This window comes from Eschrichtius robustus, chromosome 3 (genome assembly GCF_028021215.1).
Source record: "Eschrichtius robustus isolate mEscRob2 chromosome 3, mEscRob2.pri, whole genome shotgun sequence".
Lineage (NCBI taxonomy): Eukaryota > Metazoa > Chordata > Mammalia > Artiodactyla > Eschrichtiidae > Eschrichtius > Eschrichtius robustus.
This window is the reverse complement of record NC_090826.1, coordinates 32,470,655-32,540,944: the sequence shown is the minus strand read 5'-3', so window position 1 is coordinate 32,540,944 and position 70,290 is coordinate 32,470,655. Positions and strand designations below refer to the sequence as shown.

Below are 70,290 nucleotides of genomic sequence, written 5' to 3'. Positions count from 1 at the left end.
AACCAGGAGTCAGTGGATGCTCCCGGTTCCTAGAACTATCCTCTTTATCTGGGGACCCAACAAAAGGAATGTGACCCAAGGGGAGGGCAATTGTCAATAACTACAGAGGATGATAGGGAAGCCAGAAAGCAAACCCATCCTTAATGGAAAGACTTTAATGGCTCACTCTCCCCCACGTACAAACATATGCCTCCAAGACCTTTGTGGTGATATAGTGGGGCCAGTTTGGAACCTATACAGGCAGTGGGTTGCACCATAGCTGAGGAACTCAGGGCCAAGGGCCCAGCACGTTTTGTTGTAGCAAGCCAAAGTGGTTATTTGAACAAAAGTAAAATATACAATGAACTTTAAATTCTCCTAACTTCTTATTGAATCCTGAAACTTGGTCAAAGGATGCTTGCAAAGTTATGTGAGTTGAAGGTAAAAAAAGATCAACAACCTTAAGCCAACTATTTAAATATGACATTCAAATTAATGACCTTCATGACTTGATTGGTAATAGAGATATTGTATGATACATACAAATCTCACACATCTAAACTGGAGAATATCAGTAGTAAAATTTCTAAAGGGGCGCTCAATTTCATTCACTGTATATATATTTTTCTACACAATTTCAATGATTTGATATACAAATGTAAGACTTTTCATGTTACCTAGTCCAGTAAACAACCCTGAAATATTTTTTAAAAATCTCACACAGTATTATTAATTGTTAGAAGAACTTTGAATATAATTGCTGTTACTTCAGAAGAACTAACAGCAATTATAACAGAAGAAAAGTTTCAGCCCTATGAATAATATGACTGCTTTTAAGAATAAATTCTCTATTGATTGAGAGGACACGTCACCTAAAGATGATCAATTTAGCGGAGAAAGCGTTGGAAGAGTTTAATGTCAAATCATGGCTCAGACAAGGATATCACTTAGCTAGTGACAACTGCATTATACGAACAATATGCCCGCAACTTCTAAAAACCAATATATGATTTGGAAATCATTAGAATAATTTGATGAATAGGTTAGCACCTACAATTTGTATCACTTGTTAGACAGTCATATAAGATATAGTTTAGATAAATTAGAGAATAAGAGGGAATATTTTTAAATTATTGATATACATATATATAGACACATATATATATATATATACATTTTAATGATCATATCCACTTGTTAAATATATTGAATATCACCTTTTTACATATGTCATTTCTCAGTGCAGAGATATGTCTATAAAATAAATTCTCAGAAGAGGGATTGCTGGGTCTAAGTGTAAATGTGTTTGAAATTTTGATAGATACCGTCAAATTGCCCTCTGTAGAGACTGTACTATTTTTGTACTCCCATCAGGAATTTACGAGTACCTATTTCCTCACAGCCTCATCATGTCTGTGTTGATAAATTTTTGATTTTTTTTGTTCTTTTGATAGGTGAGAAATTTTAGCTCAATGTAATTTAAATTTGTACTTTTCTTATTATGAGTGAAGTTGGCATATTTCAATATATTTAAAGGTTGCTTGCATCTCTTCTCTTGTGAACTATGTATTGATGAGAGCCATGTCAAGCATTTTTTTTTTAATAAATTTATTTATTTATTTATATTTTATTTTTGGCTGTGTTGGGTCTTCGTTTCTGTGCAAGGGCTTTCTCTAGTTGCGGCAAGCGGCGGCCACTCTTCATCGCAGTGCGCGGGCCTCTCACTATCGCGGCCTCTCTTGTTGCGGAGCACAGGCTCCAGACGCGCAGGCTCAGTAGTTGTGGCTCACAGGCCCAGTTGCTCCGCGGCATGTGGGATCCTCCCAGACCAGGGCTCGAACCCGTGTCCCCCGCATTAGCAGGCAGATTCTCAACCACTGCGCCACCAGGGAAGCCCAAGCATTTTTTTTTAATTCCTGAGAGCAATAGGAAGGTGCTGTAGGGTTACCTGTTGGGAAGGAATATACCCAGATTTGCATTTTAAAACAAGCACCTCTGCAGCTCTCTCTTAATTCTTCTCCCTTCACACTATATCACTTCCCTCCAAAGAATAGTGCAAAGTTCCCAGTAATCTGGAGGGATGGAATTCTGCGCACAAAAGGAGTCCTTGGATAGGAGGGAAGGAAGGGAGGAGAAGGCAGCTGTATGATAGCTTCTATTTTCTCTGTCAAGTAGAACATCAGGTCATCTGCTGAGCATGAGCAGGGTAGAAGGAAGATAGAAGTCTGAGAACAGTGTATCTAAACAACAAAACATAATAGAAGTGTTTAGCAGCCTTGAGGCTGGTGACTATGAATTTATAGTGTCACTTATGCCCAGTTGTTTGTGTTCTTCAGCAGTGCTGAGCAGCCTGGATGCCGGCACAAAGGAGATGGGTAGTTAGGTTCATCTAGAGTTTGGAGTTTTGATAGGTAAGTGCTGAGGGCAATTGTGTTCAGGACGTTTGCAGGAAGTGATTAAAACAATAGAACATGATTTCAAAAAAAACAATGGAACGTGAAACTTAAGTTGGTTAAAGAGCAAAATAAAGGCAGAAAAGAGTTGATAGGGAGAAATTGGAAGATTCAGTGGACTGGATATCTTTTTTTTTTAAACTTTTTTTGGGGTTGCTTTTTTAAAAAAGTTTATTTATTTATTTATTTTTGGCTGCGTTGGGTCTTCGTTGCTGCACACAGGCTTTCTCTGGTTGCGGCGAGCGGGAGCTACTCTTCGTTGCGGTGTGTGGGCTTCTCATCACTGTGGCTTCTCTTGTTGCGAAGCACGGGCCCTAGGCGCACTGGCTTCAGTAGTTGTGGCCCACGGCCTCAGTAGTTGTGGCTCGTGGGCTCTAGAGTGCAGGTTCAGTAGTTGTGGTGCACGGGCTTAGCTGTTCTGCGGTATATGGGATCTTCCTGGACCAGGGCTCGAACCCATATCCCCTGCATTGGCAGACGGATTCCCAACCACTGCGCCACCAAGGAAGTCCCAAAAGTTACCATTTGAACCATTTTTAGGTGCACGGTTCAGTGGCATTAAGTGTATTCATAATGTTTTCCAACCATCACTGCCAACCATCTCCAGAACTTTTTCAGCATCCCACAGTGAAACTCCATAACCATTAAAAAAAATAACTCCTGGGACTTCCCTGGTGGCACAGTGGTTAAGAATCCGCCTGCCAATGCAGGGGACACGGGTTCGAGCCCTGGCCCAGGAAGATCCCACATGCCGCGGAGCAACTAAGCCCGTGTGCCACAACGACTGAGCCTGTGCTCTAGAGCCCGCGAGCCACAACTACTGAAGCCCACGCACCTAGAGCCCGTGCTCAGCAACAAGAGAAGCCACCGTGATGAGAAGCCCACACACTGCAACAAAGAGTAGCCCCTGCTCGCTCCAACTAGAGAAAGCCTGTGTGCAGCAACAAAGATCCAACGCAGCCAAAAATAAATAAATTAATAAATTAATTAGTTAATTAATTTTAAAAAAACAAAAAACTCCCCTCTCCCCCACCTCCTGGAAACCACTATTTTACTTTCTGTCTCTATGAGTTTGACTACTCTAGATATGTCATATAAGTGGAATCATAATATCTGTCCTTTTGTGTCTAGCTTTAATAAAGCATAAGGTCTTCAAGGTTTGTCCATGTTGTAGCATGTGTCAGAATTTCCTTCCCTGTAAAGGCTGAATAATAGTCTATTGTATGTATACTCCACAGTTTGTCTGTTCATCTGTTGATGGGCATTTGAATTGTTTCCACATTTTGGTTACTGTGAATAATGCTGCCGTGAACATTGGTGTACAAATATTTATTCAACTCATGACTTTCAATTTTGGGGATATATATCCAGTAGTGAAACTGCTGGATCATATGGTATTTCTATGTTTAATTTTTTGAGAAACTTCCTTACTGTCTTCTGCATTGGCTGCACCATTTTACATTCTTGCTGGCAATACACAAGGGTTCCAACTTCTCCACATCCTCACCAACAGTTGTTATTTTCTGTTTTTTTGATAATAGCCATTCTAATGGATATAAGGTGGTATCTCATTGTGGTTTTGATTTGCATTTCCCTAATGATTAGTAATGTTGAACATCTTCTCATGTGCTTATTGGCCATCTATACATCTTCTTTGGAGAAATGTCTATTAAGTCCCTTGCCCATTTCTAAATTGGTTGTTTGTTTTATTGTTGCTGAGTTTTAGGAGTTCTTTATGTATTCTGGATATTAATTCCTTATCAGATATATGATTTGCAAATTTTTTCTTACATTCTGTGGGTTGCCTTTTATCCTTTTACTCTATTGATAGTGTCCTTTGATGCACAAAAGTTTTAAATTTTGTTAATGTCCAAAAGTCCAATTGATCTATTTTTTCTTTTGTTGTCTGTGGGTTTGTTGTCATCTTGATAACTTGCTGCACAGCTTGCGGGATCTTAGTTCCCCAAGCAGGGATGGAACCCAGGCCACTGCAGTGAAAGCTCCGAGTCCTAACCACTGGACTGCCAGGGAATTCCCATCGTCTTGATAACTTTTAACTGCATTTCTAACCATTCTAACCTCCAATATGGAGGTCCTTCTCTATATAGAGTTCAATCAATATTCCCCTTCAGTTGGGCTATTCATAAAAAGGAGATCCCCTGAATTGGTAAGGTTTGTATGCTTTTCTCAGGCAGCACAAGTTGATGGAGGTCTTGCTGTTTTCAGGCCAGTTTATGGACACTTTGCTGGCCGTGGTCAACTGGTTGTACAAGGTGGAGCCGAAGCTGGCTTGAGGACCAGCCTGTGTATGGGGATCTCAACCTCATCATGAACCTCATGGATGCCCATAAGGTGAGGGATGAGATCTGGGCTGTGTGGAGGGCAAAGCTGTTGGGTCCTCCACCTGTGTGTGCCTTCGGCTCACGGTACCCTCCTAGGGGAGAAAGGAATCTCAAAATGTCTGTATCTCTGCTTGTCAGAGAGGCAGCTCCTTGCTCTGTGTGTTTAAACAAACTGTTGCCAGGATTCTGCATCAGCCACAAAGCATTTACCAAAATTGGTTTGATTCAGATTTGGCGATGTGTAAACATCACTTTGAGAGGTTTCCCCCACCTCCACCCCGATCCCCAATCCAATCATCCATTGGTGTCATTTGGGTCACAAAATGGATTTAATTTCAGGTGGAAAGACACCCATTTCCACTGACTCCCAAAATAAACGTGAGGACTTTTTAACCACTTTGGAACCATACTCATCAATATTTAGTGTAGCCTGAGCCTGTCATGTTCAGGTGCATAATACCCTCCTGTTTCAGTAGGATGGATTCTGATGAAGTGACACTTTTATCATTATCTCTGCTAACATTCTTTATCTTGAAGTCTAGTGTCTACTTGATATTAATACAGTCCCTCTAGCCTTCTTACTTTTTTATTTGCATGATATATTTCTTCCATCCATTTACTTCCAAACTGTGTTTTGTATTTACAGTTCATCTTTCATAGAGAGCTTATCATTTGTTCTTGCTTTTTTTTTCTCCCTTAATTCATCTGACAGTTTCTGACTTTTAATTGGAGCATTTAGTCCATTAACAGGAGGTGACCTTACCCACTGGCTGGAGATTCCCCATGAAGACAAGACTGTTTCATTATGTCTATGTGTTTATTCTTGCCATGTAATCACACCTTGGGAGCATGATAAACTGGATTTTCCCAGCATCACGGATGCAGTCAGGAGGGTGAGTGAGGCACCTCTGAGGCCCCTCATTGGTCATTTAATGAGGCATTATAGTGCGCCTACACCAAGGCAGCCTGTGGGTCTGACATGATCATGACATAGGAGCTCAGGACAGGATCCTGTGATTGTATTCATATCTATGATAGGTCCTCAGATCACAAAATGCAAAGATTACATGTATTGGTGATAACATCGGATAATCTCCACTCCTGTGGTATTTCTTATGGGAAACTTGTCTCTGCTTTTTTATTATTTATTTATTTAGGCTGCCTGGCGCAGCTTGTGGGATCTTAGTTCTCTGATCAGGGATTGAACCCAGGCCATGGCAGTGAAAGCCAGGAATCCTAATCACTAGGCCACCAAGCTACTCCCTCTGCTTTTTTTTTTTTTTTTTTTTTTTTTATTTTTGGCTGCGCCGGGTCTTCGTTGCTGTGCGCGGGCTTTCTCTAGTTGCGGCGAGCGGGGGTACTCTTCATTGGGCTGCGCGGGCTTCTCATCGCGGTGGTTTCTCTTGTTGCGGAGTATGGGCTCTAGGTGCGCTGGCTTCTGTAGTTGTGACACGTGGGCTCAGTAGCTGTGGCTCGCAGGCTTTAGAGCACAGGCTCAGTAGTTGTGGCGCCCGGGCTTAGTTGCTCCGCCACATGTGGGATTTTCCTGGGCCAGGGCTCGGACCCGTGTCCCCTGCATTGGCAGGCGGATTCTTAACCACTGTGCCACCAGGGAAGCCCCTCCCTCTGCTCTTTTAAATTGCTGTCTCTTTTTCATATTCTATATAGAGTAGGTCTTGGCGATCATGAATTTAACCTTGTGGTTTCAGAAATGAAAGTTCATGGATTTGCATTTGTGGTTGGCATGCAAGAAAGCCAGACACACAGCAAGAGAGGAAGGCTTACTGGACACCGACCCCCACATTCCAACACAGCTTTGTTCTGTTCATCGCTCCCACGCAATAGTGAGCAAGTCTTAGTGGAAGGATTCATGAAGGTTGGAGGCTACTCTTTTGTCAGAAACTAGTAAATTCACAGGTATTTATTGAAATCTTAAACATGAGCCTGGGACTTCCCTGGTGGTGCAGTGGTTAAGAATCCAGCTGCCAATGCAGGGGACACAAGTTCGAGCCCTGGTCCCGGAGGATCCCACATGCCACGGAGCAACTAATCCCGTGCGCTATAACTACTGAGCCCGCGCTCTAGAGCCCGCAAGCCACAACTACTGAGCCCACGTGCCACAACTACTGAAGCCCGCATGCCCGGAGCCCGTGCTCCACAACAAGAGAAGCCACCGCAATGAGAAGCCCGTGCACCGCAACGAATGGTAGACCCTGCTCGCCACAACTAGAGAAAGCCCGCATGCAGCAACGAAGACCCAATGCAACCAAAAATAAAATAAATAAATAAGTATTTAAAAAGAAAAAAAAAAAGTAGGTAGGACGGAGTAGTCGGGAGAAGGGGGAGAGGCAGGAGAGCGCAGGTCCTGGAAGCTGAGGGCGGAGAGTGCTTCAAGAAGAAAAGAGTCAGTAACTCCCCTCCGTGCAAATGACAGCAGTAGAGAGGTGTTTGTACCTGCCAAATTGGCAGAGACTTATTTATTTACATATTTAACAATAACACCTAGTGTCGGCAAGGATGAAAGAAAATGGGCACCCTCATACTATTTGGGCAGCAGATAATACGTAGCAAAAACCTTAAAAACTGTGTGTGCTCTTTGACCCAAATATTCCATTTCTAGACATTTATCCTAAAGAAGTCACTACGGGTGAGCACAGATTATTCGACAAGATTGTAACAGCAATGTGATAATGTTAAAAAAACATATTATTCAATCATGTATACTTGGTTAAATAAGTTATGATAGCCATATGATGAAAAAATACCATGAAGCCAAACAAAAACACATGCGAAATAATCAACGGCACGGTGAAATATTGCAATATATTGTAAGTCAATAGAGCAAGTGTGATCTTGGTTTGTTTTTTTTTTTTTTTGCATTAAAAATGTACAGATGTGTTTAAAAAAAATACACCAAATATTACCAGTGATTATCTCTTGAACATGGGTTTGGTGATTTTTGTTCTTTTTTTAATCTTTCTGTATTTTCAAAAGTTTCTGCAATAAGCAACCTGTTTTCGTAATCAGGAAAAAAAATTTTTTTAGTGCTTTGAATAGTGTAATAATAATATGTTAATAATAGTAACAATAACAATAGCTAACATGTATTGAGTGCTTCCCGTGTGCCAGTCACTGTGCTAAGTGCTCTATGTACATTCTCATGTAATTCCCATCACAATCCTACAATCATGAGCCTCGCTGATAGATGAGAGACAACCTGAGAGAGGTTCAGTAACTTGCCCAAGGTCACAGAGTTGCCGGGTGACTGGGGAAGCCCTTGTTTGACACTACTTTCTCCAAGAAACCTTTCTCATTTCAGTTCCCCTCCAGTTCAGGAGTTCCAGGATCACCTGTCCCCACTTCCTCTGTCTTTCCAGGCACTTTGCCGGCCCCTCTGTCAGAGCGCATTCTGCTTTTGGAAAAGATTGTAAGTTCACCTGATGGCCACCCCTGTTAGAGTGTGGGCCTCTTGAGGGCAGGGAGCTGGTCCGCTTCATCTCTGGCTTGGAGCACAGCACAGAGTGCCCCCTGTGGTTGTTGCTAAACTGAACTGTGGGGTGATGCCCTTTGGACTGGCTATAACCTGCTGTTTAGGTTTATGGGAATGTGAGCCTATTGTTTAAAGATCACAGTTATTTCCACTCATCCAAAATTGAGATAAATGATCTCGGCTATTACAAGAATACTGGTACTGGGCTGCTTGCAGTCTTGCTGGGAGGCCAGCATTGTACAATACACAACCAGAGAATTACAGGCTCGATCTGAGACCCCCAGTGATGTGGTGTGGACTCAAAGGGGAATGCAGAGGGATGCCCAGGGACATAGACAGGGACAGTGAAGGGGGCAGGAGATTCAGAGACCCTGACAAAGTGTGACAAGGGGACACCCCTTTGACTCTGCCCCCTGCCTCTGCATGCAGTCACCAAGCCCTGTGGATTCAGCCTCCTAAACAGCCTTCTCCTCTGCCTTCCACCCATTGCTACTGTCTTCCTTCCTGCCCTCCCATTACTGTACCTGCCCCAGCTGTGGGCCCTGACTCCAGTCTCCCTCCTTCCAACCTGGAGTCCCTTCTGCATCCAGGCTCTGGTCTTGTCTTGGGCACTTTCAATGGCTTATCTCCATTATCCTTATGATAAAGTTCAGCATTCTTATCTTGCCTTACACGTGGTCTGTCTGTTGGGTAAGACAGACTAGGCATGTTGCTAAGGCAACAGCAGATGATTATTTAAGGATTTATTTGATATTTAAAATTTTTTTGAAGTGATCATGGAAAAATGTGAATTTTATTGGACATAATTTTAAAGTTTAATCTTGAATTTACATTAGGGCACCATTATGGTCAGGGGCCCAGAGCCCTCCTCTAGCCTTCCAAGGCCCTTTGTGGTCTGTCCCTTGTCAGTGCCTCCAGCCTCACCCTCAGCTGGCCATTTGCCCCCCAGGCTCTCCAGCCTCCACTGCACAGCTCACCTGCACGTGCCCACCTGCTGCAGCCCAGCTCCAGTGTTGTGTGACCTGAGGGAAGTCCCTTAACCCTTGTGTGCCTCGGTCTCCTCGTCTGTTAAATGAGGTGGGGGAGGGGCGGCTAGGTATCTACCCTGTGACAACGTGTGAGCGTGAAAGAAATGGTACAGAACATGGCTGGCACATGGACAGTGCTGATTGTCACCTGCCACTGTTAACGCTCCTTGGAGTCTCGGCCTTCGCACAAGCTATTTCCTCTGCCTGGTACATTCTCCTCCCACTGACCTTTCCTTCATCCCAGCCAATTCCTTCCGGCCTTCAGAGCTCAGTCTAAGGGTCTTTTCCTCTCAGCGCAGCGCCTCAACCATAAACGAATAAATGCGGTGAGAAGGCACCTAGGGAAGAGCAGGGCGTGCAGAAGGGGGCTAGTCAATGGAGGGGTTTCCGTGAGGAGCCTTCTCTCGCAAGCCGCTGAGGACCGTGACAATTCAGATGCGCAGAGGCTCAGGAAGGGCACCAGAGCTCCTTGACCGGCGGGAGGCGGGAAGCGGGTGCGCGTATCCCGCGCGCGGCTAGACCGGCACCGGGGTCCGAAGGGCGCCCAGCCAGACCTAGTGGTGTCAGTGCGGCTGCTGGAGCTGCCGGGGCGGCCCGCCGGAGGCGCCAGCCGGGAGCGCGCGGGAGCCAGGCGGGTGGGCGCGCCAGGAGCAGTGACGGAGCCGGCGTCAGGTGTCCGGGAAAGAGCTCCCAGAGGCGCACGCAAGGGGACTGCGGGGAAGGCGCCAAGAGGCCGGCGAGGAGCTGCGGTGGCCGGGAACCCGGGCCCAGCTGCTCGCACAGGGATGCGCCCCACTCTCGGGCCTGGCTGGCACCCACCTGCGGCGTTTCGGGTCCTGCGGCGACACTCCGCGCACCAGGTTGGGCTGCAAGGTCACTCTGCGGGCCGGACGGAGAGTTGGGATCCAGCTCTGGCAGGGCGATCAAGGACACGCCCCGCTGGAGCGTAGGGTCTGATCTCCCCGAACCGCACCGCTACCCTGGGTCCCCAGGCCGAGTCCCCGCGGCTGCCCGACAGCGTGGCCAGCGGCGGGTGGGGAGCCCAGGACGACCGCGAGGCCCCCGACGGCAGGGCTGCGGACTCCTCGCCAGTCCCGCCCGCCACCCACAAGTGGGTAGTATCTCTGGGGCATCAGCAACCGCCCCCCAGCAACCCTTCCTGGGGCTTCTGTTCCGTGGACTTGGCCCCGCCCCTGTGCCCCCATTGGTTGGGTCCGGAGGGGGCGGGACCCGACGGCTGTGAGCTGGACTGAGAGAGGCCACCTCGGCCCGGGGCGCGCGGCACAGTCTGAGGGTCCGCGCCTCCCGGAGCCCGGCGGGAGCTCGCCCTCCGCCTCTGTGCTGAGCTGCCTCGGCAGCAGCCGGACTGTCTGGCGCGGCGGCACAGACAGACTAGCCGACGGTCCCCGGTCCCCGGAAGAGCCCTTGCCCGAGGAGGTGCGGCCGCATCCGACTACCCGGAGCCGCGACAGGCGCCGCGGGCCGGACGCTCTAGGGACCGCGCTGCGTTCGCGGGCGACGCCCGCCCCGTCCCGCCGGCCCCAAGCCCGGCCCGCCGCTCGCCGTCGGGGCGGCCCCAGCCCCGGGCCCGGCCGGGAGCGGATGCGCGCGCGGTGAAGCCGCCCGGGTCCCGCCATGGCCGCGCGCCCCGGGCCGCTCTGGCTGCTGGGCCTGGCGCTGTGCGCGCTGAGCGGCGGCGGCGGCGCCTCTGGCCCGCGCCCCTCGCCTGGCTGTCCGCAACGGCGCCTGGGCCCGCGCGAGCGCCGCGACCTGCAGCGCGAGATCCTGGCGGTGCTCGGGCTGCCCGGGCGGCCCCGGCCCCGCGCGCCGCCCTCCGCCGCCGCCCGGCTGCCCGCGTCCGCGCCGCTCTTCATGCTGGACCTGTATCGCGCCATGGCCGGCGACGACGACGAGGACGGCGGGACCCCCGAGCGGCGCCTGGGCCGCGCCGACCTGGTCATGAGCTTCGTCAACATGGGTGAGAGCGGGCTCGGGGTGGGCGGCGGCGACCCCGCGAGAAGGCGAGTGGGGGACGGCGGGCCGAGTGGCCCCTCGGGGGCTGAGCGCGGGCTGCAGGGTCGTGTGCGCCACTTCGGGCAGGGCGAGCGCCCTGCTGGGGGCGGGGAATCACCTTGTCGTGGACGAGGAACCGCGGGAGGGAAAACCGACCAGGTCAGGGCAGCGAAGTCTCAGGGGGGTGGGGGTCGGTGAGCTGCCGATCCGGCAGGGACAGATGAGGGATATGAGTCCCAGAGGCGTACATTCACCCGCGGCCAAACACACCCGACGGTAAGATTCATGTAGTGTCGGGTGGACGCGGGCAGTGCCAGGAAGACAGCCTGGTCCTGGGGAGGCAGATGAGTAAACAGAGGCTGTGATGCTGTCACGGTGATAAGGGCGGTACTGAAGAGAGGGACAAAGTTCAGCGTGGGAAACCCTGGTCACATCATCAAAGCACCAGGTAGAGATGAGGACCCGGATGTTCTGAGTCCACAGCAGCCTCTTCCCCGGGCCACCTGGGGGCGGGGTGCTGCTGGGGGGTGGGGCGGTGGGGAAGGAGTAGACTCTGAGCTCGGCGGGGCAGGGACTGTGGTCTTGCCACCCTGGGCTCACGCCTGGGACTTGGCTTGTCATGGAATGAGTGTCCAGGCCATTGAATGACCTGATGGGCAGCTTGGACCCTCTTTGTTCTCCCAGGTAAAGCCCAGCTTTTCCTCTCTGCAGAAATTATACTCCAAATCATGGAGCCATTTACCCTTAAAGTTCTCAGATATAACGTTTTCCATTACTAAACTCTCTTTAATCTACATTCATGAATATATGTCCCCCACCTGCTTTGCCTCCTGTCTGTGGCCAGTGAGGGGCAGGAGTCTGGGCTGAGGCAGACACTAGGCTGGACCTGGGGACCCAAGGACTACAGCTCAGCCCCAGGTGGGGAGAGCTGTGGGACCCAGAGCAGGGAGAGGACCCTTGCCGTGGCCACCAGCCTCCCTTCACCTACAGCACCGCTCTTAACCCTCCCAACAGCCCTGTGAGCGACATGATATTCATCCCCATCTCCCAGGTGAGGACAGTGAGGCTCAGAGAGGCAGTGTCTTGCTCAGGACCACGTGGCCTCTATGTGGCCAAGCCAGGACAGGCCCAGGTTGTTTGGCCCTCCATCCAGTGCTCAAGGAGGTGACATTTCTGTGTCAGGAGGGCAGGCTTTCAAGGTGGAGAGAGCTTTCAGAGAGATTTCGGCAGAGGAACCCAGGGGTCAGAGTGACAGTAAGTTTTGTGGGTCTTCAGCCATTTGCCTCAAGGAGGCCCGTCCCCCCCAAACCAGAGCTCGTGATGGGCTCAGGTGGGGGAGCGAGCAGCAGGAGGCAGCCGTTAACCTGTGCTGAGAGCCCAGTGCCAGGCCCAGGACTTGGGCTGGCGGATTCTAGATGCCACCTTCCTGGTTAGAGGGCAGGGGTGGGGACTTGGGACAGAAGCGACCACATGTGGAACTGAGGCTGGAGCTCTGTGCTGGGGGCAAGCTGACCCCGGGCTCAGGACCAAGAAGAGCTGTGGATGCAGTCACCCTGAGAATGCCTCCAGGGGAGCCATCCATCTGAGTGAGTCACCGCCTAGCCCATGTCCCTCTTCCCCCAGCATCCCCTGGGGCAAGGGGTGCACAGCCCTGGTGGGAGCTGCTGCTGTGAGTCGAGCAGCACCCTGAGCTCAGGAGGAGCTGGTTGCCCTCCTGCTTCTGCTCTGTGATCTTAGGCAAGTCCCTTGACCTCTCTGAGCCTCAGATCTCTCCTTGTAAAATGGGGCTCCTAGTGATCTATCCTCAGAGTTGTTGTGTGATAGGTTGACAGAGGGGGAGGGGCAGAAAGTCAGCCCCCTTTTTAGGGTGAACCTGGCCCTGGTCAGTGCTGATCCCAGACCCTCCCAGCTGCTGCTCAGCCTTGGTGTGGATGTGATGGAAATGTCCCCACATGTCTTATAGACATGTGAAACCCAGAAACAGATTTTTAAAGCCAACCAAAGGTGTTTCTGTTTTTGAATAAAAACTAACATTTGAAGTTCCATAGTCCTATAAATACTCATTTCATCCATGCAGCAACTTGTGAAGCTGTTTTACCAGCCTTATTTCATGGGCTCAGAGAGGTTAAATAACTGACCCAGGGCCACACAGCACGTCCATGGCATCATCCAGGCTGTGGATTCCAAATCCCAGTTTCTTCCCACACCACTTCTGTGTGTTTCATGAAGGTCTAAGGCCTCTGACGCTGTGGATTAACAAGCAGATCTTTGTTCAGTGGAAGCCTGGCCTGTGGGCAGTCCAGCCAGCTGTCTGAGGGCCTTCTTTATTCTCATGTACTAATTGCACTAGTTAAACTCCTTCAGTTCGAGTAGTTTTAACTGGTAATTACCTAGGCTGATGTGGGGGATTAGAACCTACCAGGATTGTTTCCTCCTTTGGAGGCCCTGGCTCCAGGCCCCTGAAGGTCAGCGGCCCCTGAACCACCGTGGAGTCTAATAGCAGAGTCGCTGTGGCATCAGCGCCCACGCCGAGGCTCCCACACCTGTTGGCTCCAGCTCCACCTCTGCTATTGGCCTCATCAGCTCCTGAGAAGCCAGCCGGGCATGGTGCTTGCCGGGCCCCTGACCGTCAGTGGCACCTGTAGGACCCAGAGGCCTGGGCCTGCCGTCCAGGGGTCAGGCCTCTGCTTTTGAGCAGATGCTTTAGGAGCCATGTCGTGACTGACAGGGCCTGTGTTGGGGGCCAGGGCCGCGGTCAGAGCTGGGCCCTGTCTGGCCTGCCTGTCGACCTCCGCCTGTGGACTCTTGGCTCCCCTTGGCCAGGACACAGTGACGGGGCCGCTGCCCTCGAGGAGCAGACGGAGCCTGTCCCTGGTGCCGCCTGAGCTCAGGGGAGGAGGCCCTGATCTGGGAGGCAGCGCCCAGGTTCTCGTCCCTCCTGGGCCTGCCGTGGACTCCTGCACGTCCCGAGCCACACCCCTTCCCTTCTCTGGGCCCCTGCTGTCCTGTGCAGTCCACAGCGATGGTGCCAGAAAAACGAGGTGCCTCCCAGCTCCGGCCCTGTGGCTCCTCGGAGGCAGCTTCTCACACCACCACCCATCCCTCCGCCCAGCTCGGTGTGACTGGCGGGACCCCCGAGTGCCTGAGCCGGCCCAGCCAGTCCTGAGGGAGGAATGAGGCAGGAGAGACCACCTCTGCATGTTCCTCCTGAGCCCTTCTCCGCCTCCTGTCCTGGGAGCACCAGGTGCCCAGGCTCCAGAGTGAGAAACTGAGGCACAAACAGCACTGCAGGCAGAAGTGTAGTCAGAACTGGATGGGCCATCTTCACTTTTGTCCTGCCCCTTCCCTGGACTGGACTAATTCACTCCCGCAATCCTGGGGGGCTGAGGACGGGGGTGGGGATGAGCTGGGGCTGTTGGATTCGGGAGGCGCCGGGCTCAGTGCGAGCGAGGGACCTGGCCCGGGTCCTGCTCAGCCCCCTGACCTCACCTCCGTGAGCCCCAGGGTCACTTTCTTTGGTTCTTTAGTAGGCAATTCTTGCATATTTTCCTGAATTCACTCCACAAATAGTCATGTAGTACCTGCTCTGTGCCAGGCTCTGTTCTAGTTCCTGGATTATAACAGGGAATGAAACTAAGTCCCCCCTTGTGGAGCTGACCTTCCAGTGGGAGAGACAGATAACAGTACATCAGCCACAAGGTGATTGTCACGTGGTCTAGACAGTGCCGCCTCTCTCTGGAAACCGGGAGGGGAAGGACAGTGGGAGCGCAGGCAGGACTGGGCTGGGGGTTCTGACCTGGGGCTCAACAGAATTTGCATCTTGACTCCACCCACTACTCTCGGTGTGATCTGGATTTTCAGTCCACCTCTCAGAACCTCAGTCTCCTCTATAAAACGGATATACTCACGGTACCCACCCTAGGGGCTGTTCAGCGATTGTGTGAGATGACACCCAGTGATGACCACATGCCCAGAACCTCCATGTCTGTGCTTTCATCTCATCTCACATTTACTGTCACATCTTTGTTTAAAAAGAGGACAGAGAGGTTCAGGGTAGTTCGGTGGTTTTCCCAAGGTACACAGCAGGTTGTCTCCCTGCCTGCACTTCCTTTGCTCTTGTCCTACACAGAAGCTGCCTCTCCCCCCGGCCCAGGGCCCATCATTAGGTGCAGTACGTGCTGCTGAATTGGACTGTATTCAATGTGAGCGTGTGTTGTAAACTAGGAACGTGATTTTCAAAATATCTTTGTTTTGGGATTTATAGAACTGATGCATATTCGTTGTAGAAAATTCATACCGTATAGATTCATTATAGAATTTCATGATAGAAAATTCAGACCATATATCTAGAGACATATAATATGGAAGCTCCTAGTAATCCTCAGTCTACCTCAGTTAGAACCAATGTTTAATCCTTTAGCTTAGCCCTTCCCCAGCAACCAGCCCTGATATTTTATCAATTTGTGTTATTCTTTTTTACAAAGTGGAATCTAAATGCCCACTGTTTTGCCATTTTGTCTTTCACTTAACAATAAATCCTTTATCTGTCTTGAAAGTCGACTATTAAGTGACCACATTATTTTTCTTTTTATCTATCTACCTTTTATTCATTTATTTTTATTTCAACTTTATTGAAGTATAATTGACATATAAAATTGTAAGTTATTTAAAGTGTACATCAGGATGATTTGCTATACATATACATATAACATTCCCCCCACCTAGTTAATTAACGCAGTCATCACTTCACATATGTATTCTTTTTTTTGTGTGAGAACATTTAATTTCTACTCTTTTAGCAAATTTCAAAATTATATAACTGTGTTATCAACTATAGTCGCCGTGTTTTACATTAGCTTCTCAGACCTTATTCAACTTATGGCTGAAAGTTTGTACCCTTTACCAACCTCTCCCTATTTCCCCCACCCCCACCTCCTGGCAACCACTTTTCTACTCTTCTGACTTTTTAACTTTTTAAAATCCACATATAAGTGGTATCATGAAGTATTTGTCTTTCTCTGGCTTACTTCACTTAGCATAATACCTTCAAGTTTCATCCATGTTGTCGTAAATGGCAGGATTTCCTTCTTTCTCATAGTTGAATAGCATTCCCGTGTGTATGTGTGTGCGCGCGCGCGTGTGTGTGTGTGTGTGTGTGTGTGTGTGTGTGTGTGCGCGCGCGCGCATGCGCCTTATCTTCTTTATCTATTCTTCTGTAGATGGACACTGAGGTTATTTCCGCATCTCGGCTGTTGTGAATAATGCTGCAATGAACATGGGAGTGCAGATATCTCTTTTTTTTTAATTGACATATTTGTTTCAGGTGTGCAACATAATGATTCAATACTTGTACATACTGCAAAATGACCACTACCATACTTACACTTTTTTCTCTTTGATATCCTGTTTTTATTTCCTTTGGATATATATCCAGAAGTGGGATTGCCGGATCATATGGTGGTTCTATTTTTAATTTTTTGAAGAACCTCCATATTATTTTCCATAGTGGCTGCACCAATTTACATTCCCACTAACAGTGCACAAGAGTTCCCGTTTTCCCACATTCTCACGAATACTTGTTATCGCTTGTCTTTTTGATAATAGCCATTCTAACAAGTGTGAGGTGATAGCTCATTGTGGTTTTGGTTTGCATTTCCCTGATGATTAGTGATGTTGAGCACCTTTTCATGTACCTTTTGGACATTTGTATGTCTTTTTCGGAAAAATGTCTATTCAGTTCCTCTGCTCATTTTAAAAATTGGATTGTTTGGGTTTTTTTCTATTGAGTTGTATGTGTTCTTTATATATTTTGGATATTAACCCCATATCAGAAATGTGGTTTGCAAATATTTTCTCCCATTCAGTAGGTTGCCTTTTCATTCTGTTGATGGTTTCCAGAGGTATTTCTCTTTCCAAGAGTTGAAGATGGGTCTCTTTTCTCCAAAACCCTGTTTGGCCATCAGAATGGTGTGCCCTATGAATCCCTGATGACTGACTACTCCTCCCCCCCCCCCCTCAGTCTTTTCTCACCCTTCTGAGGTAAATGACTACTATTGCCCCTAGGTGACAGGGGAGAAGTTTAGTCTCAAAGAGTATAAGTGACTGGCCCAAGGCCCTGGGTACCCAGATCCAAAGGAGCAGATATGAAAACTGGGTCACAGCCGTGAGGAGGGTTGGCCTTGGGGGTGGGAGAGCACAGTGGGGAAGACCAGGTTTTAGTTCAGGGTCTGCTACTTGAGATGTGTAAGATTTTGAGCAGGTTACTTAAAGTCTCAGCATCTCAGTTTCCTCATCTTTAAAATCAGGATAATAATACCTGTATCATAGTGCAATGGTTACATAGGTTAAGGCATTGAAAAACTTAGCAAGTGCCTGGCACCGCTCAATAAACAGCAGCCAGAATTATGAGGAAGAGCCTGCTGTGTTTGTCTACCCTCCCGCCCCCATCATTTACTTGGGGACCTGGAGCTGAGTGGTAAGAGCACGGTTCCAGGATCAGATCCCCATTCTACCACTTGTTTTTAGTGGATGCTATGGTGCTCCCCATATATTCTCTTTGGGACTGAGTCACTTGTTGCCCCAGCTGCTTGGAGGGTGGCTGCTGACAACTGGGTCCTTCTCTCGGCATCAGGCCACCAGCTTCTTGCTCAAGGTTGGGCACCCACCTTGAGGGCACCCCACATCCAATGACTGGCTTATTGGGGTATAAATGCCCAGCCCCGTTGCCTCAAGGAGGGACAACTGTGAAGGGCCATCAGCCCAGAGCTCCCCGTGCAGATGGGATGGGCTGGCCCTTTTGTGATTGCGTCACTGTTCAACTGTGCCCACTCCTGCTCCTTCGTTCCCTGCAAGAACACTCTCCACTAAACCTACCCACCCAGCCTGTTGCCCAGGAAGTCTGACCTAAGATATATTTATATGATTTTTGTGTATGTTATTTACTGCTGTGTGCCTCAGGTTCCTCATCTGTAAAATGGGAGCGATAATAGTTCCTGCCTCCTAGGATGGCTATGAGCATTAAATGACTTACTCTATGTAAAGGGCTGAAACAGTGCTTGGTAAATGCAAAGTAAGTGTTAGCCTGGTTTGATTGTTTGTTTGTTTTTAACCTAAGTCCAGCTGGTCAGTGACAAGACCAGAAGTAAAACCCAGTTATTTCCTTTAACTGCTGGCTCTGCCCCCTGAGCAGCAGCCATTCCTTCAGAACAGTCTAGGGCTCTGAATACAGGAAGGGTTCTGGGGAAGCCAAAGGCTGCAAGACCCAGGTATGGAGAAGGTTGGATCCTTCAGTCTGAGGTCATTGTTTCACAAACACTCCTGGGAACCTACTGTGTGCTGTTGCCCTCCCTGGTTATCTTGGTGCCCATTCCAAAGCACAAGCCCCAGCCCAAGATCTGCTTATTACAGTGGGAAAGATAGGCCCACAGACAACTCAATGTAAATGATCACAAAGTGGGAGAAATGGCCATTCCCCCACTCAGATATGAGCATGAAGGTTCAGCGCTGCAGAAGACAGACCAAGTCCCTCTCTCATTTGCAAGGGATGAACTAGGCCAGAAGAGGGGGAGGAATGAATGGCCTCCTGGCTGGGGGACAGAGAAGGCTTTGAAGGAGGTGGCACTGTGCTGGACCTTGAAAGAAGGGTAGAACTTAGTCAGAAGCAGGTGAAAGGAGAAGGTGTCCAGGCAGAGGGGAGGCATGGAGGTGAAAAAGCTCTCAGCCTGTTCTTGGAACTCTAGTTCCTCAAGTGAAAATCCACTCACGGCTTCTCCTGCTTGGGATCCTTCTGCGTGTTCCTTCTTGCCAGCCTGGCACTTGGCGTTTGACATTATAGTCCAGTGGAACCCTGCGGTGTTCCCTTGACATGTCCCCAACCTGATGAGGCTGTGGATGGGGAGAAAGAATGTAGACTTTGGAGACAGACACACCTAGACTCTAATCCCACCTTGGGGGCTTCTGGGTGTGGTCTTGTGCAAATCAGTTATTTTCCCTGATCTTCGGTGTTCTCAGCTATAAAATGGGGTGAAGAATGCCTCTTTCACAGGGTTGCTGTGGTTGCCAGCCTCCAGTATAGTTCTCAATGATCCCTGCCTCCTGGTTTTCACACCCTTGTGTCCTCCCACACTGGGCCAGCGCTGGTCTATGTGACCAATAGGATGTGACAATAGGGATGCTGTGTCACTTCCAAGATTAGGTTATAAAAACACTGCAGCTTCCGTCTTGGGCTCTACCCGCCACCCCCCAAGATGACTCATTCTGAGGAAAGGTCATGTCGTGAGAGGTCCACATGGGGAACCTTCTACCCTCAGCCACAAGCGTGAGCTTAGAAGTGGATCTGTTCGTCCCAGTCAAGTCTCCAGAGACCACAGCCCCACCTGACAGCTTGACTGTCACCTCATGAGAGACCCTGAGACAGAGCCACCCAGCTAAGCACCTGTATTCCTGACCCTCAGAAACCATGGGAAATAATAAGTGTTGGTTGTTTTCAGCTGCTATATTTGGGGTAATTTGTTACACAGCAATAGATAACTAACACAGTTAGGTAAACAGTAACAAATATGGCCTGCGTAATGTGCCCAGGATGGTGCCTGACATACAGTTCAGTGCTCAAAAAATGGGAGCTGACACATTATTTCCCACCTCCGTGCTTTGCCTCAAATACTTTACTCCATTTCTGCTTGTCAGAATTCTTCCACCACTCTCAACTATGTTTCCTAGAAAAGTGTTCTCTGACCACTCCTCCCTAAGGCACCTCTACGAGCGCCCTCCACCTTGATCATCTGTATTTCTCTTAGGAATGGAGTTGCTTTCTGCCTGTCTGATTTGGGGGCACGTCTAGTCCCTTTTTCTCCTACCCACCCCCCGACCCTACTAAGAAACTATGAATAACCTCAGAACGGGGACCAAATCTGACTCTGGGCCTGGATGGGTGACACATAAGCAGGGCCAGCCTCCCGTCTTTTTTTTTATTATTGCTTTTTTTTTTTAATTTGGCCACGCCGCACGGCATGTGGGATCTTAGTTCCCTGACCAGGGATGGAACCGACGCCCTCTGCATTGGAAACGCAGTCTTAACCACTGGACCGCCAGGGAGGTCCCTCCAGCCTCCTCGTCTTTTCAGATCACCCTGTCCCTCCTCTGGGACCCGAGTCCCCGCAGGGCGCTGCCTGGAGGACAGTGGCCTCAGTAGGCCACCTCTCGGGCACCTGTTTATGGAAGAATCTTGTGGAGAGGTGATTCCCCCATACCAGTATCGCCACCCAGAAAGTCCAGGGCCACTCATTTTACATGGGCTCCAAGTCTGCAAGTCCACGTGAAGGGCCCCTAACCTGACACGTGACCCCCAGCAAGTCTCTGCTCCCCTGGGCCTCAGTTTCCCATCTATGCAGGGTTGCCACGAAGGCCTTTGCAGCTCCCACAAAAGAATGTGTCCCCCACCCTCCCTGCCCACTGATGGGGCTCCTCCAGGGCTGAGGCACAGGGCGGGAGGACACCCGCCACTCCTCACGGGCACCCACTCCCCACGGGAGAGAGGGGATGTGTCACCGTGACCACGTCTTTCTGGAAAGCCCCACAGTTCAGGTCTTTCCTGGGTTTGAACTGGAGGAACCGCATCCTTCTTGCTCACATCTCCTTGGATCTATTTTTGGCCTTGGCGGGCTTGATGTGGTGCAGTGGGCAGGTTGTTCCCTTTTAATTTGGGCTCTGAAGCCGGCTGAGGCCTGGACCGGTAATTATAAGCACAGAGCCATTTATGGAAACAGCTCTTGAAAAAGTCAGTAATGAGAACTGGCTAAAAATACCTCCAGAAGTGAAGCGGGGGGCCTGCTCTGGGCAGCGCTGAGATTCCTGGGCGGGAGGAAGCCCTGAAGAGGCAGAACCGGGAGGTGATGGATTCTGCAGCTCACTCGGGACCCGCACGGGCCGCGGAGACCCGGGTGTTTCCTTAGGTCTGGGGTCCCCCTCGGCCTTGTTACCGGCAGGACCAGCCAGTCGGGCCCACCCCATCCGCCTCCGGGGCCCCGAGGGAGCCTGTCCTCCACCTCGGGGCCGGGCCGTGAACGGAGGCGAGTCCCACAGTAAAGTGAGAACATGGGTGGCTTGGGTTGGAAACCCTCGGTGACGTGGAAGCCACTCCCAGACCAGCAGGACGCCCCAGCCCAGGGGCTGCACTGCTGGATGCTGAGCTGCTGTCCTGGGGACCAGGAGCCCTTGGGATGAGGGGCCGGGCATCCCCTCTCTGGGCCCCCGGGACACGAGGGGCTGGATGAGCAGACTGCTGAGGCCTCCCGTTTCCACCCCACATTGTTCAGTCTCTGTCCTCAAATTGGTCACCGTCCAGAGGGCAGATGAACCAGCGACGGCGACCCCCCGGGACAGGGAAAGGGAGAGACCGGCAGGCTGATGTGTGTGGGGTCAGAGGCGGGCAAGGGGGCTTTCACAGCTGGACCGAGAAGAAAGTAGCCTTTATACTTGGTGGGACGGGGCAACCCTGGAGAGAGCGGCTTCAAGGAGGGACTCCAGGGGGAGGGTGTTTGCACCAGAAGGCCCAGGAGGCCGTGAGGATGGGCAGGGCCAGCCTGTGTGGGTGAGGGGTGGTGACTGGACAGCAGAGCCAAGCGTCAGACCCTCCCATGGGCCCTGAGGGGCTGGGGAGGGGTTTGAGGGCAGGAAGGACTGTCAGGTCAGAAGATGCCATTCTCTTAATAGCCACACTGGACTGGAGGAAGGGGGTGTCTTTTGAAGTCTTACTTTTTGGTCAGGAACAAGACAGATTTAGGTTGTCCGGGTGACTCTACATTTTGCTGAGGGCACAAAAATAGCCAAAGCCAATGTAGGTGTTGGGCGGGTGGCATCTGGAGGTCTAGCCTGAGCTGTGGGTGCAGGGCCTCAGACATGGGAAAGCAGAATGAGGGCCACAGACGTGGTGGTGGAGGCCGTCTCCTCTTGTGGGCCCTCCCCTCAACCGTGGGATCCGGAGGCGGTTTATCAGGGGCTGGAGGAGAAGGCCGAGGGTCCAGTTAGCACTTACTGGTGAATCGTGACTGTTTATTGTTCTGGGGGCTGCATTAAGGCGATTCAGAAAGTAAATTAATTTGCTGCTGCTTCTCCAGACAGAAAAGCTGGTTCAGTGATTGAACATTTTGGGCAGCTCTTTATAATTTTGTGGAAAATAAACATGTCAAGGTGCCTATGGAGCCAGACATACCTTTTTCTGCTCCCTTTGCCCAATGAAGTGCATTGTGCCTGTCTTTTCATATCTTTGCCAGTGTGTCTTTGGGAATCTTGTGTCAAAGGATAAATTCATATGTAATTTTGCCAGGGTATTGCAAAAGGATGTTGCCAAATTCCTCTCCATGGTATCCCTACCAGCACCATGTGAGAATACGTACATCTGCGCTTACCTATTTCCTTCTCACAGGCCATACTGAGCACCCAAGGACAAGCCCCCCATCCCTTCCAATCCTCTTGAAACCATCATGCTCTGTATTTTACTTACAATAGAAATGACATCCCCTATTTTATTTGTCTTGTTTGTTTCTATTCTGTCTCCCCTGTTAGACTGTAAACACTGTGAATGCACTGTCTTGTTCTGTCTGTTCACTGCTGTGTTCCCAGTGCTCAGAACAGACTCTTACATACCGTAAGAACTTGATAAATTTGTTTATAAATTGAACTTGATAAATGAATGAATAAATAAATGAATGATGAGTACAGTTATTTAGAAAACAATCACTCAAAATCTCCCCTTCCCCTCCACCCATGGCCTTGGAGTTGCTGACACGGCCTTCGGAGGGTATCTCATCTTGGCTCAAAGCTGGGAGATTGCAAGTCAGGCTCATCCCAAACTCCTGCTGAACGGCCATCCCTCCCAGTTCATTGCCTGACTATTTACAAAGTACTTTCATGGGCTTGTGAGGAAAGCTGGGTGTCTCCTCATTCTCAGTTCACGCAGGAGAAGACCAGGCCAGAGGGGATTTCCATACCTGGTTAGTGCAGGGACAGGCCTGCAGTGAGGCCCTGACCACTGGCCAGAACCCTCTGGGTTGCCCTAAGCTGCCTCTCTGGCTAAAGCAGGCTCAGTCTGCACAGTTAACAAGGGGGAAATAGAGGTGCCAGAAAATGCCTTCCCAGAACACCAGCTTTTGGGAACTCTCTCTCCCAATTCAAAGCCACAGGCACTGAAAAACCTGCAAATCCACAGGTGGCCTCGCCCTACCCTCCCCATTGACTGTCAGATAAAAGAGTTACTCTCTTTACCCAGTTCCACACTCAGGACATTTCAGCAATTTCTGATGAAAATCATTTTCCTAAAAATGTCCCACCTCTAGTGCTTGCTGGGGTGGGCAGTTTCCTGTGCTGGAACTATTGCGGGGGTGGGGTGGGGGTTGGGCATCAATTTCACAAACCCACAGGATGGAAGTTTGGAACTGGGGTCAGCCCAGGTGAACAGGGCTGTCTTGACCACACGCGGGCCCCCAGCTCAGCAAGGGAGAGAGGCCACAGAGTTTGGTGCCCGCAGGAGCTGGCAGGTTTGTGGTTGTTCCCTCAGTCCTGTATACAACATGAATGAGTCAGCGTCAGGCCTGCAGACAGAGGTTCCCAGTGACCCACCAAGGGTCACCCACTGTGCCTTGGGGGCAGATATACTTAAGAATGCTTTGAGAGGGGTCGGGCTCAGGGCATGGCTGAGTGACCCCTCCTTATTCTCGGGGCCACACCCTGTGACAGCCAACAGCCTGGACCTATTTCATCCTGCAGATCAGGGATGCTTACACAGCCATGTAACTGAGGTGGTCTCTGCAGTTACCGAATCCACAGAAATTGTCCCTAAAGCTGTGTGTGTGAGTGTGTCTGAAGGGAGGAGGGGACTCGTGTGGTGATAATCATGGCAAGCATCACTCGGCAAAGGTCCAGAACCCTGCCCTCCGTGCCCTGCCTGTATGGGAGGACCCAGATCCTCCTGTGTCACGCTGCCCCTGAAACAGCCTGGCTCGTGGCTGGGCATTTACTGCGGGTCCAGCACCCTGTCAGACAATGGAGGTTCTATTTCCTCTCCTCCCTGGTCAGGGGATGAAACGCCCATCTCCTGCCCAAACATGTGTCCACTGGCCCCGCCCAGCACAGCTGTTTGCCTATCCATCACCGGACCAGGCCTCCACCGCAAGGACAGGAAGTGCTCCCACATCCGCCTCTGCCACCAGCCTGGTGACTTGTGGTCTCTGAGTCCAGTAGCCAGAGAGAGAATTTTAAAAAAGACTCACAGACATGTAATTAAAATCTCAGTGTTGGTTTTGGGGGAAGGCTCTGGGAGGCTCCCGCCCCTGCTTTGCGGAAACACAGATTTTTAGTGTTTGAAAGTGACAGGAGGCTAAAGTGAGACGCTCTAAATATACTGTCCTGGGCATTTCCGGGCAGCTGGGGAAATATGGGGTTTATTCTGCTCCTGTGGTCTCTTGCCCAGAATGTTAGAGCAGCCCTGCCACGGGCCTGCCTCGGGTCCCCTCCAGCCTGGGCTTTACCCTCGCCTCCACACATAGCTTCCACTCTACCCTTAAACCACACTCCCTTGCTGCCCAGAGCCCTGACCCCCCACTGGCCAGAGCACAGCCCACGCTCCGAGGCCAGAATTCCAGCTCTCCGCAGTCAGGCCACAGCCAGACTTATGCCCTGAGCCGCACATTGCTGGATGGTGGGCGGCCCCAGCACCCCACACCTGTGCAGGACCTCTGCCTAGAATGTCTTCTCCCCCACCTTATCCACCTACCAAGACTCAGTCCCATCCTTCAAGGCCAGTTCAGGTGTCACCTCCTGAGCAGGGAAGCCTGCTCAGATCATGCCATGGGACCCTGCAGCTTCCCCAGCACTTGACCCAGCATCTCCAGGAGCTGTCATCCTACCTCGCCTCTTCCTGGTTCTTTCCATGTCTCTCTCCGGCCCCCCTTCCTGCTTCCCCTTGTTCCAAAAAGGGTCCTGCCATCCTTTCACCCTTTGCTGGGTTTTATGGCTGTTGTTTTCCCTGCCGGTGCTGTCGTTCCTTGGCTTTAGGCCTTTGCTCAGGCTGGACCCTGCCTCTGCAGTGTCCTCCCTTGACATCGTGGCAAATTCACTCTCACCCCTCAAGGCCCAGCTCCAAAGCCCTCTCTCCCCTCAACTCCCATCCACACACCGGCTGACTCCAGGAGCCCCATCCTGCTCAAGTGCACTCAGCTATGTCCCTGCTGCCACTGTGGTCCTTTTCTGCCTTGGGTCTGATGTCCATCTCCCCAGAGGAAGGACCTGTCCTGTGCCTCATCTGTGGGTCCCAGAGCCAGCAGGGTGCTGAGCAGGGCAGGCTGGGTTTGGGGCTTGGACCAGACATGGACACTGCCCTTGTGGCACCGCCGTGTGCCAGGTGCCGTGCCAGGCGCCTCACGACACATCTCCCGGAGCCCTCTCGGCACGCAGGAGACAGAGCTGGGACAAGCCTGTTCTCAAGGAGGGAGCGGTCCCACCCAGACTGCCCAGGCCCCAAGATCCCACCCGGCCCTGCCCACCCCGGAACCCGAGCTGGAACCACAAGTGACCGCCAGTCCCACTTTGTCTTGCAGTGGAGCGGGACCGCACCCTGGGCCACCAGGAGCCCCAGTGGAAGGAGTTCCGCTTTGACCTGACCCAGATCCCGGTGGGGGAGGCCGTCACCGCCGCGGAGTTCCGGATTTACAAGCTGCCCAGTATCCACCTGCTCAACTGGACCCTCCACGTCAGCATGTTTGAGGTGGTCCTGGAGCAGTCCAACAGGTGCCTGCCCTGTGCCCCACAGGCCCGCTCAAGCCTCTGTCGGAGTGTCCGGCCCAGCCCTGGGTGCCGGGGGGGACATTTCCCAGAGGACAGAAGGGGACCTTCCTGGGCAGCCCACCCTCAGAGAAGAAAGATGGTTGGCCAGAGGCCTCGTGTCACCGTGGGGAGAGGCCCAGCATCAGTCCTGGATTCAAGTCCCCATCCTACTGTCCTAGCTGTGGGACCATGGACAGGTCACTGAGCTCCTGAGCCTCAGTTTCCGCACCTGTACACGGGCACAGTAACACCTTTGTACGGTAGACACAGTGAGAAAAGGCATGTAAGGCACTCAGGTCAGAGCCGGGCGGGGTAGATGCCCCACTAATGGTCCCCCAGGAGGGCACTGGAAACAAAGGCAGCTGTGCCAGCCCTCGGTTAATTGTTCTTTCGTGTCCACAGGGAGTCTGACTTGTTCTTTTTGGATCTTCAGACGCTCCGATCTGGGGACGAGGGCTGGCTGGTGTTGGATGTGACAGCAGCCAGTGACCGCTGGCTCTTGAACCGTAACAAGGACCTGGGACTCCGCCTCTATGTGGAAACAGATGATGGTAAGACTCGGGTCAGCAGCGAACCTTCCCCTGGGGGCTCCTCCGAGGAAGCTGCTGGCGGCAGGCGCAGCTGGAGCCCCTCACGTGGCCCTGGAGGCCTGACCTTTCCCACCTGTGCCGCTGGGAGATACCTCCACCCCTCCGCGGGGCTCAGTGGGTAGAGAGTGAGGTTCCCGCAGTGCGGGACAGCAGGCGACCCCCTACCAGCCGAGAGTCCCTCCTCTCCTTCTGCAGGACAAACAGTTGTGTTGCTCAGAGTGAGTCCATGTTTTCCCTCCCCAAGAAATGGGAGATTCTTTCTACTCTACGGAGCTGCCTTCTGCACCAGGAGTTTCCGTCCTGGGCTGGGCGAGGGGAAGCGCTCACACCCTCAGGCTCTGAGGCAGAGGCCTGGGTGTGAATCTCGGCTCTGCAGCCTTCTAACTCGGTGGCCTTGGCAGGTTACTTACCTTTCTAAGCCTCGGTTTCCTCATCTGTAGAATGAGGATTCACACCTTCATTCCTTTAGCAGGTGTTTGGGGGAGAGCCTCCTGGTGGGCGCAGGGTTGGTGTGTCTGCGGTGCAGCAAGGGGCCACCATGGCTGGAGCACAGGGGACTAGGCAGCGACTGTGAGGAGGTTGAGAGAAGTGGGCAAAATATTAACTATGAAATAAATGTTATTTTATTTAACAGCAGTGGAGGAGGACAGGATCTGATTCAGCTTTTTATCAAACAACCCTCTGAGACACTCCCCCTCAGGGGGGTGTAGCATCTCCCCCTCCTTCAGTGTGGGCTACGCTTAGAGACTTGCTTCCCAAAGTATGCCGTGGGCTGGGGCAGTACCTTTGCAGGGGCAACCTGAGCGGCACCCCTCAGCCGGTGCTCAGGCTCCCATGAGCACGTCATGTGGCTCCCAGACACCCTTGATCTGACGGGATGGGAACAGCACTTCACCTCCGTGGTCTTCGTCCCCAAAACCCAGAACCCCAGTCTCACCATGAGAAAAACATCAGACAGCCTGAAACTGAAGGACATTCTACAGAATACCTGACAAGTACTTCTCAAAACTGTCAAGGTCATCAAAAAACACAGGAGGTCTGAGAAACTGTAACAGCCCAGAGGTGCCTAAGGAGTTGTGATGACTATATGCCAATGTGGGACCCTGGGTGGGATCCTGGAAAAAAGACACTGGAGAAAACTAATGAAATCTGAGTAGATCGTGATGTTTAGTAAATAATAAGATACCAGTATTGGTTGATTAGTTGTGACAAATGTGGTTCCAGGACAGTACGTGCTGGGGACACGCGTGTGGGAACCGCTGACATGGAGGTGTATCTGGGGGCGGGGGGACGGGAGTAGCGCGCCTGGGAGGAAGGGTGACAATGGAGAGGAAGGAGACGGCTCCCAGGCTTCCCCGGAGGGACGTCGCCTCGGGGCCTCCGTGCGCCAGTCCCCGGGTCCCTCCAGTCCTGCCTGAGGGTCCGGACCGGTCCCGCCTCCCGCCTTCGCGGCCCGGGAAGCTCGGCACCTCGAGCCCTCGGAGCGCGGAGACGGAGAGGGGCGGCGGGGAACCAGCCGGGCTGGCGCGTCACCGCCGGGGGTCCCCTGCCCTGTGACGCGCGGGCGGGGCGCGCACGGCCGCCGCCTGTCCCCGCTGGGCCCGGAGCCGGAGCCCCAGCCGGAGCGGAGCGGACGATGGCAGCCCTGCGGCTCCTGGAGTCTGCGCTCGGGCGCCGGGTCCCCGCCGGCCGCTGGGTGCCCGCGCTGGCGACGGGCGGTGTGTGCGGCTTCGCCAGCAGCGCCCGCGCGCGTGCCAAGTCCTAGGCGGACCCCGTGGAGGCCGTGAGAGACATCCCGGACGGCGCGAGGATCATGGTCCGGGGCTTCGGCCTCTGCGCGATCCCGGAGAACCTGAGAGGGGCGCTGCTCAAGACCCGCGTGAAGGACTTGACCGTGGTCAGCAGCAACGTGGGGGAGGGAACTTCGGGCTCGGCCTTTCCCTGGGGACCAATCAGATCACCCGCATCGTCTGCTCGTACGTGGGGGAGAACTCGCTCTGCGAGCACCAGTACCTGGCGGGCGAGCTGGAGCTGGAGATCACGCCCCGGGGCACCCTGGCCGAGCGCATCCGCGCGGGGGGCGCCGGCGTGCCCGCCTTCCACGCCCCCACGGCCTACGGGACCCTGGCCCAGGAAGGAGGCGCACCCAGCAAGTACTTAGAGAACGGCCACATCGCCATCCTGAGTCAGCCCAGGGAGGTGAGGGAGTTCCACGGACAGCACTACCTTCTGGAGCACGCCGTCACGGCCGATGTTGCTTTGGTGAAAGGGTGGAAGGCCGACCGGGCAGGAAACGCCATCTTCATGGCCAGTGCCAGGAACTTCAACGTGCCCATGTGCAAAGCTGCGAGAACCTCAGTGGTGGAGACTGAAGAAATTGTGGACCTGGGGTCCTTTGCCCCAGAGGACATCCATGTTCCTAACACTTACTTAGATCGAGGAATACAGGGGGGAAAATATGAGAAAAAAAAATGAGCGTTTAACGATCCGGAAAGAGGATGATGAAATATGCAAGTCTGCAGATAGTATAAGGACGTGGATCATCAAGGGGGCAGCTCTTGAATTTGAGGACGGCCTGTAAGCCAATTTGGGCATAGGAATCCCTCTTCTGGCCACCAACTACATCAGCCCCAGTATAACCGTTCATCTTCACAGTGAAAATGGAATCTTGGGCTTGGGTCCGTTTCCACTGGAAGAGGAGGTGGATGCAGATCGCAACAATGTGGGCAAGCAAAGAGTCACCCTTCTTCCTGGGGGCTGTTTTTTCTCCAACGATGAATCATTTGCCATGATTCGAGGCGGACACATCGACCTAACCTTGCTGGGAGCCATGCAGGTTTCCAAATACGGTGACCTGGCTCACTGGATGATACCCGGCAAGAAGGTGAAAGGAGTGGGGGGTGCGATGGATCTGGTGTCCAGTACCAAGACCAGAGTGGTGGTCACCATGGAGCACTCCACCAAGGCCAATGAACCCAAAATTTTGGAGATATGCACCATGCCGCTGAATGGAAAGCAGTGTGTGGACTGAATCATCACTGAGAAGGCCGTGTTTGACATGCACAAGAAGAGAGGACTGGGTTTCCCTGGTGGCACAGTGGTTGAGAATGCGCCTGCCAATGCAGGGGACACGGGTTCGAGCCCTGGTCCGGGAAGATCCCACATGCAGCAGAGCAACTAAGCCCGTGCGCCACAACTACTGAGCCTGCACTCTAGAGCCCGCGAGCCACAACTACCGAGCCCGCGTGCCACAACGAAGAGTAGCCCCCACTCACCGCAACTAGAGAAAAGCCCACCCCAACGTAGCCATAAATAAATAAATAAATAAATAAATAAATAAATAAATAAATAAATAAATAAATAAATTTGGAAAAAAAAGAGAGGACTGACCCTGATCAAGCTCTGGGGTGGCCTGATGGTGGAGGACATCAAAAAGAGCACGAGGAGCACCTTTGCCATCTCCCCGAATCTCAGACCCATGCAACAGGTCGAAACCTAGCCAGAAAGTGAACCTTGGTCCCAGACCGTTTGCTTCTCCCTTTAACCTCCTGGATTGCATCCCGAGAAAGCCGCAATCACATTTCTACATTTCACCAGCATCTGGCCGGCTTTCTCCTGCCGTCCCAGACTGGCTGCCACTGGATAGGCTTTGTTCTCTCAAGAGGGACATGCCTTTAATTAAAAACAAAAGGAAAACAGAGGCATTGACCTTATATGTCCTGTGAGTTCTGAGAAAGCTCTGCTGCAATCACCCTCCTCCCTGTCTGTGATATTTACATTAAATTCTATGCAGCTTGAGATGATCCCATGGGAAAGGTTTTACCTGAAGTGCCTGCTCTTGTGAATGAATCATGAAATGTAGGGAAAAGTGATGGGGGAGGAACAACTCCACCCAGAGTCTGCGGAAGGCACCGTTTTAGTGTACTGGAACAATGAAAACATACACACATAAATGTGAATTTGTAACCAGGAGAAACGCTGTCTAAATGAAAGATTTTTTCCTTTGGCCCTATTGACCTTCCTTCTGGGGCCTTTCATTTTGTCGCTAAGTTTTGTTTCCTTGTAGCCTCACCTTCTCTGCCTCTCACATTTCTCCTCCTCGTAGCTAAATAGATGTCTCTAGAAGGGAAGCAAGACCGTCTAGGCGGCCAGTAAACTGGTAATAGGGGCAACTGAAGCGGGAGAGACTGTTTGGTGCCGACGTTCCACCAGGGAGTCTTCTCTGTGAATAAACAGCTCACCTGTGTGTGGCCAAAGGCTGCGACTTAGGATGGGAGGAGTTCTACAAACCTGACCGATGGACTTAGATGGGTTTTCTCATCTCAAATCATAGCATTCCTGTGTCGTCCAGATCAGACACTTAGACCCTTCTTCTCTATAACAGAGCCCAAACCAGCCTCTTGTTCATACTCCCTTGAAACTCATGAGGGGCAGTGAAGTACTTCATCCTGAATCCACAGTCTCACAAACTAAACAGAAAAAAATGAGTTTCCGTTTGCGTGCGTGTGTGCGTGCGTGCATGCGTGTGTAAGGTTCGAACCCAGGCCTGCCGTGGAGCCCACGTTTTCTCAATGCGGCTCTAGGGCTGCACAAAATGGATGGGAGCCCGTGGGTAAAAACAGGAAGCTCCAGCTAGTCAAGGAAGGCCTTTCAGAGAGGTCTCCCTGAAGCCTCACCCTGACGGGAGGCCCGGATCCTGGAGTGGAGAGACAGTGAACCTGAGGGGACAGCCACAGAGTGTCAGGGGACCGTGACCAGGCGGGCAGTGGATGGACGTCATTGAGTGGACTGTGCAGCACCTTCTGGGGCTTCTGGGGAGGAGGACCTGATCTGCCCTGCATGGTGGGAGAAGTCCTCCAGCAGCAGCCGGGGACAGGCAGAGGTTCTAGAAGCAGACGAGTTACAGGGCTGTTAAACAGTAGAAAGAAGGAAAAGCACTGAGTTCCTACTTCTCATGCGGTGAGGAAATAAATACCCTGTGGGACAAAAGCACACCTGGTCACAGCTGGATCCCCTCCAAGGGTTTCAGCCAGGCGTCCTGATTGTCCTTCAACGTGGCACTAGGGTCACATCCATGACCGCAGGCTGAGGTGGGGCAGGGGCTGCAGGGAAGGGGCAGGTGGCACCCAGAGCAGAAAGAGGCCTTGGGGAGAGATGGGAGCAATCTTGGCCTGGCCCAGGGGGAGGGGGCATGAATCCCCAGGGATGGGATAGGTCAGGGGAGCTGCCAAGACATCCGGGCCCTGATGGGGTGGTCTCAGAAATGGGGGGAGGCCGGAGGTGTCGGGGGCCTTCCTGGCCCAGAGGAGCAACATCTTCCTCTGGACCTGCGTGCGGGGGGAGGCCACAGTGTGGCCCCCATCTCGAGGTGTGGCCACACATCCCACGTCTCTCACAAAGGGGACAGCATGCCTGCCAGCACCCTCACAGGTCAGGTCTAGAGGCAGGGACCCTGGGCCTCAGAGGTTCCTGAAGTTCCTGCCTCTGCTTTCTGGAAAGGGTGCTGCCAGAGCCAGGCAGCCTGGGGGCCACCACCTGGACAGCCGGGGCCTGCCCTGTGACCCAATCTCTCTGCGCCCAGGAGACCCCAACACGATCCTTGACCAGACAGTTGCACAAAGAAAAGCCTACAGTGAACACGGCCTCGGGAGCACCGAGGGTCCCCCTGGCCTCTCCGTGGACCGGGCTCTCCAGGGACTCACAGGACAGGGCGGCTGCACACACAGGCCCGGAGGGCTGCCGGGCCAAGGCCGCCCCACGTGCCCACCAGGTGTGGGGCTCCGCTCCAGTGCCGCGTGGACGACAGCCGCCCCCCTGCCCCCGTCGCTCCACGGCCTCCTCCTGGTGCGCTCTCGGGCCTTTCTCTCTGTGGCGGGGCTGCTGTGTGTCTTGTGGCTCTGCATCCTCACGGGCCTGCTGCTCTTCCTCGTGACCCTAACCTGCCATGACCCAAACTCCCCGAACGGCTTCTCCCTGGGCCCCTTCCAGTGTCAGCCCCTGTCTCAGCAGGGTCATCCCTGAGTGGCACCTCTGATGGGCCCAGTGCATGTTTGTGGCAGGTGATGTCATAGGTCAAAGGTTAGTCGCTGGTCGATTAGTTGTTTAGTCAACTCTGGCGCATGGACTCAGGGCTAAAGCACAGCTGTGTAAGGGCCGGCGATGTCCTTGACCTGTAATGTGCAGTGGAGGATCATGAGACCCACTAATAGAACACATATGTTTATATGTGTGCACATGTGTACACTAGCTATATAAATGCACACGTATGTGTACACATACATATATGTGCATGTGTGTATATGCCTGTGCATCACTGTTGCAACATTGGGGTGAAATGTACATGGAAGTGGGATGTTCCGCCCAGTGTTATAAGAAACATTAACAGTGAGCTTGTAGTCATCCCCTGTTGTTTAGTCTGAGAAAATTGCACAGGGAAAGGAAATGAAGAGGTTCTATCACATTCTCATCTTTATGATGAAAGCCAGGAAATAACTTAAATGTCTAAAGACGAACTAATATCTAAGTATTCAGATGTATCTACTCAAAGGAATTTTATACATTTGAAATGTTCATAGTTGAGACTTAACAAGCGAGAAAATGTTTATGTGGAAAAATTGGGAAAAATACAGACTTCTTTCTTACGCTCACAATTTAAATTAACATATGAAAATATCCCAGAAAAATGAAAATGATGCGTTGTAGCAGGGGAGGGGTTTTATGGGTGATATTTTTTCTAAGTTTCTTTACAGTTGTTGTTATATATCACTTTGACAGTTAAAAAACAAGAGGTCATCGGAACTACAAAGAGGTACAGGAGGATAGTTTTATTGGTGGAGGTGACTTCCAGGGATAACCAGTGTGTTTCTCCGGCGTCCTCAGGCTTTAAGCAGCTGCGGGTAAAATCCCAGTTTTACAAGCATCACTACTCCTAGGCTGAGGCCCCAGTCACGTCTCTGCCCACAGCCTTTTCTCTCTTTCTTCCTTTTCAAACCACAAACCCGCTGGTTAAGAACTTAAATGGATAAGAAGGGCTCTGGAATTAGATGCAGGTGTTTGAACGTGGACTTGGGGTAAATGTCTCTGGCCGCGGAGCCTGGGGTCTCGTTTGGGGGCATCGGGACAGTGAGTGGCCTGCTCTTGGGCGGTGCTCAGCACAGCAAGCACTGGGTCCTGGCAGCCGCTCCCGCCAGCTGGGTGTTGTAAATCCTACACTGATCCCCAGAAAGGATGGGGTGGAAGGTAGAACTCGGGCCTCGGAGCCCCGAGATGGGTGGGAACCCTGGTTCTGAGAGTGTCCGGTAGTGGAGCTCTGAGCTGTCACCGAGGGGCTCTGATGTTTCTCAGGGAAATGATGGGTCTGGCGTCACCATGAAGAGTGGTTGAGATCATCACGTGAACTGACTGAAAGCTGTAAAGCGCTGTCACAACTGGCAGTGCCCTGGACCATCACTAATCCTGAGCCTGTGCTCACGAGGACCCTCCCCCTCTCCTGCAGACCTGCCCGCTGGGGGCTGGGGCTGGGGCTGGACTTGGGACTCGGGTCTTCAGAGGAGGAAACCGAGGCCCAGTGGGTCCCCTGCAGCCTCAGGCTCCGTGCTCCTGGCCCGCCCACAGAGAGGTCCCTGCTGTGTCCCCGTGCAGGGCCCCACCCTCGAGTGACCGCCCTCTCTGCTCTCTCTGTCTCAGGGCACAGCGTGGATCCTGGCCTGGCCGGTCTGCTGGGGCAACAGGCACCGCGCTCCAAACAGCCTTTCGTGGTCACCTTTTTCAGGGCGAGCCCCGGCCCCGTCCGAGCCCCTCGGGCGGTGAGGCCCCTGAAGAGGAGGCTGCCGAAAAGAACCAACGAGCTGCCGCCCCCAAACAAACTGCCGGGGATCTTTGGTGAGGTTGGGGACCAGGTGGTGGGGACAGAACCCTCGTGGCCTCAGTGGGGTCAGGCTGATGGTCAGTCACCCAGCCACCTTTCCTGACACCACTTTGCCCCTGCACCCTGGGGACCAGCCACTGCACGGTCTCCAGGGCTCTGAGCATCTGCCCTCGCCGTCCCTGCCGCCCTGAAGTCCCTTCCTGCCCTCCCTGGCTCACCAGGGTCCCCCCACCCCCCGTCAAAATCAGGTGCCCCTGGTGGCCCTCGGTGCTGCCCCGGGCGCCCTGCAGGATCCAAGCGTTTGTGTGAAGGTGTCCCCACCAGACCAAGCCCCTCGGGACCAGAGTCCCCTGCTGCCCTCCTTTCCTTCACGGGGAGCCAGGCTTTGCTTGGCCTCAGTGGGAGCCACTTGTCCTGTGGAATGGGCGTGGCTGGAGAGGCGGATGAGGTCAGGGGTGTCTTCGGAGGAAAGGAGGAGGGGCTGCTGGACGGCAGAGGGTCCCCGGGCTGTTTATTGGACCATCGGGAGTCACAGGCTGAAAGTCAGGGGAGGCTGGGCTGAGCGTGGGGTGACTGTGACTACGGGGAATCATCTGGAGCCATCGAAGGTTCTTGACCTGGGTCACGGCGCCAGCAGAGCTGCAGAGATGGGCTTTATGAGACCAAGTGGGTTAGTTTCCCATCATTCATTTATTCAGCAAATGAGCCCATCAGGGCGTCCCCCGCCCCGGGAGCTCCCCGTGGTAGGTGCACAGAGCAGGACCCTCAGAAAAGACCTTGCCCCTTCTGTCCCCCGCAGACGACGTCCACGGCTCCCACGGCCGACAGGTGTGCCGTCGGCATGAGCTCTATGTCAGCTTCCAGGACCTTGGCTGGCTGGTAATTCCTGACACTCCTTCTTTCCTAAATGACAGTCCCCACCTTGAAGATGGCAAGTGTATGTCCAAGAGGAGGTAGAATCATGGGGGATTTGGATTTTCTTGGTTTATTTTCCTCTGTGTTTTTCCAAGTTCTCTAAAGGGAGAATGTGTTGCTTTTGTAGTGAAAAGTGCTTTTTTGTGAAAACCATGAAAATGGAGACTGTCTGAATCCTTAGCCATAAAATGTCAGAGCTGCAGCAGGAAAACTGAGGCCAGGGTGGGCAGTGCCTCTGGCCTCTGCTGTGACTGGCGGTGGGCTGGGGAGGACGAAGCTGAGCGCTGATGGCGCATGAAGGGGACGGAGAGCGTGCCCAGCCCTGTCTGCTGAGGGTCTTCGGGTGGATGTCAGGCCTCTGGGGGAAACTGCCCTGGGTGGGGCCCGAGGGTGGGGTGATGGGCCCTGAGGCTGAGGGAGGGTAAGGGGCAGCCCTGAGTTGTGCTGTGACAGGCGCTGGACTGGGGGGCTCGGGAGGGGCACATGGGTGGGACTCACCTTCTCCCATTACCTGCCCCCAGGACTGGGTCATCGCCCCCCAAGGCTACTCAGCCTATTACTGTGAAGGGGAGTGCTCCTTCCCACTGGACTCCTGCATGAACGCCACCAACCACGCCATCCTGCAGTCCCTGGTCAGTACTGCGTCCCTCTGCCTGGACGCCCAGGGGAGGGGTTTGCGGAGGAGAGGGGCGCGTGCAGCCAGCAGGTGATGGCAGCACTGCTGTGTCAGGGAGCTTTCTCCACATGGAAACCTTTCTGCGTGCACGTGCAGTGAAATCCCACAGCCGTGCAGCAACTGGTCCCCATGTGGGCCACCCCCAACCCGTGCACCTGAACACACGTGCACTAGACTCTCGCTGATCGGTGTGCACACGTACACATGTGCACGTGGGGGACTTTCACGTCCATGCTGTGGGTACCAGACTTATAAAGGCCCGCCTGCTGGTGGTCAGAGGCACAGCCCGTGCATGATAGGCGGGCATCCCACACGGCTACTTGTGCCCTCGGAACACACACGTGCACCATGTTCACTGGCGCATTTGGCCTCCTGTGTGTCACACATACCCTCAGGGTCGGGGTGGGTGATGCACGTGTGGGTTCTGCCCCCTCTTCCTGTGCAGGAGTCACCAGGTACCCCGTGCCCTTCTGGTTTCCCCTCCCGTTCCTTTCCCGTTGGCTTTTTTCTGGGTCCCTCTCGGCTCTTTGTGTCTCTACAGGCTTTTGATGCCCCGCTGTCTGGGGTAACTTTAAATGCTGGAAAAGTTTCTAATAGGAACACTGTTGCTGCTGCTTATTGCTAAGTGTTTTAAATGTTTTTTTGTGCTGAGGCTTCTTTCTAGAACATTGACCTGGACACCCTAGTTACAGGTTGTTCAAGGTGATGCCCTAGAGCAAATGAGTTAAGAAGGCAGCATGGACCCCAGGATAATGCCTCCCTTCCCAATGGTCACATGGGATTTGCTGGACCCCTGGGGAGCTGCCTTCCTTGAAGAAGGTCAGGGGTGATGGAGCCTGTCCTGGCAGCAGGCTGCTCAGAGCTGGGGCTCCTGGGGTAAGGCTGGGCTCTGGGGACCAGGGGTCAGGCTGCCGGACAGGGTCCCGCATGAGACGGCTTCGCCCAGGTCCTGATCAGCGGCCTCCGTGAGGCCTGGGAGGTCCCGGTGGATGGAAGCAGGTTCCCTTTTCCCTCCAGCCCCTGACAGGCTGGGGAGCTGCCGTCCGGGCCCTTCCACGTGGGGCCCCGATGAAGAGTCCAGGGTGAACGGCAGCTCATCCTGCCAAGTCTCCAGTTAAATATTTTTGTAGAGGCTGCAAGAGCTCACTCAGTCGGGCTGCCTTTAGGGGTAGAGCTGTTTGGAGGAGGGTAGCGGGATCCCCGTGCCAGATCCCAGTCGTGCCGCGGCCTCGGCCTCAGCCATGGAACTGGGCAGGTGACTCGGTCCCAGTGCCCTCAGTGGTCATCTGCCCAGAACAATCCCTGCCTAGAAATTGTTAGGAGGGGTGGAGGTGCTTTGAGAAACAACAGTGTCGGACACCCCAAGGGTGAGCTTAGAAGCCTGGCCGCTAGCAGGTGTAACACGCACCTTCACCGGCTCGCAGTCTGGAGGGGGAGACGGACCAGAAACAGCTCATGCGGACAAGACACGATCAGGGACGTTGCAGAAGCGCAGGGAGGAGAGGGGAGCAGAGGGGACCCCGGCGGCGGCGCTGCAGGGGCGCAGGCAGGACCTGGCACACGTGCCGGGGACCAGCAAGGTCAGGGTCGTCCTGTCTGAGGGGAGGGGCTGTGACAGGAGCCACAGGTGCCCAGGCTGGGCCTGAGGGCAGCGGCGGGGTGGCCAAGGGGGGCGGGGCCGGGGCAGAGTTCGCGCCAGCACCTGCCGGGCTGCGGGGCGAGATGGAGCCGAGGAGGGGCGAGCGGCTGGAGCCCGGGCGGCAGGAGCTGGGGGCTGGGACGGGGTCCCCGCGGCTCTCACGCGTATGCCTGCCGCCCCCTCCCCGCCAGGTGCACCTGATGAAGCCTGACGCGGTCCCCAAGGCGTGCTGCGCGCCCACCAAGCTGAGCGCCACCTCCGTGCTCTACTACGACAGCAGCAACAACGTCATCCTGCGCAAGCACCGCAACATGGTGGTCCGCGCCTGCGGCTGCCACTGAGGCCCCGCCCCGCCTGCTGCGCCGCCCCTCCCCGGTCAGCTCAACCCTCCGCAGAGGGCACCCCCAACGCCCTCACAGCTCAGGCAGGGCGGCAGCGAGGGCGCCCCTCCGCTGCCCACATCCTGCCAGGGGCTGGTCCTCCCCAGGCCCCTCTGCCCCGCCCCCGCCCGGCGCCTGAGGCGGTGGTGGAACTCTGGCCTGGTGGTCTGCGTCCGCAGCAGGGTCCTACCCCAGCCCCCTCCCCAGAGGCACGGGCTGACCGTTCTTTGCGGCTGGCAGAGAGTCCTGTCTGAGGACCTGCCCTTGTCCACTGCTGGCCCAGCTGTGGGTGGATGTGGGACGAACTCAGAGGCACCTGGAGCCCAGGATGGCCACCCCAGGGCCTTCACTGTCCACGACGGGGTCTGGGGATGTGTAGACAGGTCCTGGTCCATCTCCAGTTGCCTGCCCTTCCCAGGTGCAAAAGTGGGCATTTCTGGGCACTTCTGTTAAGAGTGTGGAGTTGCCCTCGGTGTGCTATATTTGTGGATCTGAATTACCAAACCGCTGGCCACAAGGAGGCATGTGGGTCACCTCCAGAAAGAGCTAAATGAACAGCATGATTTAGGGCCAAAGCCGATGGCATTCATCTTCCCTGTCTTCCTCCCTTGACCTGCCTCTGCTGTCTGGGGAAGACGTGCACTTTAGGGAAACAAAAAATCTTGGGGGCTTTATTGACCCCATCTGGTCACCATGTTGAACCATCAGGAGTTCAGCTCTGTGGAAAAGTTTTTTTGCTGAGCCAAGTACGGTGGATACGTCGGGTGGCCCAGGATGACAATGCCCAGCACGGGTGACATAGTTTCCCGTAACCTTCTGCACGGCAGTCATCAATAATCAACCTTGATATTTTTTCTTTCAAATCTGGATAGAATTTCAAAATGACCAGCACAGAACTCCAGGTGGCCACCACCAACAGATTAGAGTTGGCATGTGGAGTGAAAACTACCTGCCATCTCCTGCTAAGGAGCGATCCACTGCCCCCAGTGCTCTGGGACACTGGGCAGCCTGGGGCCAGGCGTGGAGCGAGGGCAAGGCTTGTTAGCACCTGCCCCCGTCCAGAAGCTGTCAAAAACAGACTGGTCACCCAAGTCTGCGTCACCCTGTGTGCCCAGGAGCCCTGTCCTGTTTCTTGGGGCCTGTGAGCCAGAGAAAAGGCCCCCGTCCCAGGGGAATGACAGACGGCAATTAAGCTGAGCTGGGTGGGGAGGTTCCCGGAAACCACTGCTCTCCTTGGAGCGGCCGCCGGCAGTTAGAGTGTTTATTTGATTTCTGACTTGGTAAGCCTGTAATTTACCTGGTGGAGCAGACTGCGTCCAGCTGCCCGAACCCTGAAATACTGTGTCATTAAAAGCAGAGCCTGGGCCCGCCCCAACCCACGGGCACAGCCCAGGACGTGCAGCCCTGGAATTCACTCTGCGCCCCAAGGAGGGGCTCCGGGAGCGCAGGTCTGGCAGCAGGGGTGGAGGCTGGGGCCTTGCTGCAGGACAGCAGCCCCTCCGCCTGGACCTGGGAGGGCCTTGGGAGCCAGTGCACAGGAAGAGACCCTCCCCATGGACACAGGAGACTGGAAAGGGGTGAGCTCCCCATCAGTGTAGGGATCTAAGCTCTGGCCTACATGTTAGGGGACATGACTTGGTGGCTTCCTCCTCTGGGTCTATTTCCCATCTGTAACATGAAGCATGGACTTTTTGATCTGAAAAGGCCCTTCAGCCAGGGAATCTGTCTGCCAACCCTGTCTCACACTGAGCCCAGAGGCAGCTTGCTAACCCTGAACACGGAGCTCAGGTGGCCATCACGAATCAGAGCTTCCACATAACATGGAACCTGTTTGTTATTCTAGTACTTACCTACCAGTTCTCTACCCAACATGGAGGATTGTCTCTTAGGTAAATATAAATCTTAAATTAGCAGCTTATTTTGAGAACTAACATTTTTCACTTGAAAATTTTTACTTGTAATTTTCTGAATTTTAATTTTTTTTTTAATTGCGAAAGTGGAAAAATCAAAACATGTTAGCTCACCAGCTACAAATTACCAAAAAAGAAATGGCAGTCTTAATGGTAGTTTCATCAATGACTACCATTAAAATGGAAGAATTGACAACTAATTTTTTATTTTATTTTATTTTTTTTTTGACAATTTTTTAATTTGGTATTTTTAGGCCCAGCCAATGATTAGCTTGGTCGGGTACACCAGGAATGTCTGTCATATTATCCAAAGGTTGGTAGATGTGGAGTACACCTCACCTACCAATCAAGCTGTGCACAGCAGGAGTGGAGTTACAATCCTTTTTCAAGCAGAACAACTGAAAAACAGTAAGTTATTGCTTATGTACCTGGCCATGAGACTTCCAGCAACTTTTGCCATCCAGTTACCAAATGAAATCAAATAGGAAAAGCCCTGAGGAGTGGAACAGTTGTGAATGGACACGAAGCCCATGTATGTTATCCCGAGAGTTATATGTTTGCTTAGCCAAGCAATGCAGCTGCAGTACTCTTGCTCAGGGCCTGGCTTGTTTACCTGGCCAGACTAGAATAAATAAGGGTGGTCAATTCAGACCCACTGACAGCAATAAGAAATCAGTGACAGTTGATAGGCAGGGAGGACACATAGGAAAAAAGGCTAAGGTGAAATGCACAACAGTTTTGGTGTTTGCAGTGCAATCCCGGCCTCAAGACCAAGTCATCATAATGTGAGGTTCACTGTCTTCAAACTAAGATAGGGTAGTAACATGTTCTGGAAAAATCCCTAAGAAATAGGAAAAAAGGCAGCACAGCAAGAGTACAGATTTTTGGAGCCAAATGGATTTGAATCCTGGTTCTTCTTCCTCTGTAGAGCAGGATACTGGCTTTCCTTCCAAGCTATTTAAAAAGATCATATATGGACACAAACATTTAGGACAACATCTGGCATATAAATGCTTAACAACTGGTACCCGTTGGTATTATTACAAATGAATTTGCTAGTTTTGAGCCCCTTCCGTGCTTTTCCACTAAACCTTTTCTCCTCCCAGAATGTATTCTGTGGTGTTTTATTTCAGAGCTGTGCTTTTCCCACCGCAATCCTTTTGAGGGCAGGACTTGTGTTCTCACCTGCTTTAAAGGCCTGGGACAAATGCCCGGTTATGCCGGCAGTGGCCAGGGCTGTGACACTGTGCTCTGTGTTTCCAGAGACACGGGGATCCCAGTGGCCTGCTGAGGGCACTCAGCACCACCAGGTGCCCTTTTGGCAGTTTAAACAGGGGTTGTCCATCCCAAGTGTTATTCCTTATGGGGAGGCCTTTTGTGAGCACTTGACCCACTTTTTAAAAAAATGTGCTTTTCATTTATTACAAAAGTAATGCAGTTTTGGAGAAAAGTTTGGAAAAAAACAAAAAATAACACAATTCAAATCACTATAATCCTCCAAGTCAGATAAACATGCTAGAAATATTTTGTTGAATTTATTTCTAGGCTTTTTTCTTAGAATACATATAAAACATAGATGTTTACATATTACAGATAGGTATTTGTACAAAATTGGGATCATACTGTATTATATAAACTGCTTTAGATGTGCTTTTCCCACTTTATTATATGGTGTAATTTTCCCCGTTAATAAATATTTTTTGAAAATACGGCTGTCTAGTTTCCCATCACCTGAACTCCGTAAGACTCAGTTTTCACCACTAAAAAGTAGGTCCCACAACCTCTTTCTTGTGCTGGCAGCATCTGGAGCAGACACGCTGTGAGGAAGTCCAGCAGTCAGGACTGCTCCCGGGGCTACACCCCCGGGTCTGTTCCTCCATGCAGCCGTCACAGGGCCTGCACAGATGGGGCCCGGCCCTGGAGGAGCTAGTGAGGGGATGCATGAGCAAAGCCAAGCCCCGTGTTCTCAGTCCTGGTGCTGGAGCAACAGAGCAATGGAAACGAGGACAGGGAGGCCAGGCAGTCCCAGGAAGGCAGCTTTGACCTTCAGCCTGCAGCAAAGGCCCCACAGCGCCCTGGGTCCACTTCCCACAGGCCAGAGCCCTCCTGAGCAACAGAGGGTCAGTGCTGTGCTGTGACTGGTTGAGCGAGGTGGCTAGGCCACTGCTCCCCAGACTCTGGGCTCCCCGTCCTGCCTGGCAGAGTAGGGCCCAGACCAACCATGGAGACCATGACTGTCTCCCCACAGGCCTGGGGTTGTCCTGCTGTAGACTGAGGCTAGAGCTCAGGAAACACCCCAGGACTCCATTACGACTGATGGGGAGATGGCCACGCTTCCAACTCCAGCTCTGCCACGTCATCCTGGGTGACCTGAACAGTCATGTCACCTGAGCCTTGGTTGACCTCTGCACAAGGTTCTGGTGTGGAAACAGTGAGTTAACACCTGTGGACACCCAGAGGGGCACTGGGAAGGCCACTGTAGCTCCAAACCCACTGAGCTTCCCAAGCTGCTGGCTGGTCTCAACCTCCCTAGGCTATCAGGAGTCGGTCCTCTCTTGGAGGGCTGGCTGTACTAAGCTCCTCATACATATCCTTTCTTGGCTCTTATAAAAGCCCTGAAGTCACTGCCATCACCCTGCTTCACTAAAGCCTGCCCTAACGCTGTGGGCAGTCAGGCAGACTGACCTGTGACGGCCACAGTCTGCACTCAGAGGGGGCGCCTGGGCCTTGAGGTGGGGGGGTCTCTTTCGGCAGCTCCATAAGGATCAGGGGTCACTGTGGTACATCTGAGGCCCAAGCAGACAGAAACCTGGTCAACTGCAGCAAAGGGGGCTCAGCTGAGGGCCAGGAGTCCACTCGGCACATGGGAGCCAGAGGTAGAGCCAGAGTGCCATCATCCCTCAGCAGGAGCTCTCCTGGGCCACCAGGGCCAGGGGACAACAGGCCACACTCCTGCCTCGTCCAGATTTCTACTCAACATGTAAAAGCCCAGCCGGGTAGACTCTGAATGGTCTGAGTAACCCACCCCACAGGGAGGTATCTAGTGGCTACAGGGCTCAGTCTCTGCTCAGTGCCTTCAGTAGGTCAGGATTTCTTTAAAGGCACTTGGCTGACCAGTCCATGGAGGGGGAGCAGAGAGAAGCCAGCCTGACTTGAGCTCCAGGAAGTGGCTGCACACAGGGACCAGACTGTGAGCTCGGCATGGGTGAGACCACTTGTCTCATCAGTGGTCAGCAAACTTTCTGCAAAAGTTCAGATAGTAAATATTTTAGGCTTTGGGACGGTGTTGGTTAATTTTGTGTCTATAGCTAGGCCATGGTATCGACTTTTTAGCCAAACACCAGTCTGGATGTTGCTGTGAAGGTATTTTTCAGATGTGATTGACATTTACATCAGTAGACTTGGAGTAAAGCAGATGACCGCCTCATAACGTGGGTGGTCCTCATCCAATGAATTGAAGGCCTTAAGACAGAAAGGCTGGGATCACCTGAGGAAAGAGGAATTCTGCCTCCAGACGGCCTTTGGACTCAAGCTTCAACATCAACTATTTCCTGGGGCTCCAGCCTGCTGGCCTGCCCTGCAGCTATCAGACTTCTCAGCCAGCATGACTGCAGAGCCAATTCCGTGAAATAAATCTCTTTCTCTATGAACATACATGCACACCCTATTGGTTCTGTTTCTCTGGGAACTCTAATACAGGGACCATACAGTATCTGTCACCAATTACTCAACTCTGTCACTGCAGTGAGCAAGCAGCCACAGACAATATGTAAACAAATGGGTGTGGCTATGACCCAATAAAACTTTATTCACAAAAACAGGTAGTGGGCTGGATTAGACCCAACGGGTTTGCTGACCTCTTGTCTCCTGACAAATAGGTACAGCACCTGGCATGGAGAAGGCATTTTGAGTAATAAAATATCATTTAAAAAACCTGTAGAATGAAAGTGAGCAAATAAGCAAATGAATCACGGAGACTGAGCAGTACACCCACTGGGTACGAGACTGGCAGAATGATTTGGGAGTGGAGGCACTGTAGATAGGAACTTTTCCACTGTCTTTGATTCCCCGGGGGCCCGGGCGGCCGCCCACCTCAATCTGCCGCAAGACATCCAGGCCTTCCGTGATCTCCCCAAATACCACGGTCTTGACAATGGTCTGACAAGGGTATCTGGCTTGAAGATATATCACCCGACATCTCAGGGAATTGTCGGAGGGAAGAAAGAAAAGCTGTGGGGAAGACACTATTTCCTATTCCTTCACCAACCTGTCTCGGGGGACAGTTTAGCTTTAGATGTAACCTCTGACAACTCCCAGGAACTAGCTGGAGGCAGCAGTACAAAAACTAGAATTTATTTTACCAGAAGAAAACGTCTAGGATCCACACAAGTGGGCCCAGGAGAGGCCCTGGCCTGGAAAGGGCACGCACAGCCGTCCACGGTGGGGAGGGCAGCACCCTGGCCCACGGCCCCACTTGGGGAAGAGCCAGAGGCGGCCCAGGCCGTGCCTGCAGAGGAGCTGCCCCACGCTGACCCCAAGGAAGGGTCAGGACACAAAGCCCTGCTTGCTGCAAACGGGACACCTTGGCTGCCGGTTCCCCGGGCTGACAGCTCCCCTCTCACACGTACTCCCCACAGTCGGAGATGATGACCTTCTGCTTGGGTTTCCCGTCCTTGCTGCCCTGGGCCTTTGCAGGCAAAACAGAAGAGGAGGAATCAGGGGAGGGAGGGAGGGTGGAAAGGAAAGGGCAGCTCAGGATACCCACCCCCCAGCAGCAGCCGTGGCCTCTCTCTCCAGGCCCTGGAGCCCCCGCTCCTGCCCTCCCACACGGCTGTGCCCCGGGGGCCCGGGCGGCCGCCCACCTCAATCTGCCGCAAGACATCCAGGCCTTCTGTGATCTCCCCAAATACCACGTGCTTGCCATCCAGCCAATCCGTCTTGTCACATGTCAGGAAGAACTGGGAGCCATTGGTGTTTGGGCCAGAGTTGGCCATGGAGAGCAGGCCTGGGGGAGAGAACGACCACGTTGGCCCCCTCCACCCTGCTCCCGGCCCTCAGGATGTCTGGGAGTAGAGGGAGGAGCGTAAATGCTGCTGGGAGGGGGAGTGGAATGAGGACCCGGAGCTGACTATTGGCACGATGGAGGCTGCCAGCATCTTTGAGAAGAGTGGCTTCAGTGGACAGGGGGCACTAGAAGTGTGTCTAGAGGGGAACAGAGAGAATGGAAGGCAGGGAGTCTACATAACTTTTTCAAGAAGTTTTGCTTACAAAGGGGACCAGAGGCATGGGTGACAGCTGAGGGGGTACACGAGTCAAAGATTTTTTTGGGAAGACTGACGCTGCGCGCTTTTGTGCTGATGGACTGATCTAGCAGAGCAGGGGAAATGCATTACACAAGGCTGCAGGGGCACATCCACAGAAGCCAGGTTCCGAAGTAGGGGAGAGGAGTAGGGGTCCAGGCCACGAGCAGAGGAGAGACAGCTCAGCCCCTGTACTTGGAGGGAAGTCAGAGCGGGCATGTGTGGACAGATGCAGGAGGCCAAGCATCAGCTGAGGCAGAGGGTGACGTGAAGGCTTTGGGAATGAAGGAAGGGATGGAATTGTTATCTCTGACCAGGACTGAGTGTTAACTAGGGAGCTCTATCTAGTACGGCTGCCGAGGGTCTCCTGCAGAGCTTCGGTCATAAATTTCAGTACAGTTCTGTGTTTTTTCTAGTTGCTGGGGGACCAACCACTGAAATTTTTTACTGGAAGAGTCTGACAGAGCGAGGCGGGTAGTGGGGCTGAGGGAAGACAAGGGCTTACACTGGCCGACCACAGAATGTAAGCTAGGTCGACAGGGAGTGAGGACATGGTGGGGGGACGGGCAGTACATGAATGGAAACAAGCTCACTCTGCTTAGCCAGGCCGAACGCCTCTCCTCTGTTCATTGGGTGGGTCTCCTCCAGACCCCCAACCTGTCAGCCAGAACCTCAGCCCATCACTCCCCCGACACAGTCATCCTGCCCAGCCCAGCCCACCGATCACCAGCCACTGATCGGGTCCCACCTGGTGCCGTGTGTTTGAGAATAAAGTTTTCATCGTCAAACTTCTTCCCGTAGATGGACTTGCCCCCAGTGCCATTGTGGTTGGTGAAATCGCCGCCCTGGCACATGAACTGGGGGATGATGCGGTGGAAGCTGCTGCCCTTGAAGCCAAAGCCCTTCTCGTGGGTGCACAGGCAGCGGAAATTCTCTGGCACCGAGAAAGGAAAAGGTACCCGGGTTAAAAAACAAACCAATGAAACCTCTAACTAGGCTCTGAAAAACTGTTGTATTTGTTTAATGTTCACATTTTCACTTCAAAATATGACATGCTCATTATAAACCTTTGAGATACTGACATCTTGAAGGATTAGAGGGAATTCTAGTTAAAGAAGGAGTGAACACATGCATTTTAGCTCTGTTCCACACTAAACTGGCAGTAAAGCAATTTTTTAAAAGAAAAACCAAACAGGATCTTAGAAAAAAAACACAGGAGCAACTCTTTGTGACTCTGGATTTGGCAATGGTTTCTTCTTTTTTTTTTTTTTTTATAAATTTATTTATTTGTTTTTGGCTGCGTTGGGTCTTCATTGCTGCGCGCGGGCCTCTCATTGCGGTGGCCTCTGCCGCTGCAGAGCACGGGCTCTAGGCATGCAGGCTTCAGCAGTTGTGGCACACGAGCTCAGTAGTTGTGGCTCACGGGCCCCAGAGCACAGGCTCAGCAGTTTTGGTGCACTGGCCTAGTTGCTCCGCAACATGTGGGATCCTCCCGGACCAGGGCTCGAATCCGTGTTCCCTGCACTGCCAAGCGGATTCCCAACCACTGCGCCACCAGGGAAGTCCCAGCAATGGTTTCTTAATTGTGATACCGAAAGTGTAGGTAACAAAAGAAAAAATAAGCAAATTAGACTTCATCAAAATGAAAACTTTTGTGCATCAAAGGACACTCTCAACAAAGTAAAAAGGCAACTCAGGGAATGGGAGAAAATATTTGCAAATCGTTATCTCTTAAGCATTTAACATCCAGAATATATAATGAACTCCTACAACTCAACAACAAAAAGACAAACAACCCAGTAAATGAATAGGCGAAAGACTTGAATGGACATTCCTCCAAAGAAGATACACAAACGGCTCCTTCCCCTAAGCACATGAAAAGATGCTCCACATCATTAGTCCTTAAGGAAATGCAAATCTAAACCACAATGAGATCCATTTCACATCTACTAGGATGGCTATAATAAACAGAAAACAAGCTTTGGTGAGGATGTGGAGAAATTAGAACCCTAATACATTGCTGGTGGGAATGTAAAATGGTGTAGCCACTGTAGAAAACAGTTTGGCAGTTCCTCAAAAAGTCAAACTAGAATTACCATATGACACAGCATTTCCACTCTTAGGTAGGCACCCAAAACAATTGAAAACAGGGATTTAAACACATATTTGGGGACTTCCCTGGTGGCGCAGTGGTTAAGAATCTGCCTGCCAATGCAGGGGACACGGGTTCGAGCCTTGGTCCGGGAAGATCGCACATGCCACGGAACAACTAAACCCGTGCGCCACAACTACTGAGCCTGTGCTCTAGAGCCCACAAGCCACAACTACTGAGGCCACGTGCCACAACAACTGAAGCCTGCAGCCTAGAGCCCATGCTCTGCAACAAGAGAAGCTACTGCAATGAGAAGCCCACGCACTGCAATGAAGAGCAGCCCCCGCTCGCTGCAACTAGAAAAAGCCCGTGCACAGCAACGAAGACCCAACGCAGCCAAAATAAATAAATAAATAAATTTATATTTAAAAAAAAACACACACACATATTTGTACACAAACGTTCACAGCAGCATTATTCACAATATCTGGAAAGTGGAAACAACGCTCAAGTGTCCATCAACACATGAACAGATAATCAAAATGTGGACTATCCAGACAATGGAATATTATCCAGTCATAAAAATGAACAAAACATTGATACATAGATGCTACGTGAAATAAGCCAGACACAAAAGGACAACTACTGTATGATTCCATTTATATGAAATGTCTAGAATAGCAAATTCTGAGAGACAGAAAATAGATTAAATGTTCCAGGGGCTAAGGGGAGAGGAGAATGGGGAGTTGTTGTTTAATGGGTACTGAGTTTCTGTTTGGAGTGGTGAAAAAGTTTTGAAAATAGTGGTGATAGTTGTACAACATTGTGAATGCAATTAATGCCAGTAAATTGCACACTTAAAAAAATGGATAAAATGACCAAAAAAAAAAAAAAAATAGGAGCAAGAGAAAAGACAAAAGCAACAAAAATCTTTGAAACCGGGCTTCCCTGGTGGCGCAGTGGTTGAGAATCTGCCTGCCAATGCAGGGGACACGGGTTCGAGCCCTGGTCTGGGAAGATCCCACATGCCGCGGAGCAGCTGGGCCCGTGAGCCACAACTACTGAGCCTGTGCGTCTGGAGTCTGTGCTCCGCAACAAGAGAGGCCACGATAATGAGAGGCCTGCGCACCGCGATGAAGAGCGGCCCCCACTGGCCGCAACTAGAGAAAGCCCTCGCACAGAAACGAAGACCCAACACAGCCATAAACAAACAAACAAACAAACAAATAAGAAAAAAAAAAAACAATCCTGATGTCCAGGCCACAGCCCAGACCAACTAAATCAGAATCCCTGGGAGTAAGGCCTGGGCATCAGCATTAAAAAAAAAAAAAGTCTTTGAAACCTAGAAGACAAACAGATGAGCCATAACTGATATAGCAGACCTAACAAACCTGAAGCTTAAGCTGGTAAAGCCGAGAGCAATTCGATTTATGCTGCAGAAATGCCAAAAGCTCAGAGACAAGAATGAAGATGGCTCTAAAACAGTAAGTGTGGTTGAAAGCCTGTTTAAAAAAGTAGCTAGCCTCCAGATCCTCTCTCTTCCCTGGCCCTGGCTGCCGGCTGGAGGTCTACCTTCTGGTATGTTAAAGCAGAGGGCCTATGCTCTGGGATGCACTACACATAGCTGAGGGTTGAGGTACCATAATGACAAATGGAGATCAAGTGAAGTTTATATACTGTTCCCACCCCCCAACCATGATGGCAAAGAGCTGGAAACAGGACCACTAGAGTCTAGAGTCTAGAGTCTTCTCTGTGGACTCTGCTTTGTCCAAGAGACTACAACTCAGGAATACTTACCATCCAGGGTCCAAGAGAGAGAGAGAATCACCTTGCAGTGGAAGCCTCAGTCAGCAAGCCTTACCGATATCTAGAGAGTTTCCAAGCAGATTTTTAGGGCCCTAGTCTTAAAGGCATCTAATGTGAAAAGCAAAGACCAAAACAAGCAAACAGACCAATAACAAACAAAGCAAAAACAAAATTTTAAAACTCCGAAAAAAGTAACCTGAAACATAAGCTGTATAGGAAAAAGAAGCTTTAGTAACCTCCCAAGATGAAATGGCAGTACGTGCATGAAATAAGCACAGGATGCTATGAAAAAGGACATTTAGGAAGGTTCCAGAATGAGAGAAGAGAGAAATCAGAAGGGACAAATGCAAAGAAATAATCCAAGGAAATTTTCCCAAACCAAAAGATAGGACTGCCCTGATTGATGGGTGTGGTGTGCGGAATAATGGCTCCCCAAAGATATCTATGTCCCAATCCCTGGAACCTGAGACTATGTTATGCTGTACACAGCAAAAGGTACTTTGCAGATGTGATTAAGATTATGGACGTTGAGATGGGGAGAGTAGCCTAGATTATCCAGGTGGGCCTAATACAATCACAACCTTTCCCATCTGTAGTCAGAAAGAGAGTTAGAAGTGGATAGAAGAGGAGGCAGGAGAGAATCGAAACATGAGAGGGACTGGATCTACCACTGTTGGCTGCGATGATAGAAAAAGGGGACCACAAGCCTCTAGAAGCTGGGAACAGCCCTCAGCTGGCAGCCCACATGGAAATGGGTACCTCAGTCTATAGATGCAGGAAACTGAATTCTGCCAACAACCTCACTGTCTCTGGAAACAGATCCACCCCTAGAGCTTCCAGCAAGGAACGCAGCAACCCAGCCATCATCTTCATTTTAGCCTGCTGAGACCTGTGTTGGACTTCTGGCCTTCATAACAGTTAATAAATTTATGTTCTTGTAAGCTGCTAAGTCTGTGATAATTTGTTACAGCAGCAAGAGAAAACTAACACAATAGGGCCCACTGAATATCCAGCATGACGAATGGAAGGAGATCTACTCCAAAGGCACACTGTTTCAGAACATAGGACAAAGAGACCCTCCAAGCCTCTGGACCAGTGTTATCTAACAGCCATTAAGCATTTGGATAGTGTAACTGAGGAAGTGAATTTTAACTTTATTTAACTTGAATTAATTTAAACTTAAATAGTCACACGTGGCTAGTGGCTACCATACTGAACAGCTCAGCTCTAGGCAGAAAATTTTAAAAAGGTTTTGTATAAAGGACCAAGAATCAGAATATTAGACTCCTCTACAATTTTACAACCAAACCATCAAGTGGGAAAGTAGATATTTTCACACATCAGTCTCAAAAAACTTACCCTCCAAGCTCTTTTCTCCAGAAGCTACAGAAGTATGTCTTCTACCGAAACAAGAGAATAGACCAAAAAAGACAACAGAGGTTCCAACATAAGCGAAAATAGGAGATTCCATGACAATAGCTATGCAGTGGCGCCTGGAAAGCAACTGGTCCAGGCCAGAGGAGGTCAGAAGGCTCCAAGGAGGAACAGTGAAATTGACAGAATATCTGATGTATTTGAACATGATGAGAGATTTATATAAGCAGGAGAATTTCGGAGAGACTCAGGAATATATGCACAGAAGACTAAGCAAATGTGAAAACAAGACAATTATGAATTCCAGGGAAAACAAAGTGCTCTGTATGAAAGGAAGTTATCACAGTATGATGCTTACACAGTTAGAATAACCTATGACCTCAACAAAATTATGGTAACAATGTAAGGAGGATGAAGGAGCAGGGAAGGTGATTTAAAAAGCTAATTCCTTACCTTCTGAAGTGGGAAGCCAATAGATGTCTAAAATGAAAAAAACCCAGAAAGTAGCAACATAAATCTGTTATCTACCAACATGGAGGTAAAAACCTAAAGAATCAGCTAAGAGTTGAAATTGGCTGCCTCTGAGAAGCAGCAAAGGGGGGGATGGGGCAGGATGGGAGGACAGCATGGGGGCACTGCTGTTTTTCAAAACAAGCTTTGTGGAATTAACATTCTAAACTATATGTCTATATAATAAAATTTAGATTAAAAGAAGAATAAATAGAAGTCAGTATTTAGCAAATGAAAAATACTCAAGAAACTGTTAGTTAACAGTAGTTACAAAAAAAAAAAAAAAAAAAAAAACAGTAGTTACTTCTGAAGAGTAGGACTAGATGTGGAGAAGAAAGAAAGACTTAGGTTTTCAATTCATTGCCTTCAATATTGTTGGAATATATTTATGTGAGTATACTTTTTTCTTTAAACCATGAATACACATTTACTTGTATTAAAGAAAAAACTATTATTAAAAAGTAGTAAACCAGGGACTGCCCTGGTGGCACAGTGGTTAAGAATCCATCTGCCGGGCTTCCCTGGTGGCGCAGTGGTTGAGAATCTGCCTGCTAATGCAGGGGACACGGGTTCGAGCCCTGGTCTGGGAAGATCCCACATGCCGCAGAGCAACTAGGCCCGTGAGCCACAACTACTGAGCCTGCGTGTCTGGAGCCTGTGCTCCGCAACAAGAGAGGCCACGATAGTGAGAGGCCCGCGCACCGCGATGAAGAGTGGCCCCCGCTTGCTGCAACTAGAGAAAGCCCTCGCACAGAAACGAAGACCCAACACAGCCAAAAATAAATAAATAAATACATACATACATACATACATACATACATACATACATACATTTATAAAAAAAAAAGAATCCACCTGCCAATGCAGGGGACATGGTTTCGAGCCCTGGTCTGGGAAGATCCCACATGTTGTGGAGCAACTAAGCCCGTGCACCACAACTACTGAGCCCACATGCTACAACTACTGAAGCCCGTGTGCCTAGAGCCCGTGCTCCGCAACCAGAGAAGCCACTGCAATGAGATGCCCAGGCACCGCAATGAAGAGTAGCCCCTGCTCGCCCTGCTCGCTGCAACTAGAGAAAGCCCGCGTGCAGCAATGAAGACCCAACGCAGCCAAAAATAAATAAAATAAATAAATTTATATTAAAAAAAGGTAGTAAACCAGCACCTCTAAAGCTTCAAAAATGCATGCTCTGACTCATCTGTTAATAGATCCCAGGATCTGAGATGCCGCAAATCAACTCAGGTCAGAAACAACGTCAAGGACACAAGAACTAAGGCACTGAGAACCTTGGAAAGGCTCACTGCTCAGCTCCCAGCTTCCCGGCCATCCTGACCGGAGTCCTACTCACCTGCTGTCATGGGAACGATGTCTGAACGCAGGAGCATCTGGATGCGGCCTGCTGGCTTGTTCCCAATCTTGATGTCCATGTACACCTGAGGGTTTGACCGGGCCTTTTTTACAGCGGGCTCTCCCTAGATGCAGGAGAAATGGCCAGGTTAGAGAGAACAGCCTGACTCCCCGACTAGGAGAGCGAGTGTTCTTCTGAAGACACCCCAGAACCCACTGCAGCGAGCGGGCTGAGCAAGGCACTGACAGGGAAGGCCTTGGGCCCTGATGGCGCTGCAGAAGGCGGAGGCCACGGCCACGGCCCCCAGCTGGACACCCAGTGACAGGAGACCTCAGCACCCTCTACCCGGAGCCCCACCCCTCAGACATTTTATCTCATCTCACTGCCTCAGACACGTCAGCTCGCTTCACCTTCACCCTCCCCTGCAGTCACAGAACAACGCTTTTCTGGCCCAAAACACACAACTCTCAACAACTTCAACCCCAGTTCAAGCCCACCCACCCTAGTCAGTTAAACAGACCCATTTCTGCAACACCACCCCCTTCCTCTATGCTTGGTCCTGCATATCCACAGGCTGGCTGCAGTGGAAGCAAGGAGGGCCTAAGTGTTCAGAATGGAGGTGGTTGGGACCTTGCTTTATACTCCAAGTAGACGAGGCTGGGCAGAGGAGATATTTATTACAGCTGTCACATTTGCTCCAAAGAGAAAACTCAAGTGCTCTTGTTTGTGCTTCAGTTTAACAAACTCGCTGAGGTATCACGCTGGGCACTGAGGATACTGTGACTATTATTTGCTGTTAACAACAGTAGTAGCATAGTTGTAACAGCAAATACTCACATAGCACTTGCCATGTACAGGGTACTATTCTGAACGTTTTAGGTAATCAGCTCATTTAATCTTTACAACCACCTGTGAGATCAGTGCTACCATCATTCCCATTTCATAGATGGGGAAACTGAGGTGCAATGAAGTTCAGTAACTTGCCCAAGGTCACAGAGGTGCTAAGTGGTAAGGCTGGAATTCACACCTAAGCCCCTCCACCCCCCAACCAAGTCCATGTTCTTAATCACATTACCCCACCTCACATTCCACATTTTTATTAACAAGGCCTTTATTAATATGAGGCCGCTATCCTCACAGAATTACTGACTAGAAAGGGAAAGGCAATAAGCACTTGCATAGCCTTTACAAAAGCAAAGACATACAGAGAAATACAAAGAATGGTTTTACCAAGAGCGTAAAGTGGGGACTGCAAGGTGAGAGGTGGGCAGGGTCAAGGTCGGGAGAGTCCCCCGCGACTTTATCTCCCGGGACAGGTGATGGGCAGCCACTGAAAAGTTCTCAGCAGGAGAGTCAGATGATCCATGATATGCTTTAAAAAGATCATTCTAGCTGCCTTTATGAAAGACGGGAGGAGAGCAAGACTGCAGCCAGAAGGCTAGTTAGGAAGCTATTGCAATTATCCAAATGAGACGAGAAGTTACATTGGGACGATGGAGTAATCAGGGGAGGATGGATTCAAGGAAGATTTAAGAGAAAAACTTGGCAGAATATGATGTTCTGGTTCTATTTTAAATAGGGGTCTAGAGTGACCTAGGGTTACTCCACTGACTAAGGGCCATTTATGTGCTCTGCTTTGCATCTGGGTATCTGGCTTAGGTCAATGTGGATGGATGGTGGCAAGTTGGTGAGTTTGAGAACACAGGAAGAACGGGATTAGAGAAGGGAGGGCGAGACTTGCAGCAGAAACGTCTGAAGCTCAGGACTAGAAACAGAGGCCAGGAAAGTCAACAGCACAGGAGAGGCTGTGAAAAATCAGAGTGACTGCCACTGTTCTGGCAAAGAGGGGAGAGGGCTGCTGTGAGTCAAGAAATTCAGAAGAACAATGTTTACAAGAAGGGGAGAGGCAGCCTGAGAGGCAATGGTTAGAGAGGTACGCCGAGAATCAGGAGGAAGTGCCAAGGCGGGTTCTCTGGAAGGAAGAACCTCAAACCTGTGCCCAGGCTGCCGGGAAGGTACCCCCACCCAGCCCTGCCTCCCCTGCGTCAGGACAGGAAGCTCCAGTGAAGGGGGACTGATGAGGAGGGCTGCAGTGGTGCGCTCACCACCCCTCCTCACCTCAGGCTTCCTCCTCGTCGGCGGCAATCACAGAACAGAACCCGAGCAGAGCTGAGAAGCTCCTCATGCAGAGCACAAGGACAAGAGGCCTAAAGCTTCCCTTTAGTTCACTCATTAGCACCTCCACCAAAACACTACAAGTTCATTTTTCATTCTCTCTGCTTTTGTATATACGTTTGCAAATTCCCATAGAAACCTAAAAAACGAAGTCTCCTGTGGGAAGTGCCAGCCTTCAATCTTACCTCCTGGGTTTCCACTTTGGGAGGCTCTGACCCTTCTTCCTCTTTATTTTCCTCAAGAGTCTTCCCAGAAAACTTCTTCAACCAGTCGTCATCGGACCAAACTGAAAGGAAAGAGGCAGGCAAATGAGAACAAATTCAAGCTATCAGCCAGCTGCTAAGTAGCTGCTTTGGTCAGCAAAGCAGAACACACTCTGTGGCCCTCTCGGCCAGAGGACTCCACTTTGGGAACTCCCACGGGTAAGGAAAGTTCCCACCTTTCAGGGACTGCCAGCCCTGAAGCCCGGCTCTTAGCAGGACTAAGTGAAAAAGCTATGCCCCAGGGTAACGTGCAGCCTTTGCCAGTCCCAGCCCTTGACGGAACCTGCCAGGAGTGTTCAGAAAACGGGGACAGGTAAGAGATCAGGCTGGGTTTCTCTCATAAAGCAAACAATTACCCTGGCTTGGCTGAGAAGCTCAAACTCTTTTTATTTCCCCACAAAGGTGGCGCATGTCCTTCGCCAGTGTAAACCACGCTCTACTCCTGTCCACCAAAGTAGCATTCAGCTCCCACTTCCAAGCAAATCGGGACAGAAAGGCAACCAAGGCCAAACTGGACGATGTGATGGGGCATCTGTATTGCTCCCACTCGCCTGGTCTGGAAGAGCCTTCCTTAATCCTCATGGGTTTTGCCAAATTGACACGAATTGTCCGTCCGAAGAGCTCAGATTCATTCTGAAAAGATTGAAAATCCAGCTGCTTAAACTCTGTTAGGTTAAAACAAAGTCAGACAGCTTTCCACATCCTTCTGAAAAATCCGAGACAAGCTCATGACTTGTTCTCCCTTAACCCCTGAGCCCCTAGCACCCAAGCTATGCACCTGCTGCAAAGCAGCCTGTAGGTTGCAGGGAATTTCCTCCCTGGAGCCATCACATACCTCCTTTCTTTCTTTTCTTTCTTTCTTTTTTTTTTTAAAGTTGAAGCATAGTTGATTTACGATGTTTCAGGTGCACAGCAAAGTGATTCAGTTATACTTTACATATATATGTGTGTGTGTATATATATACACATATATATATACACATACACACATATATATATATACATGTATATATATATATTCTTTTTCAGACTCTTTTCCATTGTAGGTTATTATAAGATATTGAATATGGTTCCTTGTGTTATATAGTAGGTCCTTGTTGTACATCTATTTTATATATAGTAGCGTGTATCTGACCTTTCTTTCAATACCACCAATGACCTGTGCTTCCAAAGGTGACCTGGGTTCAGAGCACTCTGAAATTATAAGGATAAATGCAGTTTCCAAGTACCCGAGTTCACCTTCAAAAGTCAAGATCAGCTTTAAGTGGTGAGAAATGATCTCTCTCTCTCTCTCTGAGAGCTGGGGCATATGTTTGGTGAATGGGAAACAGAGAACAGGAATAAAGGAAAACCTTATTATCCTAAGATAATTGGTACCAGGAAAGGTCACTTAATGTGAATTCACTTAAGGCAATGAAGAAAATTTCATGGTAAAAAGTGAAGGGAAAAAAGATTGATTGGGAATTTACTGTGATGAAACTAAAAATAACGAATATAAATTTCTTATAGTTAAAATTCAGGTTTAATTTATGTGCTATTTATAGGACAAAGATGTAATGGATGCTGATTAATCTGTAGTATTTTTCCAACAAAATACTATCAACATTATGATATTTTTGCATTTCTTATCTGATGTGAAAATCATAAGCATCTTGAAGAGGGAATACATACTCAAGAGCTACATCATTTTCCCCAAGGAGTTCTCCAGGCTATTCCAATCATTTGCATCAGTAGCATAACCTATCTTTATCCTTGTCGAATTTCTCTTCTCAATTGTTAACTGGTCTAACACTTCATGAAATCCTGCCTCTTTTGTAAAGTATGCAACTTCACTGTGCAATCAATTTGCATTGTGTTTGCAATTTCCTATCCTAGACACGGGCAGCCAGTGAGAGACTGGTCAACAAGGATGGTTAGCATTTACATTATTATCAAATTGATCAAAAGCGATCAATTCACAGTGAATATTTTCACATGATGATAATATGTACTTCCCCATGCAACCTTGTAACTTTGGAGGTTCAGCAAACTCATGTATGAATAAGTGCCCTCTGTACCAGCAAAAAGCAACTTCTGTAAGAAGGAGGATTCCCAGCCATACCATGTTGTCGATAGCTGCTGCAGCATCCTGCCAAGGAAAGACAAGGTACAAGTTTAGGCTTGCAATATATGTGGAACCTAGAAAATGGTACAGATGAACCGGTTTGCAGGGCAGAAATTGAGACACAGAAGTAGAGAAAAAATGTATGGACACCAAGGGGGGAAAGCGGCGGGGAGTGGTGGTGGTGGTGGTGGGATGAATTGGGAGATTGGGATGGACATGTATACACTGACGTGTATAAAATGGATGACTAATAAGAACCTGCTGTATAGAAAATAATAATAATACTAATTTATTAAAAAAAAAAGTTTAGGCTTGCAGTCAAATGCTTCTTGTGGTGTCTAAACATACTCAGTAGCCAAAAAAAAAAAAAACAACCTAACAGGAAAAGGTCTATTTATACTCCTTGCCCAGGTTGTATGTGTCTAACAAAGTGCACTTCCTGGGTGACTTCAGCTATTGGCTATTTAGTGGAAGACAAAGAAATAATCACCAGTGCCGCAAGAGCTGTGCAAAGCAAGAGGCGCAGGATCTGGCAGGTCTGCGATGTTAACCACAGCCTACAGTTAGATTAAGTGAGGGAAACTTTCCTTCAAATAGCACTTCTTATCTCTCTGGAAGCATCAGCACGAGGCCCCAAAACCCAACCAAATGGAGAACAGCTCCCTTTGTAATCAGTAACAATAATAACACAAGCCAAAGACTTAACATAGGTAACAGAATTTTCTCACCTCTGCCAACTCAAATTCAACAAAAGCAAATCCTCGATGCTTTTCTGAAAAAAGGCAAACAAAGCCAAGCAATTATCATGTGGGGCAATGGGAAGAAGCAGGTGGTCACAAGGAAAGTGAAGTCAGTTGCATGCCTTATCCATTCATTCGAAATTCTACACAATAACTATTTAGGAAGAAGGAATCTTACTCTTTGATTCTTTCTAGTTTAAATAACATTTCAAGCAATATTAAACTGTTTTGTAGTGAACATAGCTGAATAATCAACTATAGTTTTAATCTCTAAAAGCAGCATTCAATTCTTTTACCAAAGCCAAATTAAAACCTTAACCTTTGCGTGCAGGAGCTAGAAAAATGAAGTCATTTAACCTATCAATTATTCATTCCAAGCATACATTTTGAACATCAACCGTGCATAAACCATGAATCCTAAAACCTGGGTAAGGACGCTGTCTTTATCCTCAGCAAAACGCTAATCTAAGCAGAAAGGCCAAGTGCACAACAACACTAGTTTAATTAACCAATTAACCTTAGAGAGTCAATATAACCTTATCATTTTTATAACATACAAAGATCCCAGGGAGGTTAAAATTATATGCAAGGTTGATGATAGAGCTGAAACGCACAACTCGACTCGGGACTCAGTAGAGCATAGGTTGCTAAAACCTCAAAACATGTCTTAGGACTTAATGAAGCTCAGGTTCTTTTGTCTTGGCCCAGAAAGAATTCAGTGAGAAGCAAAGTGACAGGCAAGAAGTGATTTATTAGTATAGGACGCTTGTGAGAGATACAAGGGGGCAGGAAAGAGAGTGCCCCACAGAGAACTCAGTGGGCTACATACAGTTTTATAATTAAAGGAAAAGTGGGGAGGGGGAGAAGACCACCTTCTTCCTCATTCTTCGAGTCTTCCATAAGTAACTCCTCCTACAGGTTGGGCAAGGGAGTTTTTGACCCTATCTGGTCCAACCTGGACTGTCATGGCGCTATGGAAATGAGCAAAAAGGCGGTAATATACACTAAAATATGGTAAATCACCTCAGGTTTCAGCATAATGTCACCTTTCCCCTATGTTTTTGTTTTTAGTGTGTGCAGAGAAGCATGTCCTAGGGATCATTAACTTACTGATCTCAACCAGCAGGATGCAGGCATCACTGACTTGATGTATAGTTTTGTTGTTAAGCAAGCCTGCTTGGTTTCACGAGTTAAGCAAGCCTGCTTGGTTTTGTTGCTAAGCAAGCCTGCTTTCTTGAGTGATCATTAACTTACAGGGGTCTCCCAAAGTTCCCTCTCTATCTATGATCCCCTAGTGGGATTTCTAAACTAGCTGCGTACTCTATCCCTATCAGAGCTGGGCCCAAAACTCCAATCTTAAAAATGACAACAAAGGTTAAAATAGAAAACTGAACTACAACTGTGATACTAATTGATGGAAAGCTTACCCCCAGGTACACAGAGGCTAAGGCCCCACTGTTGAAGCTGGGCTTTCCTGCTACCCTGTTTAATAGCACAGCCGCCAAGAAGGGAGCAGGTGCGGTAGAGTGCCTGGCAGGTAGTTCGAAACAACAGATCTCCATGTAGCTCAAAACCTATCTTCCTACTGGCTCACTGAAAAGTTTGTCTTTGCTCAAATGCAACAGACGGGACTCTCTGCAAAGCATGTTACAGCTCACAACCACAAGCCTCAGAACAGTCCTTCTGCATCAAGATCACTGTCATGCTGCCCAGTGCATATTTAGAATGCACTGTGATATGACTTAAAAATTTTTTTTTAAGTTCTTTTCCTTGCAGGAGGATTCTGAGCAGGCGAGACACTAAAAAGACTTACCCGTTTCATAATCCAGAGGAATCTGGATATCTGTGATGTCTCCAAAAGGGATAAAAGCAGCATGAAGAACTTTGTCATCCACCTCCTCTGCCAGCCCACCTGCAAAGAAGCCAAGGGCCTTCTGAGACACTGTCCTCTATTCTCTCAAGACCCCGCCCATCTTGAGAAGTCCCTGCTGTAAAGTTAGCATGCTACCACCAAGGGGAGGGGTCTTTCCATCCAGTCCTTTGGGTTCATAAACATCCCTCTCATATGCTCCCTCACACCTACTTATGATGCAAACCCCTCTCTTCATCCTTCTTTCAGACCCTCATCTAGCCCCAGGATTACTGCAAGAGCTTCATAACTGACCTTCCTCTCCTCCACAAAGCCAACCAGAAAGATCCTGGGAATGTGCAGATTTTAACCCATCACTCCCCTGGTTAAACTACTTCAAAGGTTTCCCACTGTGCTAAGGATAAAGTATAAACTTAGCAGTATACGCAAGGCTGCTCATAAGCCCCTGCCCACCTCTTCAGCCTCTTTCCCTTTGCTTCCCCGCAAAATGATATACTTGCCTCCAAGTGTCAGGCTATTTTACACCTTTGGGATTTTGCTCCCTTTCAGTAAACACACTTGCTTCTACTTCGGCTACCTGGCTAACTCCGGCTCATCTGCGGCATCACCGCATCCTCAAAGCTTGCTCTCACCTCTCCAGACGGAGGGGTCACTTCTCCCCGCACCCAGGCCCATATCACCAGTGTCCGTCCCCACCAAAGCGCTCATCAAACTGTGCTATTGAGGTTATTCCCATTTTTAGCCGGCTAGTCTGGGAACTCTTTTGCTTAGGGCAACAGCGGGGGCTGAGCCCTCACTGCTGTGAACATAAAGTGAATGGGCGCGAGGATTCAGAGGTCCCTAAGATTCCTCCACCACTGCCCCAGGCCCAGGAGGTGAAGAGATTCCTGTTAGAGCTTGGCGGACTTGGAAAGAGCTGCAATGACCGTTACGTCTCAGGCTCACACCCTGAGGCCAAGCAATACTGCCAAAGATACGGCCTAGACAGCTGCTCGCCGCCCTCCGCGCCCGGAGACCTGTCCAGCTCCACGCCACGACCCACTAGCGGCCCGGTTCGCCCAGACTCCACCCAGAGCCCGCGCCTGCTCACCCACGTACAGCACTCGCTTGGTAGTAGCCATCTTGCTCCAGCACTCTTCCGCCGGAAGCCTACGCTCAGCCCGCCCCCTTCTCCAAGGCCCCGCCCCCGGGTACCGCTCTCGCAGACCCCGTCCACTCCCGCTTAGGCCGAGCCCGCCTCCGGCTCCCTTTGAGCGGCGGGCGCCGAGCAGGTGTATCTCGGTGGGTGAACAGACGTGGTCCCGGCGCTGCCCGTGTTCCGTCGTGCTGAAAACAATACTCTGAGGAGTCAGCCGGGGTCCGCAAGTAATAAACTACCAACAAACTACGGTCCGCGGGCCATCCCGCCCGTCTGTTTTTGGACAACCCGGGAGCTACAAATGGTTTTTACATTTTTAAAGAGCTGGAAAAAAAAAAAGGTAAGAAAAAGAAACGAAACACGAATAATATTTCGTGACACGTGAAAATTATATGTAATTCAATTTTCATTTAAAAAATTCCAAAAAAATTTTATTGGAATCCAGTCTTGTTCATTCCTTTTAGTATTGATCTGTGGGTGCTTTCAGGATGCAAGGGCAAACCCAGGGCCTACACAGCTTGAAATATTTACCATCTGGCTCTTTGGGAAAAGCGTTTGCTGACTCGGAATAAATCAACTAATACATAAATCATTGATTGACTTAAGTGGTACAAAATAATGGGGCCACTTATTTCAGATACAGCAGTTGGTTAAGACCTCCCTGAGGCCACATTTAAGCTGAAACCTGTCGGAAGAGGAGTCAGAGAGAGGATGGAGCAGGGAAAAGGGTTTCAGGGAGAGGAGACAACTTCTGCGGGTTAAAGGAACTGAAAGGCCAGGTGTGGGAGTTGGGGAGGGGAAGGGCATGAAACATCAGGCAGGAAAGGTGGGCAGGGGCTGCTTGATGCAGGGCCCTGTAAACCATGTGGAGGATTTGGGGGCTTTGAGAAGCTACTGAAGGTTGTGATGGGGAGTTACATGGTCACATTTATGTTTTAAAACAGTGCTCTGGGGGACTTCCCTTGTGGTCCAGTGGTTAAGAATTCACCTTCCAATGCAGGGGACACGGCTTCGAACAAAGAGCCTGCGCTGCAACACAGAGCCCGTGTGCCAAAACGAAAGATCCCGCATACCACAACTAAGACCCGACGCAGCCAAATAAATAAATAATAAATAAAAAAATAAAACTGTGCCCTGACCACTATGCCCAGAATGATTTGGATGGAAACCTGGAGACCAGGAGGTTAATGCAGTCGAGACTAAGGAAGAGTTGATGGTGGCTCTCTCCCTCCGGTCCGCCCTCTGACTTGTTCCCAGGATGATCTTTCTTCAGAACAAACCTCAACTCTCTAGAGTTCCCTTCTTAAATCAGTGCTACTGATGACAAGGCTCCTAGAGCCCTTCACAAGGGGCCATGGCCACGTCAAGTCAAGCCCTACCAACACAGAAGCCCTGGCCCTTACCATGTGCTTGATTCTCTTGCCTCTGCCTCTGCTCATTTGGTTCTCTCCTTTCTCTGTCTGGAGGCATCCACCTGTCCTTGTTGGAGGTCCTACTTACCCCTCAGAGAGGTGCCATGGCCTCAAAGTCCAACAGTTGACTGAAACACACTCTGTGACTGTAGTCATGTGTGTGTCTGTCTCCCTCTTTGACAACAAGGCCTGTGCCTGCTGTGTTCCCAGAGCTAAGCAGTGGATGCACACACAGCCAACCTCAGCATCCTCAGGCCAAACCAGAGGGGTACCACTCATAGAAATGAGGCTGTGAGATCTGATTACAAGATCCCCTTGTGAACCTGTCACTACTCCAGACCAACAAGGTCACTCTTGAGAGGAACCTGACCAGATGTCCTTTATGTGAGTGTGGTATAATATATATATATTTGGTCTTTGTCCCCAGTACCTAGCACAGAGCCCCTAAAACCCCTGAAATTTCCTGAATGATAGGAGGGCCTTTTTGTTGTTGTTGTTGTTTTTAATAAATTTATTTATTTATTTATTTTTGGCTGTGTTGGGTCTTCACTGCTGCTCACGGGCTTTCTCTAGTTGTGGTGAGCGGGGGCTACTCTTTGTTGCGGTGCGCGGGCTTCTCATTGCGGTGGCTTCTCTTGTTGTGGAGCATGGGCTATAGGCATGCGGGCTTCAGTAGTTGTGGCATGCAGGTTCAGTAGTTGTGGCTCGCGGGCTCTGGAGCACAGGCTCAGTAGCTGTGGCGCACGGGCTTAGTTGCTCCACAGCATGTGGGATCTTCCCAGACCAGGGCTCAAACCCGTGTCCCCTGCCTTGGCAGACGGATTCTCAACCACTGCACCACCAGAGAAGCCGTAGGAGGGCCTTTTTAAATTCATAATGAACCCTTTTGACCATACCTGAATTTACCCTAAGGAGGTGACGCATAGTGGGGTCCTGTATTAGTTAGGGATCTTCAGAGAAATAGAACCAATAGGAGAAATATGTATACATCATATAGATACATATGGAGAGATTTATTATGAGAACCGGGGGAGCCAATTGTATAAATCCCAGATCAAGGGCAGGAAAAGATGAATTGAGATGTCCCAGCTCAGTCATATAGGCAGATGAAAGGGCTAATTCTCCTCTCCTCCACCTTTTGTTCTATTCAGGTCCTCCGTGGACTGGATGAGGCCCACCCACCTTACAGAGGGCAATAGCATTACTGGGTCCACTTATTAAACGGCTAATCTCATCTCAAAACACCCTCCCAGACACACTCAGAAACAATGTTTAGCCAAATATCTGGGCACCTTATGACATAGTCTAGTAGATACATAAAATTATCCATCACAGGCCCCTAGATAGCTTCCAGATGGGGGCTGGTCAGCAGAGGAACCAACCACATGATTAGAGGGTTGGAACTTTCAGCTCCAACCCCTGACCTTCAGGGAGGGGAAAAGGGATGGAAATTGTGTTCAATCACCAATGGCCAGTGATTTAATCAATCATGCCTAGATAGTGAAACCACATGTAAAAATTCTAAATGCGGTTTGTTTGGGGAGCTTCTGGGTTGGTGAACACGTGGCTGTGCTGGGAGGGTGTTGTGCCTGGAGAGGGCAAAGAAGCTCCGCATCTCCTTCCTCTGACACCTTGCCCTATTCTTCTCTTCCATTTGGCTCTTCCTGAGTTGTGTCCTTTATAATAATCTATAATCATAGGTATACCTCTTTCCTGAGTTCTGTGAGTTATTCTTGCAAATTTTCAAACCTGGGGGGGCGGTTCATGGGAACCCAAATTTGTAGTTGGCTGAGCATAAGTGTGGGTAACATAGGGACCCCATTTGTGGCTGGTGTCTGAAGTAGGGGCAGTCTTGTGGGACTGATCCCTTAACCTGTGGGGTCCGTGGTATCAGAATTGAATTGAAATGGTGGGTCCCCGCTGTTGTCAGAGAACTGTAGAATTGGTTGGTGTCAGAAGAAAACCACGGTGGAAACTGTTGTTTGCCCTTTATAATTCACAGCTTATCCCCTCCTTTCTCTAACTTCAGATGACAGATAAGGCACAAAGGTAACAGGATAAGTGGGCAGGATAAGCAGTAACAGAAGCAGGGCTCTCTCCGTGCCCTCCTCCTTCTGCCTTTTTAGGATGATGATCGTAAATCAAAACCATCGCAGGAAATGAAATAGCCAAACATACGGTTTGTCCTTGTCTAAGAGGTAGCAGCAGCAACAGCGCCCACCTTCTGGGCAGCTTCTTTCTTGGCGTGATGAGCCTGTAGGACCGCCACAGCTTCATCCACCTGTGAGAAACTCCAGGTGGTCAGTGACATCTGAGGAGAGCCCCTCCGCCCCTCCCTGGCGCCCGGGCCCAGTGGTGGCCTCTCCTGGTGCTGACCGCCTTCCCAGATACCCACGCACCAGCAGCCCTCAGGTCACAGGCGAGGCACGAGGAGGTCACGGGGCAGCAGACCCTTCTCTCTGCCGCCCCTGGGTGTCCAAGGCCACCCCCTGTCCCCCTGAGCCGAGTGAGTGGAAGCTGCAGAGGTCTGGGAACCTGCTCACCTTGGAGCAGAGAGACTCGGGGGACTCCAGCATGTGCAGCAGCTCCGAGTTGTCAATCTCCAGCAGCATCCCTGTAATCTTCCCAGCCAGGTTTGAGTGCATCATCTGGATGAGTGGGAACAAACGTTCACCTGTGGGAAGGTATTCCGTGAAAAACCCAGTGGCATCCCAGTAGCGAATGGACGCTGGTGTCCAGGTCAGTAGCAGCTCTGGCCCCCTCTTCCGCAAGCACGTGGGTCACTCACCCAACATCTGTTTCTGTTCCTGGGGGGGTGCTGCGGCCAGCATGGAGGCGGTCAGCGGCTCCTGCCCCTGCACGTGGACCGCAGGCTGGGGTGCCTGGGAACCAGGAGAGGCGGCGGGCTAGCACCAGGGAAAGGACACTTGACAGTGGTCGAGGTTAGGACAGTCCAACCATTCAACACCTGAATGCTACTATTCAGCATGCCAGGAGAGGAGGACGAGAGGTCCCTGGGCAAATTCAGTCCACTGAGAGGGGAGTGGTGGGAATATAAAAACTATATAGATTCCTGTGTACATATTCAGGTATGTGATACAATGCAATACAGTCAGAAAGGGGAGGTGAAATGAACCCATAGAGAACACACCTGCTCTGTGTCAGGCCTAGTGCTAGGCAGCTATTTCCTCAGATATTTAGTCCTCATAAACTTTTTCAGGTAGAGATTATCACCCAATTTTACCCATGATGCCCAATGAGGTCAAGTCATTTGCTCACATTAGCAAAATAAAAACTGAGTATTGAATTTGTTTATTGAACATACAAGGTTACAGCAACTATCTTTAGCAGTACCACTTTATTGTAAAGTCCCCGTTATTTGCTTTGGAGGGACTCCCAGAAAGGACTGGGCCCAAGGGCATGCATTTCAGACCAGTTATGATTATTATATACCATACGCCCTCTCTCATAAAATGCTCTATAGAAACATGAGATGTTTGTAGACATCAATGTCTAGATGCTTCTATGGGGTCAGTGATGATCTGGGGCATAGAAGCAGGACCTTGCAGGCTATAGAAAGGATTCATGCATTGCAATGTTTGAGCCCAATTAAAAGAATTCTAATAGTAATTGCTTCACTTGTAAAGAAGAATAAATCCAAAGGAAAAGTGTAAAAAGAAGAAATGATTCATATCTTTTCAACAGGGCATTACATTTTGGAACTCCCATATTTAGAGAGTGTTAGGTAGGTGAAGTGAATGAGACAGTGGGCCACATCTGTTTCTCTCCTGCATTTCTGAAGGGAGCAGTTAGACACTGTGCTCACATTTAGCACAAGTTGTATTTAATTTTTTTTTTGTATCTACTTTTTAAAATCCCCTTTCTCCTACTGCAGAAAGAGCATTTTGAGAGCAGAGTCCATGCCAGTTTGTTTACCACTGTGACGCCATCCCACTCGCAATTCCTTGGCATTTAGTGGAGTTTTAATATCTGATGAATGAAGCATGGGATGTGGGCTGCTGACACTGGGGTGCATTTCTGTGGAGCGAAAGCCCAAGGAGGAGCACGGGCATGAGTGGTGGCTCAGGTGCAGTGGGAACCCCTAAGGAAAAGAACAAGCCAACTTAGATCCCACCACTCTTGGCAACCACGCTCTCCAGGAGTCTTCCTTTGAGTCAGTGTTTACACCATGGAGACTGTTTGAAGGACTAGAAGTTAAAACATTCTCTCTGCTAGCCATGGACTCTTTTCTTCACTGGCAGCAGGAGGGACAGATGTCCAGGTATGCCAGAACCTAGAGCTTGTGGCCACTTTTCCTTCCTTTCAATATCATCTCATAACACTGGATTCAATGCTCATAGCAGCACTATTTACAATAGCCAAGACATGGAAATAACCTAAATGTCCATCAACAGATGTATGGATAAAGAAGATGCAGTATATAGATATATACAAGTATATATACAATGGAATACTACTCAGCTATAAAAAAGAATGAAATAATGCCATCTGCAGCAACATGGATGGACCTAGAGATTATCATACTAAGTGAGGTAAGTCAGACAGAGAAAGACAAATACCATATGATATCACTTGTATGTGGAACCTAAAATATGGTACAAATGATCTTATTTATGAAACAGAAACAGACTCACAGATATAGAAAACAAACTTATGGTTACCAAAGGGGAAAGTGGGGGGGATAAATTAGGAGTTTGGGATTAACAGATACAAACTACTACATATAAAATAAACAACAAGGTCCTACTGTATTGCACAGGGAATATTATACTGTATATTCAGTATCTGGTAATAACTTATAATGGAAAAGAATAAAATATATATATACGAATCACTTTGCTATATACCGGAAACTAATACAACATTGTAAATCAACTATACTTCAATAAAAAATAAACAACTGATAATGTCCAAAAAAAATTGTCCCTTGGATTTGGCAATAGTTTCTTAGACAAGACACCAAAAGTATAAGAAACAGAAGAAAAATAGGTAAATTAAACTTCATCAAAATTAAAAATTATTGTGCATCAAAGGACAATATCAGGAGAGTGAAATGATAACCCACAGAATGGGAGAAAATGCTTGCAAATGATATAGGTGATGAGTCTCCTGTCCAGAATGTGAAAAGCACTCTTAAAACCCAACAACAGGGCTTCCCTGGTGGCGCAGTGGTTGAGAGTCTGCCTGCCAATGCAGGGGACACGGGTTCGAGCCCTGGTCTGGGAGGATCCCGCATGCCGCGGAGCGACTGGGCCCGTGAGCCACAACTGCTGAGCCTGCGCGTCTGGAGCCTGTGCCCCGCAACGGGAGGGGCCGCGATGGTGAGAGGCCCGCGCACCGCGATGAGGAGTGGCCCCCGCTTGCCGCAACTAGAGAAAGCCCTCGCACAGAAACGAGGACCCAACACAGCCATAAATAGATAAATAAATAAATAAATTTAAAAAAAAAAACAAAAAAAAACCCAACAACAAAAAGGCAAACAATCCTATTAACAAATGGGCAAAGGACTTCTCTCCAAAGAAGAGATACAAATGATCAAAAGTTCATGACAAGATCAATGTCATTATATCACTTACATGTGGAATCTAAAAAAGCTGAACTCATAGAAACAGAATGTAGATTGGTGGTTTTCAGGGGATGAGGGGGTGGAGGAAATGGGGAGATATTGTTCAAAGGGTACAAACTTCCAGTTATAAGATGAATAAGTTCTGAGGATTCATTGTTAATAATACTGTATTATATACTTGAAGATTACTGAGAGTAGATTTTTAAAAAGATTTATTTATTATTTATTTATTTATTTAATTTATTTTTGGCTGTGTCGGGTCTTAGTCGCAGCATCTTCGTTGAGGCACGTGGGATCTCTCATTGCGGCGCTGGGCTCTTTGTTGTGGCGCGCGGGCTTCTCTCCAGTTATGGCGTGCGGGTTTTCTCTCTCTCTAGTTGAAGCGCGTGAGCTCAGTAGTTGTGCCGCGCGGGCTTAGTTGCCCCGCGGCATGTGGAATCTTAGTTCCCTGACCAGGGATCGAACCCGCGTTCCCTGCGTTGTAAGGCAGATTCTTTACCCCTGGACCAGCAGGGAAGTCCCAAGAGTAGATCTTAAATGTTTTCACAACAGAAAAGAAATGGTAATTATGTGACATGATGGAGGTGTTAGTTAACTGTGGTGGTAATAATTTTGCAATTGGGGCTTCCCTGGTGGCGCAGTGGTTGAGAATCTGCCTGCCAATGCAGGGGACACGGGTTCGAGCCCTGGTCTGGGAAGATCCCACACGCCGTGGAGCAACTGGGCCCGTGAGCCACAATTACTGAGCCTGCGCATCTGGAGCCTGTGCTCCACAACAAGAGAGGCCACGATAGTGAGAGGCCCGCGCACCGCGATGAAGAGTGGCCCTCACTTGCCACAACTGGAGAAAGCCCTCACACAGAAACGAAGACCCAACACAGCCATAAATAAATAATTAATTAATTAATTAATTAAAAAACGTTTAAAAAAAATAATAATTTTGCAATATATAAGTGTACTAAATCAAGACGTTGTAGACCTAGGACTTACACAATGTTTTAGGTCAGTTATATCTCAATAAAGCTAAAAAAAAATCAATGTCATTATGTCATCAGTCATTAGGGAAATACAAACTAAACCACAGTGAGTTACCACTTCATACCCACTACGATGGCTATGATTGAAAATAAAAGTGAAAACAAGTGTCAGCAAATATGTGGAGAAACTGGAAACCTCATACATTCTTGGTGGAATGTAAAATGGTACAGCCACTCTAGAAACAGTTTTGTGCTTCTTCAAAAAGTTAAACATAAAATTACTATATGACCCAGCAATTCAGAAAGAAAAAAAGAGAGAGAGAGGGAAAGAAAAAATATTTGAAGAAATAATGACCAAAAATTTCTTAATTTTAAGGAAAAACATTCATTTACAGATCCAAAGAACTCCAAGTAGGATAAACAAAGAAATCCACATTTGGACACATTATCATCAAACTGTTGAAAGCCTAAAACACAGAAAATTTTGAAAGCAGCAAGAGAAAAACAGCACATCAGAACTCACAAGTAGAGTTCTAGGCCAAAAAAAAAAAAAAAAAAAGTAAAAAAAAGGAATTCCCTGGCGGTCCAGTGGTTAGGACTTGGTGCTTCCACTGCCGAGGAGGTGGGTTCGATCCCTGGTCAGGGGATTAAGACCCCACAAGCAGTGCGGCCAAAAAATAAAAAAGAACTCTTAAGTACAGTTCTGACAAGCCTTATTTCTCGACAGAAACAATAGAGGCAGGAGGCATTAGAATAACATAATCAAGATGCTGAAAGAAAAAAAACCAAAAAAACCTGTTCACAAAAGTTTCTATGTCCAAAAAAATTATCCTTCAGAAATGGATAATTTTTTTAGTTTAAGTAAATTGAATTTAAAAAAATAAATGAAGATGAAATAAAAACTTTCCCAGATAAACAAAGATTGAGAGAATTCATTGCTAGCAGACCTGACTTACATGAAATATAAAGTCCTTCACGGTGAAAGGAAATACCACCAGTGGTAACTTGACTCTACAGGAGGAAATGGAGAGCACCAGAAACGTGACATATGTGAGTAAATATAAAGAACGGGGGACTTCCCTGATGGCACAGTGGTTAAGAATCCGCCTGCCAATGCAGGGGACACAGATTTGAGCCCTGGTCCAGGAAGATCCCACATGCCACGGAGCAATTAAGCCCGTGAGCCACAAATACTGAGCCTGCGCTCTAGAGCCCGCGAGCCACAACTACTGAGCCCATGTGCCACAACTACTGAAGCCCGCGCACCTAAAGCCCGTGCTCCACAACAAGAGAAGCCACTGCAATGAGAAGCCCGTGCTCACCACAGCTAAAGAAAGCCTGCGCGCAGCAACGAAGACCCAATGCAGCCAAAAATAAATAAATAAATAAATTTATTTTTTAAAAAACGAACTGTACAGGGACTTCCCTGGTGGCGCGGTGGTTAAGAATCCGCCTGCCAACGCAGAGGACGCAGGTTCCATCCCTGGTCCGG

The 70,290-nt window shown here is 50.1% G+C and overlaps 2 protein-coding genes and 1 pseudogene across 4 annotated transcripts; 2 read left to right on the top strand and 1 right to left on the bottom strand.

The window, feature by feature from the left end:
- The first annotated feature begins 10,927 nt into the window (after window positions 1-10,927).
- On the top strand, window positions 10,928-38,150 carry LOC137762138 (bone morphogenetic protein 8B). Its single transcript, XM_068539584.1, has 7 exons — window positions 10,928-11,270; window positions 25,897-26,086; window positions 26,525-26,673; window positions 34,399-34,593; window positions 35,379-35,458; window positions 36,016-36,126; window positions 38,001-38,150. Exons 1-7 carry the CDS (start codon window positions 10,928-10,930, stop codon window positions 38,148-38,150), a joined length of 1,218 nt encoding a protein of 405 aa, XP_068395685.1.
- On the top strand, window positions 28,349-30,211 carry LOC137762137 (succinyl-CoA:3-ketoacid coenzyme A transferase 2, mitochondrial-like; annotated as a pseudogene).
- Window positions 38,151-43,867: 5,717 nt separating the features above from the next.
- Window positions 43,868-60,817, bottom strand: PPIE (peptidylprolyl isomerase E). Of its 3 annotated transcripts, XM_068539585.1 has the most exons (10): window positions 60,775-60,817; window positions 59,628-59,726; window positions 57,803-57,846; window positions 57,072-57,098; window positions 55,522-55,603; window positions 54,893-54,993; window positions 52,533-52,656; window positions 46,148-46,333; window positions 44,962-45,104; window positions 43,868-44,786 (listed from the first exon to the last, which is right to left on the bottom strand). In XM_068539585.1, the coding sequence occupies exons 1-10, from the start codon at window positions 60,803-60,805 to the stop codon at window positions 44,718-44,720; spliced, it is 906 nt and encodes a 301-aa protein (XP_068395686.1). In that variant the 5' UTR covers window positions 60,806-60,817; the 3' UTR covers window positions 43,868-44,717. The 3 variants fall into 3 exon arrangements, with proteins under 3 accessions (XP_068395686.1, XP_068395688.1, XP_068395689.1); XM_068539587.1 differs by lacking the exon at window positions 57,803-57,846; XM_068539588.1 differs by lacking the exon at window positions 57,803-57,846 and having other exon boundaries at window positions 60,783-60,815.
- Window positions 60,818-70,290: the final 9,473 nt, after the last annotated feature.

What these genes read in the sequence shown, in the direction of transcription:
- LOC137762138 (XM_068539584.1), top strand. Translation starts at nt 10,928, where the DNA reads ATGGCCGCGCGCCCCGGGCCGCTCTGGCTGCTGGGCCTGGCGCTGTGC. An exon ending in CATGAGCTTCGTCAACATGG is followed by an intron (nt 11,271 to 25,896) that starts GTGAGAGCGGGC and finishes TTTGTCTTGCAG; the next exon opens with TGGAGCGGGACCGCACCCTG. An exon ending in TCCAGGACCTTGGCTGGCTG is followed by an intron (nt 35,459 to 36,015) that starts GTAATTCCTGAC and finishes ACCTGCCCCCAG; the next exon opens with GACTGGGTCATCGCCCCCCA.
- PPIE (XM_068539585.1), bottom strand. Translation starts at nt 60,805, where the DNA reads ATGGCTACTACCAAGCGAGTGCTGTACGTGG. An exon ending in CAGCAGCTATCGACAACATG is followed by an intron (nt 55,604 to 57,071) that starts GTATGGCTGGGA and finishes CAATCTTTTCAG; the next exon opens with AATGAATCTGAGCTCTTCGG. An exon ending in TCTCAAACACACGGCACCAG is followed by an intron (nt 45,105 to 46,147) that starts GTGGGACCCGAT and finishes TCTCTCCCCCAG; the next exon opens with GCCTGCTCTCCATGGCCAAC.